The sequence below is a fragment of the Phyllobates terribilis genome, unplaced genomic scaffold (genome assembly GCF_046119375.1).
Source record: "Phyllobates terribilis strain yellow unplaced genomic scaffold, ASM4611937v1 Scaffold_17__1_contigs__length_24005725, whole genome shotgun sequence".
In the NCBI taxonomy this organism is placed as follows: Eukaryota; Metazoa; Chordata; class Amphibia; order Anura; family Dendrobatidae; genus Phyllobates; species Phyllobates terribilis.
In genome coordinates this window covers 18426162-18498250 of record NW_027362777.1, presented here as the reverse complement: position 1 = coordinate 18498250, position 72089 = coordinate 18426162, and the positions used below count along the sequence as shown (strand labels likewise).

The 72089-nt window shown below is 46.0% G+C and overlaps 1 protein-coding gene across 1 annotated transcript; it reads right to left on the bottom strand.

Annotated features, from left to right (window-relative positions):
• Positions 1–18257: 18257 nt before the first annotated feature.
• On the bottom strand, positions 18258–57999 carry LOC141176233 (gastrula zinc finger protein XlCGF66.1-like). The gene is made up of 8 exons (XM_073660217.1): positions 57926–57999; positions 56405–56551; positions 23176–23325; positions 22846–23046; positions 22648–22771; positions 22467–22564; positions 22180–22270; positions 18258–18980 (listed from the first exon to the last, which is right to left on the bottom strand). The coding sequence occupies exons 3-8, from the start codon at positions 23266–23268 to the stop codon at positions 18379–18381; spliced, it is 1209 nt and encodes a 402-aa protein (XP_073516318.1). The 5' UTR covers positions 23269–23325; positions 56405–56551; positions 57926–57999; the 3' UTR covers positions 18258–18378.
• Between the last annotated feature and the right edge of the window lie 14090 nt (positions 58000–72089).

Here is a 72089-nt window from a genome sequence, read left to right as displayed (position 1 = left end):
GTTGTAGGCTTGTCGGAAGAGGTGGGTCTTCAGGTTCCTTTTGAAGGTTTCCACGGTAGGCGAGAGTCTGATACGTTGGGGTAGAGAGTTCCAGAGTAGGGCGGAAGCACGGGAGAAATCTTGTATACGGTTGTGGGAGGAGGAGATAAGAGGGGAGTAGAGCAGGAGATCTTGTGAGGATCGGAGGTTGCGTGCAGGTATGTAACGGGAGACTAGGTCGGAGATATATGGAGGAGACAGGTTGTGAATGGCTTTGTATGTCATGGTTAGGGTTTTGAACTGGAGTCTCTGAGCAATGGAGAGCCAGTGAAGAGATTGACAGAGAGGAGAGGCCGGGGAATAGCGGGGGGACAGGTTGATTAGTCGAGCAGCAGAGTTTATGATAGATTGGAGGGGTGCGAGAGTGTTAGAGGGGAGGCCACAGAGCAGGAGGTTGCAGTAGTCAAGGCGGGAGATGATGAGGGCGTGCACTAGTGTTTTTGCAGATTCATGGTTTAGGAATGTGCGGATCCGGGAGATATTTTTAAGTTGGAGTCGGCAGGAAGTGGAAAGGGCTTGGATATGTGGTTTGAAGGAGAGTTCCGAGTCCAGGGTTACCCCGAGGCAGCGAGTTTGAGGGACTGGGGAGAGTGGGCAGCCATTGACTATGATGGATAGGTCAGTTGGGAGGGTTGAATGAGATGGCGGAAAGATGATGAATTCTGTTTTGTCCATGTTAAGTTTTAGAAATCTAGCAGAGAAGAAGGATGAAATAGCAGACAGACATTGTGGGATTTTGGTTAATACGGAGGTGATATCGGGTCCAGAGAGGTAGATCTGTGTGTCATCAGCATAGAGGTGATAATGAAAGCCATGAGACTCTATGAGCTGTCCCAGGCCTAAGGTGTAGATGGAGAAGAGCAGGGGTCCTAGAACTGAACCTTGGGGGACACCGACAGATAGGGGGCGAGATGAAGAGGTGGTGTGTGAGTGGGAGACACTGAATGTCCGGTCTGTTAGGTATGAGGAGATCCAGGATAGGGCCAAGTCTGTGATGCCGAGAGATGAGAGAGTCTGTAGTAAGAGGGAATGGTCCACTGTGTCAAAGGCAGATGACAGGTCTAGGAGGAGGAGGACAGAGTAGTGTCGCTTAGATTTGGCGGTTAGTAGGTCGTTTGTGACTTTAGTCAGTGCAGTTTCAGTAGAATGGTGTGGTCGGAAACCAGATTGTAGGCGGTCAAAGAGGGAGCAGGAGGAGAGGTGGGAGGACAGTTCAGAATGGACATGTTGTTCCAGTAGTTTTGAGGCATAGGGGAGAAGTGATTTGGGGCGATAGCTAGACACAGAGGATGGGTCAAGGGAGGGCTTTTTGAGGATGGGTGTGATTGAGGCATGTTTGAAACATGAGGGGAAGACACCAGTTGTTAGTGACAGGTTGAAGAGGTGGGCTAGGGCTGGGATGAAGATAGTGGTAAGGTTTGGGATGAGGTGGGACGGGATTGGGTCAAGTTTACCACCACACCATGGCCGGACCACATTTTACCACCACATAGTGACCGAACAACACCACATACAAGGAACAAGTACCACCACACCATGACCAGACCACATATTACCACCAGATAATGACCAAATAATACTACATACAAGGAACATAGAATTAAACCTCATACTCTTGTTCATGCATATTTGTATCCCACCCTGTATATAAACTGTTTATTGCAGGAAATTTGGGTGAAAACAACCGATGTTAGGAAATACACCCGCATCTGATCTGGTGCAAAGCATAATATCCTGGCAAAGGATCATAGAGCCGCAGATATACCGAGCATTATCTATCATATCAACGGGAGGCAAATAGATGCATCATTGTAAAACAGACAAAACAAGTACAGAACACTGGTGAGATTACTGTAGAACATTGCAATGGTGAATCAGATTAGATGGAGCGTACAAATCCATACTATCCAGGAGTTGGATGTACAGTACAGACCAAAAGTTTGGACACACCTTCTCATTTAAAGATTTTTCTGTATTTTCATGACTATGAAAATTGTACATTCACACTGAAGGCATCAAAACTATGAATTAACACGTTACACATACTTAACAAAAAAGTGTGAAACAACTGAAAATATGTCTTATATGCTAGGTTCTTCAAAGTAGCCACCTTTTGCTTTGATGACTGCTTTGCACACTCTTGGCATTTTCTTGATGAGCTTCAAGAGGTAGTCACCGGAAATGGTCTTCCAACAATATTGAAGGAGTTCCCAGAGATGCTTAGCACTTGTTGGCCCTTTTGCCTTCTCTCTGTGGTCCAGCTCACCCCAAACCATCTCGATTGGGTTCAGGTCTGGTGACTGTGGAGGCCAGGTCATCTGGCGTAGCACCCCATCACTCTCCTTGGTCAAATAGCCCTTACACAGCCTGGAGGTGTGTTTGGGGTCATTGTCCTGTTGAAAAATAAATGATGGTCCAACTAAACGCAAACCGGATGGAATAGCATGCCGCTGCAAGATGCTGTGGTTGCCATGCTGGTTCAGTATGCCTTCAATTTTGAATAAATCCCCAACAGTGTCACCAGCAAAGCACCCCCACACCATCACACCTCCTCCTCCATGCTTCACGGTGGGAACCAGGCATGTAGAGTCCATCCGTTCACCTTTTCTGCGTCGCACAAAGACACGGTGGTTGAACCAAAGATCTCAAATTTGGACTCATCAGCCCAAAGCACAGATTTCCACTGGTCTAATGTCCATTCCTTGTGTTCTTTAGCCCAAACAAGTCTCTTCTGTTTGCTGCCTGTCCTTAGCAGTGGTTTCCTAGCAGCTATTTTACCATAAAGGCCTGCTGCACAATAACAGTTGTTGAAGTGATGTGTCTGCTGCTAGAACTCTGTGTGGCATTGACCTGATCTCTAATCTCAGCTGCTGTTAACCTGCGATTTCTGAGGCTGGTCTTCCTTTACTGGGGCGGTCCTCATGTGAGCCAGTTTCTTTGTAGAGCTTGATGGTTTTGGAACTGCACTTGGGGACACTTTCAAAGTTTTCCCAATTTTTCGCACTGACTGACCTTAATTTTTTAAAGTTTATACAGTAGGACTATCAGCTGTGTATCCACCAGACTTCTGCACAACACAACTGATGGTCCCAACCCCATTTATAAGGCAAGAAATCCCACTTATTAAACCTGACAGGGCACACGTGTGAAGTGAAAACCATTTCCGGTGACTACCTCTTGAAGCTCATCAAGAGAATGTCAAGAGTGTGCAAAGCAGTCATCAAAGCAAAAGGAGGCTACTTTGAAGAACCTAGAATATAAGACATATTTTCAGTTGTTTCACACTTTTTTTGTTAACTATATAATTCCACATGTGATAATTCATAGTTTTGATGCCTTCATAGTCATGAATATACAGAAAAATCTTTAAATGAGGTGTGTCCAAACTTTTGGTCTGTACTGTATAACATATCAATTGCAATGGGATACGTCTGCATAGTGTCTGATGCAAAACCTGATCGTGAGGCTATAGGTATAGCAAGCATTTCTCTCTGTATCAATGAAAAACAGATTGTAATGGAAATATTGAAAATCTTTTCTTCTCCCCTGTCATAGATATTAAGAAGTCTCTCTCAGACTCCTCTTCCCTCTTCCCCTATAGTAATTGTCCATGGAAGAAGAGCTGACACTTTGGCCAGTGGCCTCTATGCAAATCAACACACATATGAGAAGGGCCTTGCAAGCAAATGCTGGCCCAAAAGCTGCTACCAAACCCAATTAACACAGGCTTGTGATAGATTTACAGCTAACTGAGAAGGTTTTATTCCCAGTGCTTCAAAAGGAATGTAACAAAGGCCTGCAGACGGCCCGAAGCCAATATGGAATATGGAATAACTAAAGTTCCATATGTCTGATAATAATGGGGCATATATTTTGGGTGGCAGGGTCAGCTAAGGAACAATATGGATATCTAACAGTCACTGTAAGCCCCTCTGGGGAGCTGTGGCACAAAAGTAACAAAATAGCAGACGGCAGCTATACCGTGTGTGGTCTTTGGAGAAAGGTAAAATCATAACAGAACATATGGAGTCACTTTTGGGCCTCTACGATCAATCCATGATAAGTTATTGCAAAAAACAGATATCTAATAAAAATATGAAGGCTGGAGACTAGCCCCCGTGATGTCATCACAGGGGGTATGTGGACAGGTCTCCCCTTAGGCATAAAAGAATCCACGGAGGATGGATCAGAACTTATGTTGGAAGTTACATATTTTGTGTAGCATGGGTCACATTCGCTGAACGGCATCGGAGTGCTTCTCTCCAACTATGCTGAGTCGTCCCTGCGAACTGTATAGATTAAGTTGAGAATTGGAAGACAACAGTAATGTGTTGCCTGACAAAGGTTTTCTATAGAGTGTGGTGTCCACTTTATAAGATGTTACTATCCCTGTCAGGAAAATATCCAGAAATGGAGTGGAAAAATCAAAGGTTCGCCGACAGTGAATTTTAAATTTAAGGAATAAGAATTCAAATACAAAACAAATTGTGACACCAACTGGGGGTCACCTCACCATACCAAAAGTACATCATCAACATATCTACCAAACCAAAAAATGTGCTCAAAAATGGATTATCATCAGAAAAAAATTAAATTTCTTCCCACCACGACATGTACAGCATAGCCAAAGATGGTGAGAATTTGGAGCCGATGGGGGCTCCAAATACTTATAAATGATATTTAGAATCAAACATAAAATTGTTGTGGGACAACAAATATTTTATGTTATAATGAACCTTTTTAAATTCACAGAATATCCACTATATTTATTTAAATGGTGTTGAACGGCAATGACGGCCAATGCGGGAGGGATGGAGGAATACAGGTTGACAACATTGCTGGTGACAAACCTATATTCTTCCTGCCACACGAACCTGTCAAAACCCCTCAGGACAGACGTAGTATCTTTCACATAGCCTGGTGTTGGAATAACCAGAGGATACAAATGTTCACCAGCCATTGTCTTAAATTCTCATTCAATGAACCCATACCCAAGATAATAGGGCGAAGGGGGGGGGGGGAGAAACCCTTGTGTGTTTTGGGGAGCCCATGAAAAATGGGATAATCAGGTAACAGCCAGAGCTGAATTTTGTTATTAAACCCCGACAAATAAATGCCTTCCTCCAGAATAGTGGACAACATTGTTTTATACAAATTGGTAGGATTCATAGAGAGCACCGGAGCAGATTTCCAATATCAACAGTTCTAATAGCACATACTCCGGGGGAACAAAACATTGTGTCCATACAGAATAATGATCTCACACAGTTTTCTTTCTTTGGTCTTGAAAAAGTTAATTATCTGGTAAGGGGTGGAAACAGACAGAAACACCTTAATATGCGTGAAGCCTTCTGGATCTGACGTGTAAATACTAAAATACCCTTCAGGTAATGAATTTCCGCAATGACCTGTTTTACATCTATTGATGAAATTCATACTGGTTTATTCCCAGCAGACATCTATATGGTGACATTCCAGGTTTTCTGAATTTATTTTGTGTTTTTCCGGTTATTATTTGCCGGTGTACTTATTTGCCTTTCTGTATATTGCGCTATCATCGCTGATTCATCTTTGCAGAACGCACATAAATGATGCAAATATCTTAAAGATTTTTCAGCAGTGACGGAGTATTTTCATTGCAATGTTCCGCAGCTTATTTATCTTCCATTTCTCATATATTTATTTTTATCAGTTTTTTCGCAATATAATTCAATGATTTGTTTTTCGTTGATACAGATAGAAATTCCCGCTACATCCACAGCTTCACGATTCAGTTCTGCGTCAGATATTTGTTTTTGTCAGTTGTATTATAATGTAATTACCCGTTTTTCGTTGATACAGATAGAAATGCTTGCTCCATCTATAGCCTCACGATCAGGTTCTCCGTCAGACTCTATGCAGACGTCTCCCATTGCCATTGATCTGTTATACATCCAGCTCTTGGATATCATGGATTTGTATGCTCCATCTAATCTGATTCGCCATTACAATGTTCCACAGTAATCTGATTCGCCATTACAATGCTCCACAGTAATCTGATTCGCCATTACAATGCTCCACAGTAATCTCACCAGTGTTCTGTACTTGTTCTCATCTGTTTTACAATGATGCATCTATTTGCCTCCCATTGATATGACAGATAATGCTCGGTATAGCCGTGGCTCTATGATCCTTTGCCAGGATATTATACTTTGCACCAGATCAGATGCGGGTGGATTTCCTTGTAAATCTTCTACTATGTAATCAATTTTGATTAGCATAATTTTTTCCCCTTTATATGTTCATTGTTATAGGTTTATAGTTTCTCCATATTGGATATTGTGCATATTATTTTATATTATATTTTTACGTGTGTCAGATCGATAAGAACAATATTTCTATTCACAATTTAGACATTGATGCGTTTTATCTGTTTATTGGACATTGTTATTGTGATGCTCTATACTGAATCTATCATCCATCTCATGCATACATGTTCCTGTCCCTCTATAATCAGTATATCCTCCCACCTTCCGGTGCTATAGTTGATGGCATTTGTGATGTTCTGACAATGTGGTCTCACACCTGTACACTTAATCCCGGTGTTGTGTTCCTATATGGGATAATCCCCTGGCAGCTAACACCGGTGGTCTTCACACAAATGTCCTGCAATAAACAGTTTATATACAGAGGGGGATACGGATATGCATGAATAAGAGTATGAGGTCTAATTCTATCTTATTTTTCACCATCATGGTGTTTTGCATTTCTGGCTTGTTGTGTGACGCTTGCAATGATCACCTTGTCTGTATTTGATCTCGTTGCCTTCAATGTGAACTGTGGCTTGGATTTTCTTCACACCTTTTGCATGTCTAATTGATTTCTCATTTCATGTCATGTGAATCCATTGTGCTTGTATATATATGACTTCATTGTCCTTTTCTCATCTGCTATAACTAAGGGCGCAACCCTAACGCCAGAAACGTGTAAGAATTTTACTTTTTTTTTTTTTTTTTTTTTTAAATGATCCAATACATTTTTCTCATATTTTACCTGTTGGGAGTGCTGATTTTCTCCTTTTCTTCATATGTCTGTGCTCACCAGCCGGACCGGCACCCTTCAGTGGACTATCTTCACCCTGTTTGGATTCAGCGTTGCAGCTCCCTAACCCTCCCTCCTGTTTCTTCACAATATTTTAACACGTATCCTAGGCCTCGATGTTCCCCATACAAACTTACTGTTAGAATTGTTGAGACAGGAGAAAAAGGTCTGAGGAACGCAGACCGGAACGGTCTGAAATATATAAAGAAGATCTGGTAAAATGTCCATTTTGATCGGACTAATACGACCAAACCAGGACAAGGGTTTCAAGTTATAATTCATTAGATTTTGAACCATTTGTTCAAGGATGGGGGATATAATTTAAACGATACAGATCATCCAAGTTCCCCAGAATTTGTATACCCAGGTACTTAATTGTGTCTTTCTGACACTTAAAGGGGAAGTTAGAAATTAGTTATTGATTCAGTTCAGCGTTAAAAGTTATGTTCATGGCTTCTGTTTTAGAGTAGTTGACTTTAAAATTGCTTACATGGCCGAGTTATTTGAATTCCTTTATTATAATGTGAAATAAGATCATTGGGTTTGAAACATAGAGCAACAAGTCATCTGCATGTAGAGCTAGTTTATAGTGATGTGAGTCTATAGTAACTCCACTAATATCTGGATTTATATGTAATACTACCGCTAAATGTTCCATCACCAATGTGTATAGGAGAGGTGATAAGGGACACCCTGGTCTCGTCCCCTTTTTAATAGAAAATGTGTCAGATAGAAGGCCGTTTACCCTATCGCTTTAGGGTCAGTGTAGAAGGATACAATTTTAGATAACAAGAAAGAGTCCAACCTAATTTGTGGTAGGGTGCTCTTCAAGAAAGTCCAATGCACTGTGTCGAACGCTTTTTTAGCGTAGGCGGAAACAAGGCACATTGGGATCCCCTGTTTTTTGCATGTGAAATTAACGTTTTATTTTTATTATCACGAGCTTCTCTGCCCTTAATGAAGCCAACCCGATCGTTGCTGACAATTGAGGGTAGATAGTGGGAGAGCCGTGTTGTAACTACTTTAGAGAATATTTTCACGTCTACATTATTTAATGATATTGGATGAATATTAGGGCAGGTATTTGGTTCTTTTCCAGGCTTTGATGAAACCATTATATGAGCCTTAAGTGATTGGGGGTCAAAAGGGGGAGTCTTCTGAGATATCATTGAACACTTTGGCTAAAAATGGTAATAACTGGGGGGAAAACATCTTATAAAATCTATTATTGAATCCATCTGGCCCAGGGCTCTTCCCGATAGGAGAGACCGATAAATCATTCCCTATCTCTTGTTCAGTGAAAGCTTTGTCTAGTACCTCCTGCTTAGGGGTCTGTAAGGAAGGAACGGCAGTGTCCATAATATATTTGTCATTTTTAGTTTCAAGAATATTAGGTGGCATGTCGTGGTATTGTCCATGAATATTATATAGCGAACTATAAAAGAAACTAAATGCTTCCGCTATGTCAATGGGGTTATGAATTTCTGGCCCGGGGGCCCCTTTTATTTTGGATACGTATGTACTTTACATGTGTGGATGTAACCTCCTTGTCAATGAGCAACCACATTTATCTGTGAATTCATACGAGAACCTTCACATGTGATCTTGGCATTTTGTATACGTTTGATCTAGTAAAGACCTTCCCTCCTTTATTTTTTTCAATCAGATCATTTTTATTTAACGAAACAAAGAATTACCAACATTTCTTTTTTTAAATAAACTTTGTGACAAAAAAAAAAGAAAAACCAGTAAACAATACAAGAACCGGTTTACAATGATATAAATCCCAATATCGCTCTATAGTACAATGTTTTGGAATAGTAATTTTACATTTGTACATAAATATCTGAATACTTCCTGACGGCTTATTTTTTTCCCTATTGGGACATCAAAAGAAAAAGAATATATCTAAGAAGGGGCAATTGTGTGGACTGAGACAATTATTATTTGCTGACGCCTTGGGTATAAGGATATATGTGCCATATGTGTATGAATTTCTTGAGAGCGTTCCTTTTTATATAAGCTCCACTTTCCAAGCATAGAGTGTTATTTATCCTGGATTTTAGTTCTGTTATCGTTGGGGGAGAATTGTCTATCCAATGTAGTGCCAACAACTTTCTGGCTTGGAATAATATTCTTGAGCTACCTACTGCCATATGGGAGTCTAAGTCTACGTCTTCTCCCAGGAGTCCTAGGATACAGATTTTAGATTCCAACCGAAGTTGTATCCCAAATACAGATAGTACAAGAGCAATCACCCCCTTCCAGTAGTCGCCAATATTCCCACATCATATGCATCAGGTGGGCATCATTTTGACCACATCTAGGACATGTGTCATCCGTTTGTATTACAATTTTAAATAAAATACTTGGGGATCTATATACCCTATGAATGAGAAGAATTCGGGACAATCTTTGTGACTCTGACAATGAAAGTTTCGGTGTCAAATCCAGTATTTTCCCCATTGCTCCTCAGATAACGGACCCACATCCTCCTCCCATTTTGTCTTAACTATCAAAGGATATTTATCCAAATGTAGGGCCAGTAACTGCCTATAAATAAGGGTTAATAGACCTTTTGTATCTACTGCTTTAGCAATGGTATCTATTGGGTGATGTCTATCAATCAGTATGACGTTTATTCTAGTACCCCTATCCCCCCACTCACTAATATTATTTAGCTTCTGTAGCTCTGGTAAGTTATAGTTGTGCCATAAAGGAGTAGTTTGTGTACTTTCCAATCCCCAGAATATTTTTACCCCTATCCCACACCTTATATATTAACTTTAGTGTACGACATTTTAAGTAATTTTCTCGAGGAGGCCCTATATCGAGTACCGAGAATGGAAGCTTTCACTTGGTTCCTTCCATAAGTAAATGCCCTGAAATTACACAATATTTGCAAGTACCCCATCCATGAAACTACTTTAGCTCCCTTCTAGCGTTAAGCCGGTCTACATATACCTGGAAGGAAGCAGATCATTTATGTTGTTTGTCAAGGAGATCAATCCGCTCAAGCAAATGGGAGACTTTAGCTGTTCTCTCCTTTTTTTGAGCTTTTATCTGTTTTAATATTATACCTCTGATGACACATGTGAGTGCTTCCCCTTTAAATGGTAAGACAGTTTCATCATGCTCATATATTTGAAGGAGTCTATAGTCTCAAGAAGGTCTGAGACACAGAGTGAGTCTTTCAACAGATTATCATTTAGGTTCCAACATCTGAAGCCTAGGTGGAGTCCGGCATAGTCAGAACTATAATACAACGGGAGATGCGTGTCTCTGTCTGAAGCCTTTATTGACTGCGCAAGCGCGACACGCCTGCGCAGTCTGGCTCCAGACAGAAGCAGGCATGGAGCCGTTACAGGTAAGAGGAGCGTATATGGTGCCAGAGATCACAGTATGCGTAGACACTGAACGCATACCACGGTCTCCGGTGCCATACTTACCTGACTGGGAGGAACGTTGCCGCGGCTCCTCTCTTCGCCGGAGACCGGGGCAGGAGTGAAGGTGTCGAATCAGCACATGCACATAGTGCTATTTGCAGTGTGTCTTCAGCAAAATGGCACCGGACAGCGCGGTATGGGCATGCGCATACTCTGGCGCTGCACTCCTCCCCCAGCCTCTGGCAGAACAGAACACTGTAGCGCTGGAGCACAGAGAAGAAAGGTGAGATTAAGTGTTTATTTTATTGTATGTGTGCAGCGTGAAAGGGATGAGGTGTGCCATACATACCAGGATTGGGGGGTGAGGGGGCAACACACATCAGGAATGGGGGATGAGGGGTACCAAGCATACCAAGATTGGGGGATGAGGAGTACCATGCATACCAGGATGAGGAATGGGGTGCCATGCATACCAGGATGAGGGGTACCAAACATACCAGGATTGGGGGGGTGAGGGGTGCCATACATACCAGTATAGGGATGAGGAGTGCTATGCATACAAGGATTGGTGGGTGAGGGGACCATGCATACCAGGATTGGGGAGTGAGGAGGGGTGCCATGCATACCAGAATAGGGATGAGGGGTACCATACATACCAGGATAGGGATGGGGTACCATGCATACCAGGATAGGGACGAGGGGTACCCTACATACCAGGATAGGAATGCGGGGTACCATGCATACCAGGATGAGGGATGGGGTGCCATGCATACCAGGATAGGAATGCAGGGTACCATGCATACTAGGATAGGGATGGGGTACCATGAATACCAGAATAGGGGTACCATACATACCAGGATAGGAATGCGGGGGTTACCATGCATACCAGGATGAAGGGTACCATGCATACCAGAATAAGGATGAGGAGTACCATGCATACCAGTATAGGGATGAGGGGTGCCATGCATACCAGTATAGGGATGAGGGGTGCCACACATACCAGGATAGGTGGTGGGGTGCCATGCATACCAGGATGAGGGATTGGGTGCCATACATACCAGGTTTCTGGGATGAGGAAGCCATATATACCAGAATTGGGATGAGGGGTGCCATGCATACCAGGTTTCTGGGATGAGGCCATACATACTAGAATTGGGATGAGGGGTGCCATGTATACCAGGATGAGGGATGGGGTGCCATGCATACCAGGATGAGAGGTACCATACATACCAGAATAGGGATGAGGGGTACCATGCATATCAGGATAGGAATGAGGGGCACCATGCATACCAGGATGAGGAATGGGGTGCCATGCATACCAGGATTGGGGGATGAGTGGTGCCATGCATACCAGGATGAGGGATTGGGTAACATACATACCAGGATTGGGATGAGGGGTGCAATGTATACCAGATTTGGAATCGGGTGCCATGCATACCAGGATTGGGGGATGAGGAGGCCATACATACCAGGATTGGGGGATGAGGGGTGCCATACATACCAGGATAGGGATGAGGGGTACCATGCATACCAGGATTGGGGGATTAGTGGTGCCATGCTTACCAGGATGAGGGATTGGGTACCATACATACCAGGATTGGAATGAGGGGTGCAATGTATACTAGATTTGGAATGAGAGGTGCCATGCATACCAAGATTGGGGATGAGGGGTGCCATGCATACCAAGATTGGGGATGATGGGTGCCATGCATACCAGGATTGAGGATGAGGGGTGCCATGCATACCAGGATTGGTGGTGAGGGGTGCCATGTATACCAAGATTGGGAATGAGGGGTGCCATGCATACCAGGATGGGATGGTGGGGACGGACAGCATGGGGGCAGCAGAAATACCAGCATGGGAGACCATATACCAATAAAAATGCTCGCCACCCGGGCATAGAACGGGTTCCATAGCTAGTTACAATATACAGGAGCCTGATCTGACCATACAGCGGTTCCTACCTGAGATGTAGCTTGCCATGTAGGCAAGTGACGGCTAATTAAGAAAAGGACTATATGGCTATGCATATTGTGTAAAGGAGAATAATAGGTATAATCCTTTACGTCTGGATGTAGTATCCTCCATACATCGACCGGTTGAGACCAAAGCACAATTAGCAAAGCTTTTGTTTGTGTTTTATATTGGTGACTCCAGCCCTGGGCCGGGTCTAAAGAAGGATCAAAGACAGAATTAAAGTCACCTCCAATGATGATAAGGTCCTCCGCAAAATATTTTAGTTTGTTTAAATAATGACGTCATGTCTTAATTTTGTCACAATTAGGGAGATAGAAATTTTGGAGTAGATGGAGATCTTAAACACATACCTCCTCTCCGTGTCAGACAGTGTGTCTACAATAGTATGCAGCAGTGATCTGTGGCGGCCTATACTCAGCACCTTAGACTTCAAAACTGCATTTTTCTGGGACGCCAAGATGAATAATATCTATTAGTAATCTGAGGTACAGTATATGATCGCCTCTAAAGTGTGACTCCTGAAGAAAGAGAAAATGTACGTGCTGTTTATGCCTACGATAAAACACTTGAGCTCCTTTCTCTGGAACATTAAGTCCTCTGACATTTAATGAACAAGTTTTGAGTTGTGCCATATTATATGAAAAAAAGGAGGAATGGAAGAGAGAAAGGTTAAGAGAAAAGAGGAATTATAGACGGTAGATAGTAATGTCTACCTCTCAGTGTCTAAGAAGTATAGATTATGAATATATCAAAACAGTAGGAAATTGTGAAACAAGCAGATCCCAATGCAAGTCCCTAACTGGGGGTTGTCTCTACAGGCGCAAGTCAAACTTTCAGTTCTAGGATTCCTATTAGGTGGAACCATGGAATATAAAGCAAGTAATGTAATATAGCCTGATATTACAGTAATATCATGTGAACTCAACTTATATCCTGGTCTAAGATCTTATATGAACTTAGACATTCTATATAGTGGAAGAGTGGCACCTAATGCTCTATTTAGATATATCTAATTATATGCTTAAAGAAATAAGTAACCATCTGCAAACTGTCTCTCATCAGGGAAGACCAAGAAGGCAGCGAGGAAGCGCTAATATCTTATAGGGAAAAAAACAAAATCTGTAAGAAACAAATAAGAATAGCAAAAGAGGAGACAGAGAGACTAATTGCCAAAGAAAGTAAAACGAATCCCAAACTGTTCTTTAACTATATAAACAGTAAAAGGATTAAAACTGATGGAGTTGGCCCATTGAAAAATAACCTGGGTAAAATCATAGAGGGCGATGAGGGTAAAGCAAACCTACTCAATAGCTTCTTCTCCACTGTTTTCACAAAAGAAAACAATTTATCGGAGGAAATGCAGAGTGATAAAGTAAACCCTCCGCTAAATATCAACCACCTAACCCAGGAGGAAGTTCAGAAACGCCTAAATAATATCAAAATAGACAAGTCACCAGGCCCAGATGGCATACACCCCCGGGTACTAAAAGAATTAAGTAATGTGATAGACAGACCGCTGTATCTTATATTCAAGCACTCTTTATGGACAGGGTCTGTCCCACTAGACTGGCGCCAAGCAAATGTGGTACCAATATTCAAAAAGGGGTCTAAAAGTGACCCTGGGAACTATAGACCAGTCAGCTTAACGTCTGTTGTGGGTAAATTGTTTGAAGGATTTCTTAGAGATGCTATTGTAGAATATCTTAATGATAATAACTGTCTAACTCCATATCAACATGGATTCATGAGGGATCGTTCCTGCCAAACAAACCTGATCGCCTTCTACGAGGAGGTGAGCTCACAGCTGGACCGGGGAGAGTCAGTGGATGTTGTAGACCTTGACTTCTCCAAAGCGTTTGATACCGTGCCACACAAAAGGTTGGTATATAAAATGAGAATGCTTGGTCTGGGGGATAATGTGTGCAAGTGGGTAAATAGCTGGCTGAGTGATAGAAAGCAGAGGGTGGTTATCAATGGAGTAAGCTCAGGGTGTGTCAGGGTTACTAGCGGGGTGCCTCAAGGGTCTGTCTTGGGCCCTATATTATTTAATATATTTATTAATGATCTAGTGGAAGGGTTGCATAGTAAAATAGCAATATTTGCAGATGATACTAAACTTTGTAAAGTAGTTAATACAGATGAGGATAGGGCACAGCTACAGGAGGATTTAGATAAATTGGGGAGTTGGGCCAAAAAATGGCAAATGGGGTTCAATGCCGATAAATGTAAGGTCATGCACATGGGAAAGAAAAACAGCAGTCACCCATACATATTAAATGGGAAACCGTTGGGGAAATCTGACATGGAGAAGGACCTGGGCGTCTTGGTTAATAGCAAATTAAATTGGAGTGCCCAGTGTCAGGCAGCAGCTGCGAAGGCAAATAGAGTCATGGCATGCATCAAAAGAGGAATAGGAGCATGTGATGAGAACATTGTTCTTCCTCTGTATAAAGCGCTGGTAAGGCCGCACTTAGAATATTGTGCACAATTCTGGGCTCCGGTGCTCAGGAAAGACATATTGGAGCTAGAGAGGGTACAAAGGAGGGCGACTAAGGTAATAAAGGGAATGGAGGGACTAGAATACCCAGAGAGGTTGTCAAAATTAGGCCTATTTACATTGGAAAAGAGAAGGCTTAGGGGAGACCTCATAAACATGTATAAATACATCAGGGGGCAGTACAGAGATCTCTCCCATGACCTGTTTATACCAAGGATGGTGACAAAGACGAGAGGGCACACTATGCGTCTGGAGGAAAGGAGGTTCCTGCACCAGCATAGAAGGGGATTCTTTACGGTCAGAGCCGTGAGACTCTGGAACTCTCTGGGAGAGGAAGTGGTGATGTCCAACTCACTTAACGAGTTCAAGAGAGGCCTGGACGCCTTTCTTGAGAACAATAAAATTACATCTTATGCTTAGTTAATTAATCCAGGGATTTAATCTGACTGCCAGATTGGTGTCGGGAAGTGAATTTTTCCTCAGTGATGTAAATTGGCCTATACCGCATGTTTTTTTGTTGCCTTCCCCTGGATCAACGCTGCGGAATAGCTGCAGTGCACAAGAAATAGGCTGAACTGGATGGACGATTGTCTTTTTTCGGCCTTATAAACTATGAAGACCAGATTCATTTCAGGAGCTCATATGATTGGCAGGTTCCTTTCCCATCTGGCTGCATCACCATCAAGTTCCTGATCCATTGAACACCTTCTGTGACGTGCTGGAACTCTCTGTGGCAATGGTGGAGCAGATGGCCAGTCAGATATATGGAATGTCCAGGGCATCACAAATAGGTCTCATGTTGCTTGGATCTTTGAAAATATACAGCTGGAATGGGTACCCCCAGGAGTACATCAGGCCATTTTCCCAGATGGCATCAAGTAGTGGTTTCAATACCCTTCTTTTAGCAAGAGTCATTCAGGATAGATACAGTACAGACCAAAAGTTTGGACACACCTTTTCATTTAAATTTTTTTCTGTATTTTAAGGACTATAAAAATTGTACATTCACACTGAAGGCAACAAAACTATGAATTAACACATGTGGAATTATATACGTAACAAAAAAGTGTGAAACAACTGAAAATATGTCTTATATTCTAGGTTCTTCAAAGTAGCCACCTTTTGCTTTGATGACTGCTTTGCACACTCTTGGCATTCTCTTGATGAATATAAGACATATTTTCAGTTGTTTCACACTTTTTTGTTACGTATATAATTCCACATGTGTTAATTCATAGTTCTGATGCCTTTAGTGTGAATGTACATTTTTCATAGTCATGAAAATACAGAAAAATCTTTAAATGAGAAGGTGTGTCCAAACTTTTCGTCTGTACTGTATGTGAGCAATTATATGCGTTTTCCATTGAAATCACCAGGACCCAACTCCTCTGCTTTCCTCACAATGGCCTCTTTTACAATGAAAAAAATGTATGCGACAGATAATGTCCCTTGGACGCTCAGGATCTGGGCCATGATTGACTATTGTACGGTGCGCCTTTTAAATCTCCAGCCCCTTATCAATAGGATCACCAAGAAAATTATTGAATAATGATCACAGTGTTGGCATAATCACTTGTGCATTGATGCTTTCAGGTATACCCCTTATCCAGATATTATTGTGATTTTCTTGATCATCAACCATATTAAACAGATGGTTTATTTACTGGCTGTGAAGATCCAGTGTTAGTTTCTGAGCATTATGATGGCCTCTAACTTGGATGACATTATCCTCTAATCTCTGTACCTTGTCAGTAAGCTGTGACAGGATAGAAGTGAGGGGACGTATTTCAGTATTGTATGTGGTCTCCAGCCTCTGAATATATTGCTCCATATCTTCTTTAGTAGGGCTAGACGCAATCTGATATACAAATAAGTTATGTTGTTCCCCATATCAGAATAACCTGTGGCTGGGGGGTAAATGTCCCTGTGAAGCAAGCACTGCTCAGTATGGGGGCTTTGGTGGGAGTACAGGGAGATTTGTGGAGCTGTTTTCTTGTGAGGCCGACATTAAGAGAGAAGTTGGTGCAGTACTTACAGACCTGAGCTGTCTGGCATCATGAGGGTTAAGACTGCATCTTTTTCCATGCTGAGGTGAGGCAGTAATAGCTCCGGAGCAGGAAGATAAGACCTTCCATAAGAAACGCTGCATACCAGACATGCTGACAGAGGTGAAGGACCTCAGATTAACATCCGATCTCTTCTTTCTTTCCCATATCGAAAGTCATGTTTGAGGCTGTAAATTGTTTATAATTACCCCAAGAACATGGTCTGAAGAGAGTGCTTTCAGTGTGTGCGTTCTCTTGGTGCTATGTCCAGGCCATGTCCTTCCTGTTGATGTACAATACGTCTGAAGGTGGCGTTGATTGGAAGCAGGATTGTGTGATGTAACAATCTTGTGTGATGTAACAGCCTTACGGAAACGCAAGTTGTGACACCAATGGAACGATGCCAGAAGAGTAAGTGCATATGAGTGTTTTTATTTTAACAAGGCCAAACATGAGGAATGAGAAGGAGTTGTCCTAGTAGTGGACAACCCCTTTATGAAGATACAATTTTTGGTTAAAAATCTTAAAAAGGCTTCTCCCCTGTGTGACTTCTCTGAAGTTTATTAAGAGTTGATTTCCGTGTAAACCATTTCCCATATTAAGAATATGAAAATGGCTTCTCGTCTGTGTGAATACTTTGGTGACTAAGAAGTGATGATTTCTGCACAAAACATTTCCCATATTCTGAACAGGAAAAAGGCTTCTCATGGGTGTGAGTTCTCTGGTGTATAACCAAATCTGATTTCCGGCTAAAACATTTCCCACATTCTGATCAGCAAAAAGGCTTCTCCCCTGTGTGATTTCTCTGGTGTATAACCAAAACTGATTTCTGGCTAAAACATTTTCCACATTCTGAACAGGAAAAAGGCTTCTCCCCTGTATGAGTTCTCTGGTGATTAACCAAATCTGATTTCTGGTTAAAACATTTCTCACATTCTGAACAGGAAAAAGGCTTCTCCCCTGTGTGAGTTATCTGATGTCTATCAAGATGCGCTTTCTGGAAAAAACATTTCCCACATTCTGAACAGGAAAAAGGCTTTTCCCCTGTGTGAATTCTCTTGTGCGCAACCAAAATTGATTTCCGGCTAAAACATTTTCCACATTCTGAACAGGAAAAAGGCTTCTCCCCTGTGTGAGTTCTCTTGTGCTTAACCAAATCTGATTTCTGTTTAAAACATTTCCCACATTCTGAACAGGAAAAAGGCTTTTCCCCTGTGTGAATTCTCTTGTGCGCAACCAAAATTGATTTCTGGCTAAAACATTTTCCACATTCTGAACAGCAAAAAGGCTTCTCCCCTGTGTGAGTTCTCTGGTGCTCAACCAAATCTGATTTGTGGTTATAACATTTCTCACATTATGAACAGGAAAAAGGCTTCACCGCTGTGTGAGTTCTCTTGTGCTCAACCAAAACTGATTTCCAGCTAAAACATTTTCCACATTCTGAACAGCAAAACGGCTTCTCCCCTGTGTGAGTTCTCTGGTGCTCAACCAAATCTGATTTCTGGTTAAAACATTTCTCACATTCTGAACAGGAAAAAGGCTTTTCCCCTGTGTGAATTCTCTTGTGCGCAACAAAAATTGATTTCCGGCTAAAACATTTTCCACATTCTGAACAGGAAAAAGGCTTCTCCACTGTGTGAGTTATCTGATGTCTGATTAAACTTGATTTCTCTGTAAAACATTTTCCACTTTCTGAACATGAAAATAGCTTCTTTGTTTTAGGAGCAGTTTGTTTTTTAATGCTTATTTTGTGACTTTGATTTTCCTTAGTAGTTTGTAATGAATTAGAAGACAGGACCTGTTTCAAAGGATCAGATGACAGATCTTTGCTGTGAAGGGATGATGGTATATCTGGAGTAATGGCATTCACTTCAATTGTATCTTGTGTGATCTCAAGATCATCTGATTTAAAAATTGAAGATGTCAGCTGTCTCTCTGATCTCCTGGTACAGTCATCTGCCAAAAATAAAACCAATTATTATTTATGAATAACATATCCTTAAAATTTATATTGTTGAATATTTCTACTTAAACTCTCCATAAAAATGCACTTTATGTAAAAGTATCATTAACTACCAAGAAAACATATCACAGAAAAAAATCAGCCTTACCAATACTAAATCAGATAACAAATGCATTAGCATTTTAGTGTTGGTTGGGTGTACTGGGTTGTCTGTCCATGTGGGGTGCACTTATATAGTGCTGGGCAGCCTTCCTACCCAGTATGGACATCATCAGTATAGTAAGGCAGACACTGTGCATCAAACTTACCTGTGTGATGGGCTTCATCTGTGTGCATCTTTAATACTAGGCAACTACCCCCTCCATGAATTGGTACGATTATTGGTGTTAGTAAGGATGTATATTTTTCTGTGATTTTTTTTTTAAATTTTGTCCTATGTTAGCCATCATTATTCACCAAGACAATAACAGTTCACAGTCTAATAGAAAACCTCATAGGATGGAGCAGTAGAGCGTGGTGTTCAACTGTTTGTTCATTCTGCCTCCCAAATATGGAATAAAAAGCCACCAAACAATGTTATGTAGGCAAAAATAATATCAATAAAAACTTCTACTCATCTCACAAAAAACAAGTCCCCACTCAGGTCCATCCTCTGCCAATGGAAAAATAGAGGTTTCCACATTATTAGTGGCTCAAAGGCTTTTGAAAAGCAACATGGCTTCCATAAACCAATCCAGCAATATCCACTCTCCCAAAGTCAGATCTCCCCCTCACTTCTGAGCCTTGCAGTGTGCCCAAACCACATTTAGCATCCATGTATTTGGCATTACTATAGTGAGAAGAACCCACTTAATTTACGGTGTGTGTCTCCTGGAGCACAATCTGGGCACTATGTGTTGGGTATTGAAATGATATATTTGTAATTTTCACTCTCCATCATCCACTGCGCGCTAATTTCCGGAAAGTGCCTGTGGATTCAAAATAGTCACTACTCCTATAGATTATTTCACTGAGGGTTATAATTTCCAAAATGGAGTCACTTTATGGGGATTTCTACTGCTCTGGTTTTCTGCATTTTGGTCACATAGTGGGTCCCATCTCCTCTGGGATCTGCTCCTGTGACGTCTGCTTCTCTCACCAGGAGCCGCCTTATTCATCCTGCAGGCGGCGCTGGTGATGGAGGAGACGTCAGAACCAGAAGCTCTGGGCAGCGCAGGCTCTGTCCAGCCACTAAGATTAGGGTGCATGGTACCTGTACCTGTAGTACCATCCTGTCTGGCAATATGGGTGTGTGAGCGGTCCAGCTGAAGTAATCTACTTCAGCCAATTGGAAAACACCACACCCTACTAAAGCTGGAAGCATATTGCTGGAAGCTGCCAGATCCAGCCTTGTTCTCCTCTGGTTCAGTCCTCTGTGCTCAGCTCCCGGCTTGTGTATTTGTTTCTGTTGTGACCTCGGCCCGTTTACTGACTACTCTTGTGTCATCTGATTTTGTATTTTCTATGACCTCCATGTTCTGACCCGGCTATCTGACTATTCTTCTTGCCATCTCACACCACAGAACATTAGGTAACACTGTGGCCCAAGCTTAGGGGGTCTCTGTCCAAGTCCAAATCCATGTAGAGGGGTTAAAGGATGATGAGCAAGGCAAACCCTGAGATCTGGAAAATGGAGTAGATAGCGCCAAGCCTGTTTGTGGTAGCCATCTTTTGAGCTGCCAGATGACAACGAACAGTGCCCCCAATACATTGTGTCTGCAATCTATTCCAGCAAAATCTGCATTCAAATAGCTAAATGTCACTCCTTCCCTTCTTAACCTGCCATGTGCCCAGACAGTAGTGTACAACCGTATATAGGGTATTGTCAGATTCAAGAGAAGGTGGAAAATAATTTGTAAGGTCCATTTGTTTCCTATTATCCTTTGTGAAGAATTCCAAAGTTATCACCACATAAAGTGACACACGTCAGATTTGAAGAATGGGCCCAGATAGGAACACAAGACTGTCTGCAGGAAGGGGTTAAATCAGACTATTTTGGGCACTAAGTACTATAGTCAAAACTGTGAGTATAGACAATAACACATCTACTGAAATGACCAAACTCGACTGTCTTCATCACTAAGTAGTGAGTAACTAGTGGTGAAACCTCTCTGGGGTAATTAGAGTATGGGGCTCGGTGGCTCTTGGGAATCTAAACTATCGTAAGGGACAATATTTTCTGTCAGATGAGTGTCAAAAAGAAATATTAGACATTCAAAGAGAACTTTTATAATAGTGCAGAGATGAGGTGTCTTAAATTTAGCTTAAAGATTAGTGATGAGCGAGTATGTTCTGTTAACCCTTTCGGCGAGCATGCTCGGGTGCTCGCCGAGTATCTTCAGCGGTGCTCCGGCGTTATGTTTTCGTCACTCAATGCTCATGATTTGCGACGGTTTGACAGCTTTAATATGTGAGGAATGCCTAAGAAACAGGCATTCATCACATGTATTCAAGCTGTCAAACAGTCACAAATCATGAGCACTGAGTGACGAAAACATAACAACACTCGTAAAGCCCGAATAACGCATGCTCGCTCATCACTATTAAAGATATATCATGGCACAGGTGTAATTTTTTTTTTGTTTAGTTTATCACAATCTGGTTCGAAGTTAGTCGGTTTTAAAAGAAATTGAAAACTCAGGATAAAGGGAGACTCTGTTGTTATTGTACAGAAATTCACACTTGGCCTCACTGCACATTTAATGTTGTAGATCATAAAGGTAAAGTTTGGCCAGAAAGACGGGACCATATGGGCACATTCAGCAGCACAGAAGGGGGAGAAGGGAGATTCATCCAATAAGATATCATCGATCTAGGAAGCCAACACCATCATTACCCTCCACTTTCTCTTACAGACCCATCATAATATTTTTCTTCAAGTGATTTTCTGGCTTTGTGATTTACAGATCTGGGCAGGTAGCGTCTCCTAATCACAGGGGGTAGGTGGATCCTCCAGGTTGTAAGTTCTATGGAAAAGGGTTTCAATGCCCAAAATCATTTGAACAGTTTTGGGTGGAAGAGAATGTTGTGGTCTAGAGGCAAAATGGTGATCACACGATTGTGATACAGCCGGACTACACAACCGATAAAGCAGCCACAGCCGGTGACTGAGAAGAATCTGTGACTTCTCTGCATTTAGTGGTCACTACTCACCTGGGTAGTCATATGTAGGAATCTCCTCTTTACACCGCTCATCACCCCTCACATATGTCTCTGTAGTATTAATATGGGTCAGATCTTTACCCTGAAACAAATATTATAAAAGTCACAGAAAGATGTAGAAGTCACATCTATGATCAGCTCTAATCCTGCCATCTACACTGTTCTCATTGCACAAATAGAAAACATAATAATGGTGGATAAAACAAGACGGAACACAAGACCTTTACAGCCGTCTACACATCATAGGGGAGATCTCATGACACCTTCTCTCCATCTACCTGATGATCCTGGGGAACATTGGGATCTTCTTGTTTACAGTCCTGTGGAAGAAGAGGACGGGGACATCTCTCTGGTGTTGTCCTCTTACTGGATAGATCTGGAGGAAACACATACAGGGACTGGATTCATTCTTTACATATAGATAATTATAGGCCGTGTGTATTTAGTCCTGTCTATTACCTGGTGATGTGAGGGGCTGGGGAACCTCCATCATGACGTCCTTGTACAGATCTTTGTGTCCTTCTAAATACTCCCACTCCTCCATGGAGAAATAGACAGTGACATCCTGACATCTGATAGGAACCTGACACATACAATGATACCATCATTCCCCCGATCCTTTCATAGCATTACTGTATAATGTCCCAGCAGTGTCACCTCTCCAGTCAGCAACTCAATCATTTTGTAGGTGTGTTCTAGGATCTTCTGGTCATTGATGCCCTCATGTATCAGGGGGTGAGGTGGAGGCCCTGAGTTTGGGCTGAGGGGTCTTTCCCATCCCTCAGACACAGGGTCCTGACAGCGCTCACTAGAGGTCTGACAGCGCCCACTAGAGGTCTTCTTCACTACTGTGTAATCCTGGTTATGGAGAGACACATTAATAAATCTCACTGCAGACATTTCCAGAGTCCTCACCTCTCCAGTTCTGTCCATCTGTTATTCCCATAGATAAGAATGATGTAATGTGACGTCATCAGAATCTCTCACCTCTCCAGTAAGCCGGAAGAGGATCTCTAGGGTGAGGTGTAATATCCTCTCAGCCATCTTGTCTCTATCCATATCCATCTTTGATGGGTCCATAAGGAAAATTCTCTTAAATAGAAGATCTTCACTGAGAGGATCTGATATTGTAGGGACCTGAATGAGAAGATAATGAGCCGATGTAACATCATAAAAATCCTGTGTAATAATACAATTACTGGAGATAATAAGGGAAACATATGAGGAGATATATTATTTTACAGTATTTAGTTTTCTGCTTTACATCTAGTAATAAAACCTATATATTTTAGGCCACAGACAACAAGCAGTTTCTTCCTCGGAGTCGGCAGCTGAACACGTTTCTCATAGACTCATCTTCCATAAAGCTAATTCTCGTCTCATTTACCGACACTGGAATCGGTATTAGTAATACTGCAGGAGATATTCATTACACGTAACATGAGAAATAACTACTTCATGATGAGGACGACATCTTTATCTTCTACTGCGGCTCTAGAAACATATTTAGCCAGAGTTCTTCACTGACTACATCACCACCGGTCGTCTATATGAATATTTCCCGTCTTCCTCGGACTGTAATCTTCTATCACATTAGATCTCATGTCTGATTCACACTCAGAAGTTTGAGGCTTTGATACATGGTAAGGTTTTTAATATTAAGCAGAGTAGGACTATCCTGAATGGGTTCATTTTACCATGGTTGGGATAGCTTTCATGCTATTTTTGATCAAAAACAGTGTTGCTAAGAACCCTATTTTATTTAAATGCACTTTTGCTTTTTATTTATTCACAGCAGGGTTTATGATCCTTTTTCTTCTTATAGGTTTTTTTCTGATTTATGGCCATAGTAAACATGCATTTATGTGCTGCATGGATACCAACTTAAACCAAGCTCAAATTCTGTGTTTTTTTTCACGGGCACCATAGTCGCCCTGTGGGCTGCTGCTATGGATGATACACCCCTAACTATCCAACTATCAAATGGTAAAAATCTCATAGGTCCTGGATTCATAAGTATCTGCATGAAGAATGGGGCTAAGTGAGTATTTATTAAAGGGAATCCACTCCCCACGGCCAGCAAGCATCAGAATCTTCACTGAATAAAAAGCCATTTCTCAGCAAACAGACCTCTAATATGAGGCATAGATAATTAGCAAAATAGCCCAAATATTAGAAATTGAGTGTGGGCGAGGGAACTAAATCCCCCCCAACACCCTCAAATACCGACTCAAAAGTAACATTTTTTAACAAGAGGAAAACAGAGTCATCATGGTTTAAAAAGAGACACACATTTTATTGACACAATTGATTAAAACAAGTATATAATCAGAATAGAGAAAAATATGAATAATAAGCAAGTGAAGAGCAAGGTGGACAATGAAATATCCGAATTAGCCAAAACGGACCTGCCTCAGTACTAGATGCTCAATCAAATAAACGCAACTCTATAGCTGGAAAAAGGTTTTTCCATCGAAGTAGAAAAACGCTGCACCTAAAATTCTTGACCAGTAGAGTATAAGTAATAGGCATAAAAATTTGTTTAAATAGGGTACAATATCATGTCAAGATTGATAAGCTATTATAAAACCGAACACATGGTGGCGCACTCTACAGTGCACTGCAGAGAAAAGAAAAAAGAAAAGCAGCAAAGCCAAGCTTATCAATTAAAGTGCAGCATGCATATTTGTATTAATACAGAGTTGGGTAAATAGGAGAGCACCTCCACACATTCCCTTCCCTCCCCCTACCCCCCACTCCTACCAAAAGAGAGGAGAGGGAAGTGACCTCTTAAGCATATTTGAGCAGAGTGCCAAAGGAGATGTGTCACTATAAATGGGCATGAGGGAGATATATCTCTTACCAGGAGTGGTGGTGGGCGGTCAGTGGGTAATTCAGAAAAACCACGTGCGTCCCCGACGCGCGTTTCGCGGCAGCTAGGGCCGCTTTCTCAAGGGGTGGTGACAGTAGTGGGGAGAAGAGACCCTTTTGAACCGTTGGTGCCGGTCACGTGAACGCTCACGTGACCAATCGCACGTGTGATGGGGGCGTGTGCGGGTGTCCCAGCGACGCTGACACGGCACACCATCCAACTACTATAAGGGCCGTCCCCGTTGGGCAGTTCCTGAGGGCGAGGCGGATCTGCTCCTCTGACCTTAAATTTGAGCGTCAGGCCGTGGACTTGAAGCTCAGATTTAAACAACGAGGATACAGCAACAGATGTATTAAGCATGGATACGATAGGGCTAGGCGAACCCCACGTAACAATTTATTATACTCGAACGCCATTAAGGGGTTGGAGACCGGACAAGCAAAAATTCGGTACATTTCTAATTAGAACCATGAGTGGGAAAATATGAGGAAGATCATGACCAAGCACTGGGACATCTTGGCAACCGACCCCTCCCTGGGACCAATTCTTGGGGATCGTCCCCTTATGACCCCGAGACAGGCCAAAAATCTTAAAGACCTCCTAGTCTCGAGCCACTATGTTCCGATACAACCAAATCCTTTTGGTTCTCGTGGACCGACCCTTGGAACTTTTCCCTGCGGTCGTTGTCTTGCCTGCACCAATGTCGCGCGCAGCAACACGTTCACGTCCTCAGATGGCAACAGACATTTCAAAATAAGACACTACATTTCATGTGGCACTAGTAATGTCATATATTATGCCACGTGTGATTGCCCCTTAATCTATATTGGACTTACATCCAGAGAACTGAGAATACGTGTGCGTGAGCATGTGCGCGACATTGGTGCGGCCAGGACAGCGACTGATGTCAATGAACTCAAAAGCATTCCCAGGCACTTTAGGGCTGTCCATAATTGCGACCCTCGCTGTTTCAAAGTGCGGGGGATAGACGTGATACATTTGGGTGCGCGGGGTGGCAATGTCAAAAAGATTTTGGCGCAGGTTGAAGCTAAATGGATAGTGACACTTGGGACATTGTCACCCCGTGGACTAAATGAGTCCCTTTCTTTCTCCTCCTTTTTATGAAATTAAATTATTTATAGTTGATCCCATTTCATACAATGATCCCCTCCTCTCTACCCTCACTGTGCCCGAGGGATATACACGTTTAGGTTGGGGTCTACTTTTTGTTTTTTGTTTTTAATTTATTTTTCATTTTTAATTGGTTTATATATTCTTTCAGTTTTTTTTCAGATAGTGCATAACTCTTCTTCTTTGCACCTTATTGGACCGATCTTTACCTATTCAAAATGACTGTGTGATGCAGATGCTCCATAGGAAATGAAGGATGGGATGACAGAATGAGGGGAAAAAGACAAAGAAAAGGGCCACTGATGGACAAACTGTCATGGATATTGTGCTATAATATGAAATCTCCTGTTTTATTCCTGTTCTGTCTTTTCTTTCTTGTGCACATATAATCTTTAGGCGAGTGCTGCTGTCCTGTGACGTGGTGCGCATGCGCCGGCCTCCCTGCCGTTGGACACGCCCCCAGCTGTCTGCATGACGTCCGCGCACGGTCGGGCATCCCCGCCCTTTGAGCGGCGTGCCCGCGCGTGCGCGGTGGTTTCTTGACGGCTTGGGGGCGTTGTCTGACGTGGGTCTCGGCGGGCGCATGCGCCAGTTTCGCGTCGCTGGGACACCCGCACACGCCCCCATCACACGTGCGATTGGTCACGTGAGCGTTCACGTGACCGGCGCCAACGGTTCAAAAGGGTCTCTTCTCCCCACTACTGTCACCACCCCTTGAGAAAGCGGCCCTAGCTGCCGCGAAACGCGCGTCGGGGACGCACGTGGTTTTTCTGAATTACCCACTGACCGCCCACCACCACTCCTGGTAAGAGATATATCTCCCTCATGCCCATTTATAGTGACACATCTCCTTTGGCACTCTGCTCAAATATGCTTAAGAGGTCACTTCCCTCTCCTCTCTTTTGGTAGGAGTGGGGGGTAGGGGGAGGGAAGGGAATGTGTGGAGGTGCTCTCCTATTTACCCAACTCCGTATTAATACAAATATGCATGCTGCACTTTAATTGATAAGCTTGGCTTTGCTGCTTTTCTTTTTTCTTTTCTCTGCAGTGCACTGTAGAGTGCGCCACCATGTGTTCGGTTTTATAATAGCTTATCAATCTTGACATGATATTGTACCCTATTTAAACAAATTTTTATGCCTATTACTTATACTCTACTGGTCAAGAATTTTAGGTGCAGCGTTTTTCTACTTCGATGGAAAAACCTTTTTCCAGCTATAGAGTTGCGTTTATTTGATTGAGCATCTAGTACTGAGGCAGGTCCGTTTTGGCTAATTCGGATATTTCATTGTCCACCTTGCTCTTCACTTGCTTATTATTCATATTGTTCTCTATTCTGATTATATACTTGTTTTAATCAATTGTGTCAATAAAATATGTGTCTCTTTTTAAACCAAGATGACTCTGTTTTCCTCTTGTTAAAATATGAGGCATAGATGTATAGATTCACATTTCTATCACCTGTATGCCAATATTAGAGGTCAGATTAGTTCCAGGGGCTGACAGATTCCCTTTCATCAGCCGTGGGGTAATCATAAAACCAGATATGTATCAAGGTACTGTAAGGTGGCTAATGGTTGCATAGTCAATGGGAGGCATGGGTCATAGAGATGGCTGGTCTCTGTGATGTAACCCGGATTGTTTCTCTAGGGTAGATAAGTACTAAGAGGATGGTTTGGTGCACCTGGGAGCCGGGTTACGGGTAGCTAGGAGAGAATGGGCAGGTCCAGCTACCCACATACCTCACCTCTTGTGTGGTTAACAGCCTATAAAATGGAGGCTGTTGTTTGGCACATGGTCTGTGTGTTTGGAGGTAGAAGGCCTCCTGTGTATGTTTGTCTTCAGACCAAGCCAGGACACTGGACGCTACCCCAGCTTGTGAGCCACACAGGCCTGGCTGAGCAGAGACCTGCTAAGGACATTTACTTTGTTTGCCTGATCTAAAGGCTATTTGCTTTTCTGTTTGGCTTCTGGGTTTATGAAGTAATAAACGCACATGAACTTTTAAAGGAACATGCCTCCTGCTTTCCTCCCATTGTGCCCCAGTGAGTAAAACCCCTACAATATGTATAAAGGAAAGGGTATGGTACTCAGAGAATGTTTCAATAATCCGCCTCAACGCATTTTCTCAACAGGTTCATTAGGAGGCTTGATAGAGGCATGATAATTCATGATGTTCAGCATAGTGCCCCTAATAGCCAGGTGTCCATGTTTAAATATCCCACTTCATCCAAATCCCCCCCCAGACTAGGAGACCCATTCCCATTCCTAGAGATGAATTGTCACAGGATATACAGAATAGAATCTGTCTGCAATAATGTCCATCACCTAGTGTGCATGTCCGGAAGTGACGTGCTTTTTGCTGAAACACCAGATAAACTGATTGCTGCCGCGCGACTCGTACCTGTGACTGCGCATGCCCGTAGTCATCATTCCATCTAGGATCATTGTCCACAAATGCGCATGCCCAGATGTCTGCGTTCCACACTGGAGCGCATATGGTATTGGATTGCATTCCACCAACAGAAAAATCCTCTCTCTGAGATCAGTTTCATGGGAGACTAAAAACAAGTATTGCACATCCTCCCATCATGCAATCGGCATGTGGATCTACTTTATCACTACCAAATGTATGGGATGGTGGCCCACAGTATACTCCTAAATGGTCATATTTGACCCCTATTGCATAATTAGAGATACACTAGGAACACCACACTTGTTAGTTACTAAATAGTATAAGTGAGATATAACTGATAAGAAATAATTCTGATAGAGAAGCTCAGATCTCTTGATGAAGTAAAACAATATGTGAACCATATTCACAGGGAACTGAGTAGCAATGGGTAGAGTATAAAATCCAAAAATGTAATCCAGAATGGGTCTGTATTCATACAAAACAGGCATAGGAAATTTGCTCATTCAGTCCCTTAGGGGCTAGTGAATCCAGTCTGGAAATCCGCTCACTTTCCTTTTTGAGGATACATCTATTGAGATCACCACCTCTCACATTGGGTTTAACCACCTCAATGATGCAAAAGGAGAGGTCTCTTGTTTCACCTCAATGTGCACTGTTCATGTGTCTCACTAATAGGGTGTCCCGATGTCACGCCAGGTGTGAGTGCAACACAGAGAACCACGCCAGGTGTGAGTGCAACACAGAGGGGCAAAGGAAAGGGAGCCCAGACACAAGGGAAAAGGGGGAAGAGGTGACCTCCTAATCTGGACTAGCATCACCCTGTCTCCCCCTAATGTCCCTTATACAGCCTCCGCAGCTGTCGCCCATCACGTGCCTCACCCAACTATCCCTGGCGTAAGGCTATAGCTGGGGGTGGAAGGAGATGAGCACTAGTCAACCTCCGCTAGCACTCTAAAGACAAAAGGGGAAGACAACACAGGGGAATTACAACTTTGCTTTAGAAGAAACTCCAACAGGGCACACGGCCTCAAAACTCCAAAGAGGACGTGATGCTGATTCAGCCAAGTTCCAAGTAGAAATGAGTATACCCGGCGACGCCAACCTAGACACACCAGGTATATATACACCCAGACTAAAGGGAGGTAGAAGCTGGGTTCTAAACACAGCCTCCCATCTAGGCAGCTGTCTGCATTGCCAAACGTGGAGATCTCCTGCAAACCCCTGCAGGGCGACTGTCTGTCACCTCTGACACACCCGTGACAGTACCCCCCCCCCCTCTACGAGTGGCCTCCAGACACTCAGGACCGGGTTTCTCAGGAAAAGAGGTGTGAAAAGAGCGAACCAATCTGGGAGCGTTCACCTCTGACGCTGAAACCCACGTCCTCTCCTCCGGACTGTAGCCTTTTAAGTGCACCAAGTATTGTAGAGAATGATGTTGGAGACGAGAATCTACTATTCTCGAAATCTCAAACTCCAAATTACCATCAACCATTACTGGGGGCTGTGGTAGAGGTGAGGGCTTAAGAGGTTCTACGTACCTTTTGAGTAAGGACCTGTGGAACACATTGTGAACCTTAAGGGCCCGAGGAAGGTAAAGACAAAACGCTGCTGGGTTAATGGCGGCGGTAATTTTTTTAGGGACCAATAAACCTAGGTTCCAGCTTCCAAGAAGAAACTTTCAATCTTATATTTTTTTTAGACAACCACACAAAGTCATTCACATTGAGGTCCGGACCTGGCAAGCGTTTTCTGTCAGCCATATGTTTATACCTGTCACCCATGGTCTTCAAATTACACAGAACACCCTGCCACACCGAGGAGAGCGACGAAGCAAACCGTTCCTCTTCAGGAACTCCAGAAGCTCCTCCCCCACTGAAAGTACAAAACTGTGGATGATAACCATATGTACCGAAAAACGGTGATGGCAAATTCTGTCAGCGGTAAGTAGGGTGCCCAATCCTCCTGATTTTCGGAGACAAAACACCTGAGGTATGCCTCTAAGTTCTGATTGACTCACTCCGTCTGACCATTCGACTGAGGTTGAAAGGCAGAGGAAAAGGACAGCTGCACCCCCGTCGAGAACAGAATCCCTTCCAGAGCTTGGAAACAAACTGGGTTCCCCTGATCAGACACCACATCAGAGGGAACCCTGTGAAGCTTCACAATCTCATTTATGAACACCTGAGCCAGTGTCTTAGTATTGGGAAGAGCAGGTAAAGCAATGAAGTGAATCATTTTACTGAACCTATCTACTACTACCAAAACCACCGTTTTGCCTGTACAAACCAGTAGGTCAGTAATAAAATCCATGGACAAGTATGTCCATGGCCTGCTAGGGATAGGTAACTGAAGAAGAGTACCAGACAGACAGGTGTGCGAAACCTTATAACGCGCGCAAATCGTACAAGCAGATACGCGTTCAATTACATCCCGATGCAACCCCAGCCACCAAAAATGACGAGAGAGGAGGTCCGCGGTTGCTTTACCCCCTAGATGCCCAGCAAGCACAGAGTTATGATGTTCTTTGATTACTTTACAGCGCAGATCAGGTGGTACAAATAACTTTCGTGAAGGGCAGGAAGCAGGGACGTCCCTCTGAGCCTCCAGCACCTCACCCTCCAGTTCAGGAAAGATCCTAGTTACTTACCGGTAACGGGATTTTACAGAGCCCATGACAGCACCACCTGAGAGAGGGTATCCGCCCACCAAGGACAGGAACCTACTGAATAAAAAGGCGGTACCTCTCCTCCGCATCAGTTTTTTGTTTCAGAGCATGAGAGGGCCTCCGAAGACAGGTTAATACATAACCACCACCTCAACATATGTACTAAACACCTTAAAAAAAAAAGTGCACACCACAGTGATAAAGGGGAGGGAATTAATAGGGTGCTGTCATGGGCTCTGTAAAATCCCGTTACCGGTAAGTAACTAGGATCTTTTCCCCTTCTCCCATGACAGCACCACCTGAGAGATTTATAGAGATTAAATACCAGAGGGAGTGATCACCGCTTGCAACACCCTTCTACCAAAGGACAGATCAGTAGAAGAGGAAAGGTCAAGACGGTAATGTTTGTAAAATGTAGCAGGGGATGACCAAGTTGCCGCCTTACATATAATGTCGATGGGCACATCCGCCTTCTCAGCCCAGGAAGCAGCTACCGCTCTGGTGGAATGGGCCTTCAGGTTCTCAGGAACCGGCAGATTGCTAGAAGAGTAGGCTAAGGTAATAGTATCCCTGACCCATCTAGCTATGGTCCCCCTTGTAACCTTAAGTCCTTTCCTAGCCCCCTGAAAGGATATAAATAAAGCGTCACTCTTTCTCCAGGCTTTTGTCACTTCCAAATACTGGACTAACACCCTCCTAACATCTAAGGTGTGAAGCTTATATTCCTCAGAATCCCTAGGATTAGGATAGAAGGAAGGGAGAGTGATTACTTGAGTCCTATGGAACTTGGAGGCTACCTTTGGAAGATAGGCCGGGTCTGGTCTTAAGATTACTCTATCCATACATACTTGAGTGAATGGATGGTTAATGGATAGTGCGTGTAAGTCACTGACTCTACGAGCTGATGTCAGGGCCACCAATAGCGCAGTCTTTAAAGTTAAGATTTTTTCTGAAACTTTCTCTAAGGGCTCGAAGGGAGGTTTGGTTAATGCTTCCAGAACTAAATTAAGGTCCCAAGGAGGCATTCTTGGAACAGGAATAGGTCTGGATCTATGACAGGCTTTAATAAATCTAATGATCCATCTATTTGCTGCCAAGTCATAATTATACAGTGCCCCCAGAGCAGATACCTGTACCTTAAGAGTACTGGTGGCTAGTCCCATGTTTAACCCCTTCTGGAGGAATTCTAGTATGGCCTCAATAGGAACCCTCCCTTTGGCAGACTGACCCGAGGTAGACAAGAACTTAGCCCAGGTTCTACCATAGATTCTAGTTGTTATCGGCTTTCTACTTGCTAGAAGGGTAGTAACAAGATCTGGAGAAAACCCCCTTTGCGTCAATAGCGACCTCTCAAAATCCAAGCCGTCAAATGCAGGCCCGCTCTTTGGGGATGACAGACTGGGCCCTGCCTGAGGAGATCCGGGATGTCCGGAAGAACCCATGGATCTGCTTGGGACATTCTCTTCATCCAAGTGAACCATGGTCTCTTGGGCCAGAACGGGGCGATCAATATAACCCTCGCCCGTTCCTCTCGGATCTTCCTCAGGATAGTAGGGATCAGTACTAAAGGGGGAAAGGCATATGCTAGAGTGAAATCCCACTGAATCTGCAGCGCGTCCACCGCAAACGCCCCCTCTTTTGGATTCAGGGAGCAAAAGGTTTCGGTCTTCCGATTGTGTCTGTTTGCAAACAGATCTATCTGGGGCTGTCCCCACCGATCCACAATCTGCTGAAAAACGGCTGGATTCAACTCCCACTCTCCTTGTTTCAAGATGTGACGACTCAAGAAATCGGCCTTTATGTTCTCTTCCCCTTTTATATGCAGTGCCGAGAGCGTAACCAGCCGACTCTCGGCAAACCTGAAGATCTGATCCGCTATTAACATCAGAGGGAGAGACCTGGTACCCCCCTGATGATTTATGTAGGCGACTGTTGATCTGTTGTCTGACATTATCCTGACGTGAGGACCCTGAAGAACAGAACTGAATTCTTTTAGCGCGTTTCTGGCTGCCAACAGCTCTTTCATGTTGGAAGAGAGGCTTGTCTCGCTGTCCGACCAGAGGCCTTGTACAGAACGATCCCTTAGGTGAGCTCCCCAACCTTCCGCACTTGCGTCTGTTGTAATTGTATCCGACACCTGGAAGGTCCAAGGAACCCCCAAAGATAGGTTGACCGGAGATGTCCACCAGTCCAGGGAGTTGATCACAACATCTGGAAGAGATATTTTCCCATTCAGGCGACCTTTGAGCCGCCTGTCCGCTGCCAGAATCTCCTGTTGAAGACATCTGGAATGGTGCTGGGCCCACTGAACCGCCGGAATGCAAGACGTCATTGTACCCAACAGAGACATTGCACTCCTCAGGGTGATGGTCGGATTGCTGACAATCTGAGATGTTAGGGATCTGATCTTCAGTTTCTTTTCCTCTGGCAGAAGACAGGTTTGGTTTTCCGAGTCCAGAATGAGACCCAGGAAAGACTGAACCCTCTTTGGTTCCAGCCTTGACTTCTCCAGATTTAACAGCCAACCTAGGCGTCTTAGACTGGCCATGACGTCCGCCAGGGCTAGAGCACAGAGTTGACTTGATCTGCCCACTACTAAGAAGTCGTCCAGATAAGGGATGACTAAAATATCTCTTTCCCTCAAGTGCGCTGTGACCTCCAGAATGATTTTTGTGAAGACTCTCGGCGCCATGGAAATGCCAAAGGGAAGAGCTGCGAACTGAAAATGCCTTACGTGCCTGCCGAATTGTACAGCTACTCTTAGAAACTGTTGATGATCTGGCAAAATCGGGACGTGGTAGTAGACGTCCTTCAGATCGAGGACGCACATAAAACAGTCCGGAAATAACATCTTTATGGCTGATTTTATTGTTTCCATCTTGAAAGGCCTGTAGATTAAATGGTCGTTCAGTCTCTTTAAGTTCGCAATGGTCCTGAAGGAGCCGTCCGGCTTCTTTATTAGGAAGAGGGTCGAATAGAATCCTCTTCCTTGCTCGGGTGCAGGTGTTTCCACCAGAACTCCTTTCCTGAGCAGAGAGAGAACTTCCTGCTGTAAGGCTATCTGTTCCACTAAACCTCTGGGGGCTGATATTTTGACAGTGTTCTTGGGCCTGCTCTTGAACTCTAGTGTGAGCCCCCTCCTGATTATCCCTAAGATCCAAGAATTGGATGAAATTTTCTTCCAGGCAGGCAGGAAGTGGGACAATCTTCCTCCCACCTGGGGGGAACTGTCACTTAGGGGCTTTCTTATTCTCGGAGGAGGGACCCCCAAACATGAAGCCTCTGCTATACGGCTTTCGGTCTTTCCAGCTACCTTGGTCTCTGGGAGCTTTACTGCGGCTGTATTTTCTCTTCCGAAAGGAACTGTTAAATCGGGAACCAGACACCGTGGGAAATCCATGTTTTTTGTCTGCGGCTTTATCTAGGATGTCATCTAGACCTTTGCCGAACAAGAAGTCCCCCTCACAAGGGATTGAGCACAGTTTAGACTTTGACTGCACATCTCCTGGCCAGCTCTTGAGCATAGGTTTTTGGCATAGGAGGTGGGAAGACCGATTTTGCATAAAGCACACTCCCTGTTTTTATTTTTTAGCACTACACTTCTTCGCCTCCTGCCCCAAGAAATAAAAGGAGAAGAAGGAGGAAAAGAGAGAGAGAGAGAGAAGAGCACATTATTCAAGGTGAGACTTTCACGAAGATCACTCACCACACTGCCGTTCAGACTAGGGTACCGGAGGCGGTGGTTGCCGTTCACATGAGGGCTCCCATCTGGCGGAGGTGGACTGACGAAGTCTTTTCTGACCAGTCTTGCCGGAACTCGTACGCCCCTCACTGCTATGACTTTGTCGATGGGAAGATTCCCGTTCCATTTGTTTGAGCTGCTTGCGCTGCTTTGATGGCTGTGGCTGCTGCTGTACTTCCTGTGGCGGTGACAGCTGCTGCCCAGGTGACTGCGGTTCCTCATTCATCATGGCGGGGATGCAGACACCGCCATCCTGATTGCTCCCCATCCTTAAAAGCAGTAGGGCTCCACCTCCTTTAGGCTCCTCCCCTTCCGGCAGCGTGCTCATCTCTCTTTTTCCTTTTTTTTTTTTTTTAATTTTAGCCAGCTGGCGCGCTACCCGCAGATCCACCTGCCTCTGCGCGTGCGCAGCCCAGCGGCACCCGGCGCGCTTGCAGCGGGATGACAGCTTCCCACCCGCGCATGCGCAGACCCGGTTTCCGGCGCACTCCGTGATAGGGCGCGTCAGCACCCCGCGCGTGCGCAGCCCGGACTTCCGGCGCGATCCGTCTGAGGGTGTGACGCGACCCCCACGTGCGCAGCCCGGAAGACCTGCCGGCCGGCGCGCTCAGTTCATCTTTGCGAGGCGCAGACCCGGCCGCAGGCCCCGGCGCACGCGGGGAGGCATCCGAAGGAAAACAGCACCTCCTCCCCACACGCAGACCCGGGCAGCAGCCAGACGGGCTGGGAACAGGGACCATCTGCTGCTTCCATGGCCTCCAGGCCGCACCGTCCATAATCCAGGTACGTGAGGTACCACCTGGTGAGGCTCCCATCAGGGACAGGAACCAAAAACTGATGCGGAGGAGAGGTATCGCCTTTTTATTCAGTAGGTTCCTGTCCTTGGTGGGCGGATACCCTCTCTCAGGTGGTGCTGTCATGGGAGAAGGGGAAAAAAGAGCCTAAATGACTACCCCTTTCTGTAATATCGGGGCAGGGTTCTCATGGTCACCACCACCAGGGAAGCTTCGGGACAAAGCATCAGCCTTGACGTTTTTGACCCCTGGACAAAAAGTGACACCAAAATTGAACCTAGTAAAAAACAGAGACCATCTGGCTTGCCTAGGGTTGAGACGTTTAGCTGACTGGGGATATTACTGACCATAAGATCCTGTCATAACAGTAATAGGATGGACAGCCCCCTTCAACCAGTGTGACCATTCCTCGAACGCCAATTTGATCGCCAAAAGTTCCCTATTACCCACTTCATAATTTCTCTCAGCTGAAGACAATTTTTTAGAAAAGAAGGCGCATGGACGCCATTTACCAGGGGATGAACCCTGAGACAACAAAGCCCCCAACCCCAACATCTGAACCATCGACCTCTACAATAAAGGGTTGAGAAACATCGGGTTGACTAAGTATAGGTGCAGTGGCAAAATGATTCTTTAAGGAAGAAAAAGCCTGGAGGGAAGCATCCAACCATTTGGAAAAATCAGACCCCTTCTTAGTCATGTCAGTAAGGGGTTTCACTACAACAGAATAATTTTGGATGAATTTCCTGTAAAAATTAGTAAAGCCCAGAAAACGTTGTAGCGCCTTCAGGTTCTCGGGACGTTCCCAGTCAAGGACTGCATGGATCTTCTCCGGATCCATCCGAAAACATGAAGATGACAAGTACCCCAAAAACTGCAACTCCTGAACAGCGAAAACACATTTCTCTAGTTTGGCATAGAGTTTGTTATCCCTTATTATTTGGAGAACCTGCTTGACATGCCCCCAATGGGTCTCAAAATCAGATGAATAAACCAAAATATCGTCCAGATACACCACCACAAACCTCCCCACCAAACGATGAAAAATATCATTTATGAAATGCTGGAATACCGCAAGTGCATTGGTCAAGCCAAAAGGCATAACCAGACTCTCGAAATGTCCTTACGTGGTATTGAACGCTGTCTTCCATTCGTTCCCTTCTCTGATTCTAACCAGATTGTAGACTCCCCTTAAATCTAACTTTGAGAATACCTTAGCTCCCACGACCTGGCTGAACAAATCAGGAATCAGAGGAAGAGGGTATGGATCACGGATGGTAATTTGATTTAATTCTCGGAAATCTAAACAAGGACGTAGACCGACATCTTTTTTCTTCATAAAAAAAGAACCCTGCCACCACGGGCGAAGATGAGGGTCTGATATGTCCCTTCTCCAGACTTTCCGCAATGAAATCCTTCATGGCTTGTCTGTCAGGGGCAGAAAGATTATACAGTCTGGACTTGGGTAGTTTAGCTCCGGGGGTCAGGTTAATAGGACAGTCATAAGCACGATGAGGAGGCAAATCCTGACACCCCTTCTCAGAAAAAACGTTCTCAAAACCAGACAGAAAAGCAGGCAGAAACTCTGTAGAGACAGCACCAATGGAAACATTCAGACAGTTCTCATGGCAGTAATCTCCCCATTCAATAATCTCCCCCGGTTTGCCAATCCACCAATGGATTATGTTTAACAAGCCAAGGGATACTTAAAACAATCGGAGTAGGGAGATTCTCCAAAACATAGCAAGGAATGATTTCACAATGAACTGACCCCACCCTCAGTTTCACATTATGTACAATCTGAGTAAATGCTTTCTTTGCAAGTGGCGCAGAGTCAATGGCAAAGATGGAAATAGGTTCAGCTAAAGCACAGCAAGCGAGATCATGAGTTTTCACAAACTCAGCATCAACCATGCTGACCCAAAGTGGGAACTGCAGTTTGGCCACAAATGCACGCCTTGTTTATCCAACTCCAGACTACCGAGAGTTAATTGAGTCTTTTTGTTTAGGAATTGAAGGACAGATCCCAACAAAGTGTCCCTTTTTCCCACAAAAAAAACATACGCCTTTTTTCTTGCGAATCTCTGGGGAGATGTACAGTATAGACCAAAAGTTTGGACACTCTGTCTCATTTAAAGATTTTTCTGTATTTTCATGACTATGAAAATTGTACATTGACACTGAAGGCATCAAAACTATGAATTAACACATGTGGAATTATATACTTAACAAAAAAGTGTGAAAAAAATGAAAATATGTCTTATAGTCTAGGTTCTTCAAAGTAGCCACCTTTTGCTTTGATGACTGCTTTGCACACTCTTGGCATTCTCTTGATGAGCTTCAAGAGGTAGTCACCGGAAATGGTTTTCACTTCACAGGTGTGTCCTGTCAGGTTTAATAAGTGGGATTTCTTGCCTTATAAATGGGGTTGGAACCATCAGTTGTGTTGTGCAGAAGTCAGGTGGATACACAGCTTATAGTCCTACTGAATAGACTGTTAGAATTTGTATTATGGCAAGAAAAAAGCAGCTAAGTAAAGAAAAATGAGTGGCCATTATTACTTTAAGAAATGAAGGTCAGTCAGTCCGAAAAATTGGGCAAACTTTGAAAGTGTCCCCAAGTGCAGTTGCAAAAACCATCAAGCGCTATAAACAAACTGGCTCACATGAGGACCGCCCCAGGAAAGGAAGACCAAGAGTCACCTCTGCTTCTGAGGATAAGTTTATCCGAGTCACCAGCCTCAGAAATCGCAGGTTAACAGCAGCTCAGATTAGAGACCAGGTCAATGCCACACAGAGATCCAGCAGCAGACACATCTCTGCAACAACTGTTAAGAGGAGACTTTGTGCAGCAGGCCTTCATGGTAAAATAGCTGCTAGGAAACCACTGCTAAGAACAGGCAACAAGCAGAAGAGACTTGTTTGGGCTAAAGAACACAAGGAATGGACATTAGACCAGTGGAAATCTGTGCTTTGGTCTGATGAGTCCAAACATGAGATCTTTGGTTCCAACCACCGTGTCTTTCTGCGATGCAGAAAAGGTGAACGGATGGACTCTACATGCCTGGTTCCCACCGTGAAGCATGGAGGAGGAGGTGTGATGGTGTGGGAGTGCTTTGCTGGTGACACTGTTGGGGATTTATTCAAAATTGAAGGCATACTGAACCAGCATGGCTACCACAGCATCTTGCAGCGGCATGCTATTCCATCCGGTTTGCGTTTAGTTGGACCATCATGTATTTTTCAACAGGACAATGACCCCAAACACACCTCCAGGCTGTGTAAGGGCTATCTGACCAAGAAGTAGAGTGATGGGGTACTACGCCAGATGACCTGGCCTCCACAGTCACCAGACCTAAACCCAATCGAGATGGTTTGGAGTGAGTGAAGGCAAAAGGGCCAACAAGTGCTAAGCATCTCTGGGAACTCCTTCAAGATTGTTGGAAGACCATTTCCGGTGACTACCTCTTGAAGCTCATAAAGAGAATGCCAAGAGTGTGCAAAGCAGTCATCAAAGCAAAAGGTGGCTACTTTGAAGAACCTAGAATATAAGCATATTTTCAGTTGTTTCACACTTTTTTGTTAAGTATATAATTCCACATGTGTTAATTCATAGTTTTGATGCCTTCAGTGTGAATGTACAATTTTCATAGTCATGAAAATACAGAAAAATCTTTAAATGAGAAGGTGTGTCCAAACTTTTGGTCTGTACTGTATGATGTAGTGACACCCCCTAAATGCATAGGTTCCTCCACCTCCCCCAGTACTGGTTCACCCCCAGACCGCTCCCTTGGCAAAAGGTACACAACCCCGAGAAAAAGGCCCCGGAGAAGGAGGTCTATCCCGAAGGCGCTTTGCAGACGTATTGCCAAAGACATGGCAGCCTCCAAGGACTGAGGGGTATCATATACAGGGAAGGCATCTTTCAACCTTTCGTTAGCCCCTCACAAAATTGACTTAAGGGCTGAGTAATTCCATTTGGAATCCGTAGCCCATCTACGGAATTCCGAACGGTACGTTTCCACTGACCAAGTCCCCTATTGAAGGTGACGTAGCTTAGACTCAGCCAAGGCGACTTGGTCAGGGTCATCATAGATGAGGGCAAGAGCTCCAAAAAACCCGTCCACAGACTGGAGACAAACTGAGTCCAGCAGTAACGAAAATGCCCATGAGTGAGGATCGCCCTGCAGTAGAGAGATCACAATACCAACTCGTTGCTCCTGATTACTGGAGGAGTAGGGACGAAGTTTGAAGTACAATTTGCATGCCTCCTTAAACACAAAAAAACTTGTCCCTACCCCCTGAAAACCTGTCTGGGAGGGCAACCTTGGGTTCAGGCTGGACAGGCCATGGCTCTGCAACTGATCCCATACTAAAGGGAGTAAGGAAAAAAAATGGTGCATACCCAAAAACACACAAAGAAAAAAACCAAAGTGTCAATCTTGTGTCGTTTTTTTTTTCCCAAAATGTGCTCGGCCGGTTATAATGTCACAACAGGTGTGAGTGCAACACAGAGGGGAAAGGAAGCCCAGACAGTAGGGAAAAGGGGGAAGAGGTGACCTTCTAATCTGGACTAGTGTCACCCTGTCTCCCCCTAACGTCCCTATACAGCCTCAGGGAGTGGAAGGAGATGAGCACTAGTCAACCTCCACTAGCACTCTAAAGACAAAAGGGGAAGACAACACAGGGGAATTGTTATGATCTGCTACAGAAACTAAGGAAAGGCAGGAGATCTGTCCCTACAATAGAACTAAACTAGATCCCTACGATGTAACGGGGAACCTGATCCTGCGATCAGACCCGCTAAAGTCCTCGGCTAGTCTGAACGCAGACCTATAGATGTGGGGGAGGGATCCCTACAAGATCTAGGGACTGGGATAATTTGGACACCTCCTAGCAGAAATAGTAGCAGTCAAAGACAAACACACAACAAAAAGCATAGAGGTCAGAAGACCTAGCAAAACTAACAGAGAACGGCAATAGAGCAACAAGCTAGCTCAACAGTAGTAAATATAAATGAAGTCCAGCAAAGCCAGGAGGGCGGAGCCGGATTAAATAGGCAAAATGGTCATGTGACCAGCAAACTAAAAAAAAACTAACAGGAGAGTTGTAACAGTACCCCCTCTTCTAAGAGGATCCTCCGGATCCCCTAGGCCCAGGCTTACCAGGAAACCTCCTGTGAAACGCTCGGACAAGTCTGGGGGCACAAACATCATCCGCCCTCACCCATGAGTTATCCTCAGGTCCGAAACCCTTCCAAGCGACGAGATACTGCAAACTCCCTCTATACCGTCTAGAATTTAGGATGCGGGAAATTTCATATTCCCCGTCCTCCACCACCGGAGGAACAGTGGCAGAGGCGTCACCATCCGACACATCAGCTTTTTTCAACAGAGAAACATGAAACACCGGATTAATCCTCCAGGACGTAGGAACCTCCAGCCTAACAGCAGATTGGTTAACTATCTGAAGTACCTTAAAGGGCCCTACGAACTTGGGACCCAATTTTTTTTAGAAGGAATCCTCAATCGCAGATTCTTAGAGGACAACCAAACCATGTCACCAACAGCAAACAAAACCTCTTGCCGTTTCCTATCAAAGTACCTCTTAGATTTTTTGTTAGCCTCCTGAAGATTACCACGCACATCCGTCCAAACTCTCTCCAAATCACCGGAAAAACTCTCCTCCTCAGGCACAGCCGAAACCAATTTGGAAAATGACCCAAAAGACGGATGTCTCCCAGAACAACAAAAAAAAGGCGAACACCCAGCAGAAGAGGATGTATGGTTGTTAAGAGCAAATTCAGCAAGTGGCAGAAACTCAGACCACCCCTCTTGATTGTCTGCCACAAAACAACGCAAGAACTGCTCAACATCCTGGTTCTTCCTTTCTGTCTGGCCATTAGACTCAGGATGATATCTGGATGAAAACGACAAATGAACTCCCAACCTGTCACAAAAGGCACGCCAAAAACGAGCCACGAACTGAGGTCCCCTATCAGAAACAATGTCAGTAGGAACACCATGTAGTCTGACAATCTCCTTGACAAAGGCCTTAGCGAGTGTCTTAGCGCAAGGCAGTTTGATGAAGGGAACCAAGTGACACATCTTGCTAAAACGGTCCACGACCACCCAGATGACCGTGAAACCTTCAGAGGGAGGAAGGTCAGTAATAAAGTCCATAGCCAGATGTGTCCAAGGTGCACTAGGAACCTCCAGAGGGCAAAGCAACCCCGCAGCAGGAGCATGCGAAGACTTGGATCTTGCACACACAGTACATTGGCGCACCCACTTAATGACTTCCTTCTGCCATCCAGGCCACCAAAAACTGCGACCCACAAGTCTCTTGGTCTCAGAAATTCCTGGATGACCTGCCAACCGAGACTCATGACACTCAACAAACAAATCTCTCCTAAAGGTCCTAGGCACAAACAACCTCCCATGGGGAGTGTTAGATGGGGCATTCTCCTGTGCTTTAAGAATCTCATCCTCCAAAACGGAGTCCAAAGCAGCAATCACAACACCTTCTTGTAAAATGCTCTCCTCCTCCTCCTCAACACCGACCATGGGAGAAAAGCTGCGAGACAAAGCATCCGCTTTAACATTCTTGGTACCTGGGATGTAAGTAACGTAAAAATTAAACCGCGAGAAAAAAAGTGCCCACCTAGCCTGACGGGCATTCAAGCGCTTGGCAGCATCAAGATAGATCAGATTTTTATGATCAGTGAAAACCTGAACGGGAAATTCAGCACCTTCCAAGAGGTGACGCCAGTGTTCAAATGCGAGTTTAATCGCCAGCAATTCCCGATTACCAATATCGTAATTAAGTTCAGTCTCGGAAAAATTTTTTGAAAAAAAGGCACAGGGATGTACTCCATCCTTGGTTTCCTGAGACAACACCGCACCAACCCCCACCGAAGAAGCATCAACCTCAACCAAAAACGGCTTAGTCACATCAGGCTGCATAAGGATGGGAGCAGAGGTGAACCTCTCCTTTAAAAACACAAAAGCTTCAATGGCCTCAGATGTCCACTGAACCGCATTAGCACCTTTCCTGGTGAGATCGGTCAGCGGTTTGACAATAATAGAAATTTTTTTTATGAATTTTCTGTAATAATTGGCGAAACCCAAAAACCTCTGTATCGATTTCAAACCAATAGGCCTGGGCCATTCCTGTACAGCCTGAACTTTAACCGGGTCCATCTCAAAACCTTCACTGGAGACAATGTAGCCCAAAAAACTAATTCTCTGTACAGCGAACACACATTTCTCCAGCTTAGCAAAAAGCGAATTGTCCATTAATAACTGTAATACCTCACGTACGCTCCGCCAATGAGACTCCAGATCCGGCGAATAAATCAAAATGTCATCCAAATACACAACCACATCTTTGCCGATTAAAGGTCTAAGGATGTCATTAATAAGATTCTGAAAAAATGCTGGAGCATTGGTGAGACCAAAAGGCATAACCAGATTCTCAAAATGACCCACAGGAGTGTTAAAAGCAGTCTTCCATTCATCACCCTCCTTCATGCACAACAAATTGTATGCCCCCCGGAGATCAATTTTAGAGAACCACTTGGCCCCCACTAACTGGTTAAATAAATCGGGAATCAATAGCAGTGGGTATGGATTGCGTACAGTAATTTTATTAATCTCACGAAAGTCCAGACAAGGACGTAAAACGCCATCTTTTTTTTTTACAAAAAAAAAACCAACAGCCACAGGAGACTTGGAAGGCCTAATGTGACCAGCGGCCAAGCTTGTCTGTATGTATTCCTCCAAAGCCTTTCTCTCAGGAATAGTAAGATTAAATAAACGACTCTTAGGAAGAGTCGCTCCAGGGATAAATTCAATGGTACAATCATAGTCTCTATGGGGAGGCAAAACCTGCGACTCCTCCTCAGAAAAAACTCTCCAAAAATCCTGAATAGGTACAGGCAATTCCCCTCTATCCACAGCAGCAATGCGCCCGTTACAACACTTGTCATAACACTTAGGGCTCCAGGACTTAATTTCATTGGTAGACCAATCCAGTACAGGATTGTGCAATTTTAACCAGGGTAACCCCAATATTACTGGAGAAGGCAAATTATCCAATACCACCAAATCCAAATTCTCTTGATGAATACCATTAATAGTGAGGGGAAATTCACAGACCTTGTGAGTAACACTCTTCAAGGGAGAGCCATCGACAGAAACCACAGCAATAGGGGATGACAAAGTTTTAGGTTCTAATCTAAGTTTTTCCAAGAATCCCCCATCAATCACATTCAGAGTAGATCCACAATCCACAAATACCCGAAATTCAATTAATTCATCCTGAGCAGCAGTAGTGGCAGATAGGAATACCCCTTTAGAATTTAAACAGGCAATACAGGCATGACTGACCATTTCTTTTTCTTTCTTCTTACGAAGCACACAGCTCTTAATAAAATGACCAGAACTTCCGCAATAGAAGCACAAGCCTTCAGAAAGTCGGCGGTCTTTTTCCTGAGAGCGGGGTGCCATCGCCCCAATTTCCATCGGCTCTCCATTGTCAGCACAGAACCTCTCAGGACTCGAAGCTGACATAGCAGAGGATTTGCTCTCATTAACCCTTGCACGCAGTCTCCTGTCCACCCGTATAGCTAATTGCATTGCCTCCTGCAAGTTTCCAGGTGTGGGATAAGCAATCAGTAAATCCTTAACCCTTTCACCTAGGCCTGCAAGAAACAAGCTTTTTAAAGCTGAATCGTTCCACCCTACCTGGGCAGACCACCGACGGAAGTGAGAACAATATTTTTCCACATTACCTGATCCCTGCCTCAAACGTCTTAATTCAGACTCAGCAGATGAGACACGATCAGGATCATTGTACAACAAACCCAAAGCAGAAAAAAAACTATCCACTGAACTAAAGCACGGATCACTAGGATGGAGAGAGAAGGCCCATCCCTGAGGATCTTTGCGCAAAAGTGACATTATGAACCCTATGCGCTGTGATTCATCACCAGAGGATCCGGGTCTCAAGCGAAAATATAATAGACAAGCATTTTTAAAAGAAAAAAAATCTTGTTGTTCGGCAAAAAATAAATCAGGCAGACGTACCTTTGGTTCCACAAAATGCGCTCCAGAACAGCTACTCACGTGTTGTTGGAGCTTGGTCACCTCCAGAGAGAGTCCCTGCAAGCGTTGAGCCAAATCTTGCACCGAGATCATGATGGAAAACTGGAGGTCTTTCCCCAGAGAAAATCCTTTCCCTTTATTTTTTTTTTTATTTTTTTTTATGGCTGGACTTACTGTTATGATCTGCTACAGAAACTAAGGAAAGGCAGGAGATCTGTCCCTACAATAGAACTAAACTAGATCCCTACGATGTAACGGGGAACCTGATCCTGCGATCAGACCCGCTAAAGTCCTCGGCTAGTCTGAACGCAGATCTATAGATGTGGGGGAGGGATCCCTACAAGATCTAGGGACTGGGATAATTTGGACACCTCCTAGCAGAAATAGTAGCAGTCAAAGACAAACACACAACAAAAAGCATAGAGGTCAGAAGACCTAGCAAAACTAACAGAGAACGGCAATAGAGCAACAAGCTAGCTCAACAGTAGTAAATATAAATGAAGTCCAGCAAAGCCAGGAGGGCGGAGCCGGATTAAATAGGCAAAATGGTCATGTGACCAGCAAACTAAAAAAAAACTAACAGGAGAGTTGTAACAGGAATTACAAATTAGCTTTAGAAGAAACCAAAAGGGCACACAGCCTCAAAACTCCAAAGAGGATGTGATGCTGCTTCAGCCAAGTTCCAAGTAGACATGAGTATACCCGGCGACGCCCACCTAGACACACCAGGTATATATACACCCAGACTAAAGGGAGGTAGTCGCTGGGTCCTAAACAGAGCCTCCTATCTAGGCAGCTGTCTGCATTGCCAAACGTGGAGATCTCCTGCAAACCACTGCAGGGCGACTGTATGTCACGTCGGACACACCCATGACACCCAACCATGGCGTATTTTGCCCAAATGCTCCCCCCTCCCCGACACTCCTCTTAGACTGCCTCTTGGTCGTGCATACATAATCTAGGAGGTAGGTGCATGTGGCCACTAGTGTTGAGTGAGCACTAAAATGCTCGGGTGCTCGAAGCTCGGGCCAAGCTCGCTGTGATACTCGGGTGCTCGACCCGAGCAACGAGCCCAATGTTAGTCTATGGGAGACCCGAGCATTTTTGCGGCGGCACCCCCGGCAGTCTTTTAAAAGCCTAACAAGTGCCCAAAACGATAGTGACAGTGCTCAAATGACATGGGGACAGCATGGGGATCGCCCCAGGAAGCATTTCTGACCCCCAGGTCACTGCTGTCAACAACGTGGTCAGAGGTATTAAGCCACTTTTACAGGCTCATAATAAAACGTTCAAAAAAGAAAGTGAAACTGTTTTCTTGTGAAATATGTTAAGGAATTTCTTTTCCAGGGTAAAGACTTGTGTATAAGGTAAAATAAATAACCAAAAACAAAAATACTCCTCCACACCTTGGGCTATGTTCACAAGTAGCATTTTTTATGCGTTTTTGCACTTTTGTATTGCTTTCAACCATGACAAATGCATTCACCGGGAAATGTAATTTTAACATTTTACAACCTTATCTGGCCATGTGCTGTGTGACACATGCATACAGTGCTGAAAAGACATGGGAACAGTATGGGGAAGACCCCTGGAAGCATCTCTGACTCCCAGGTCACTGCCTAAAAGTGTGCCCTTCAGAAGTCATCCCTGCCGCATCAGAAGATGCAGACTTGCAACTATCCCCATGCAAGTCCTTGTCCCAGGGCACTGTTCAATTGTACCTCCCCCATTCCTTGCAATGCAAGCGCAAATATGCAGCTAACCATCCCCCCACCCCCAGGCTGCAATACCATACTGCTTGCTTGCTTGCACTTGAAATTGGGCCTTTTAGGCATGTGGAGGCAGAATCTGGCCACCACGTCATGGCTGCGTTGGCGGCCTGGTATTCATACTCAGTCCCCAGCTGCCCGGCGGTCGGGTGTCCACACTCGGTCCCCAGCTGCCCCACGGCCAGGTGTCCACACACGGTCCCCAGCCGCCTGGGGGCGGCCAAGTGTCCATAAACGGTCCCCAGCCGCCCCTATTTCTCCTGTCAACTTCCCACACACTTTTCTTAGTCCGGCCTGCTTTAGGGCAGCATTGGACGAGCCCACCAGAGAACCAGACTCCTCCAGTGGGCCCTGGCTTCTCCATCAGGGGAGTTGAGAGTGCCAAGGTGAGGAGCATGATGAGGATGATAGAAGTTAGCATCTGCTTTGTTTTCTTGGAATGCAAGCTCATGTATGTAGTAGCGGCTAGGCCGAGGTGCTCAACGTTTTGGCGCATATCCTACCTCCTCCAAGGATTGCTGGATGTTTTCCTGCTACTATTCCAGTTCTATGACTCCCGTTAAAACAAAGCTTCAGATGATAAATGATGGATGAGGTAGTGGCAAAGGATAAAGAGCAGGAGGAACAGGGACCATTCACATCAATATCAGGCCAGTCAACCACATATATCTTGTAGGACAGAGGTCCCCAACCGCCGGTCCGCGGACCAGGACCGGGCCGTTGGGGTTTTTCAGCCGGTCCGCGGGGAGAGGGGGCCCCTCCAGCCTCCAGCAGGGCCGCCATCAGGGCATGACTGCCCTGACTCCAGTATGGGGCCCGGCCGGTAGGAGCCCCCTCGGAGCCCCCCTCTTGTGCGTCTCTCTCCTCATGGGGCCCCCGGCCGCATGCTAAGCGCCGGGTCCGGGACATCTTAGCGCTGCGCTGCTGCGGCAGCACCTTCATGATTCCCCTGACTTCCGGTCATGTGACGGCGCCGTCACATGGCCGGAAGTCAGGAGAACCTGGTGTCAGCGATTTGGACGAGCGCCAGGATTCTGCAGGGATCGCATGGGGGTAAGTATAACAAGTTTTATTTTTTTTTAAATACAATTAACTAGGAGTGGGGGGAATGGGAGATGCACATGGGGGGAGGGGAGAGATGAGAGATGCACATGGGGGAGGGGAGAGATGAGAGATCCACATGGGGGGAGGGGAGAGATGAGAGATGCACATGGGGGAGGGGAGAGATGAGAGATCCACATGGGGGGAGGGGAGAGATGAGAGATGCACATGGGGGGAGGGGAGAGATGAGAGATGCACATGGGGGGAGGGGAGAGATGAGAGATGCACATGGGAGGGAGGGGAGAGATGAGAGATGCACGGGGGGGTGAGAGATGCACGGGGGGGTGAGAGATGCATGGGGGGTGGATGAGAGATGCACATGGGAGGGAGGGGAGAGATGAGAGATGCACGGGGGGGTGAGAGATGCACGGGGGGTGGATGAGAGATGCACGGAGGGGGATGAGAGATGCACGGAGGGGGATGAGAGATGCACGGAGGGGGATGAGAGATGCGAGATGCACGGGGGTGAGCTGCACATGGGGGGGTGAGAGATGCACATGGGGGGGTTATGTTTACATAACTTTGTTGCCTTATGAAGGGCGGGGGGGGCCCCCAAAAATTTCTTGCACAGGGGCCCACTACAGTCTGTGTCCGCCCCTGGGATGAAGTAAATGCAGCTGAACAGCAGCTGTCAGGACAGCTGCCCTGTCCTGCTGCAGGGCGTGATGGGGCCTCAGTGATGCGGCTCCTGGCACAGCACATTATGTGGGGCTCCTGGCATAGCTCCTGGCAGGGACCTGGTCTACACTATATGATAAGTATGCACTAAACTCCAAATCCCTCCATTACCCCGCCCCCATATGACCAAAGCCCCGCCCACCCCACCCCCTCCTTGCTGGGCCATGGAAAAATGATCTTGCTTCAAGCCGGTCCCTGGTGCAAAAAAGGTTGGGGACCACTGTTGTAGGATATGTTTCTGTAACAAAAGGAGAGGTTCGGCTACACAGTTATAGGGCATACAGTGAGTGCAATGCCTACCAAAAATTTTGAGGCACTCCAATGCCCCTTGGAAATGACATGGAGGTCAGAGGGCCTTAACTAAACCGTTTTTTCCATTTATAGCAACTGGGTCTCCTGTGCACTGTTGGCCTAAGCAATGAATGGAAGGCTTTCCAAAAATTATGAGGAACTGCAATGCCCCTTGAAACAGAAGTGGATTACAGCGTACTAAAAATCTTCTACCCATTATTGGGGAGTGGGTCTCCCTTAGTTTTCGCCTTTGCATTGAAAAACAAAAGCTGACTAAAACTAGGAGGAAATGCAATGCCCGTTGGAAGAGTCGTGGAGGTTAGAGGTAATTAAAAACAACATTTCAATGGCCCTTGGAAGAGCTGTGGAGTTCAGAGTGGCTTAAGAAGACGCTTTTAATGCCCCTTTGAAGAGACGTGGATGTCACAGTAGCTTAACAAGACGATTTTAATGCCCCTCGGAAAAGTGATGGAGGTCGCAGTAGCTTAACAAGACGGTTTTAATGCCCCTTACAAGAGCCATACAGTACAGCATCTTAAAAACATTATTCCCATTATTGGGGAGTGTGTCTCCCATAGTATTTGCTTATGCCTTCCAAGCAAAAGCTGCCAAAAATTAGGACGGAGGAACTTGCAATGCCTCTTACAAGAGCCATGCAGTACAGCATATTACAAACATTATTCCCATTATTGGGGAGTGGGTCTCCCATAGTATTTGCTTATGCCTTCCAAGGAAAAGCTGCCAAAAATTAGGAGGAAATGCAATGCCCGTTCGAAGAGTCGTTGAGGTTAGAGTTAATTAAAAACAACACTTCAATGCCCCTTGGAAGAGCTGTGGAGTTCAGACTGGTTTAGCAAGACGCTTTTAATGCCCCTCAGAAGAGACGTGGAGATTCCAGTAGCTTAACAAAACGCTTTTAATGCCCCATGGAAAAGTGGTGGAGGTCACAGTAGCTTAACAAGACGGTTTTAATGCCCCTTGGAAAAGTGGTGGAGGTCCCAGTAGCTTAACAAGACGCTTTTAATGCCCCTCAGAAGAGACGTGGAAGTCCCAGTAGCTTAACAAGATGCTTTTAATGCCCCTCAGAAGAGATGTGGAGGTCCCAGTAGCTTAAAAAGACGCTTTTAATGCCCCTCAGAAGAGACGTGGAGGTCCCAGTAGCTCAACAAGACTCTTTTAATGCCCCTTGGAAAAGTGGTTGAGGTCACATTAGCTTAACAAGACGCTTTTAATGCCCCGTGGAAGAGACGTGGAGGTCACATTAGCTTAACAAGACGGTTTTAATGCCCCTTGGAAGAGTGGTGGAGGTCGCAGTGGAATAAAAAGACAATATCAATGCCCCTTGGAAGAGACGTGGAGGTCACAGTAGCTTAACAAGACGGTTTTAATGCCCCTTGGAAAAGTGGTGGAGATTGGAGTAGCTTAACAAGATGGTTTTAATGCCCCTTACAAGAGCCATACAGTACAGCATCTTAAAAATATTATTCCCATTATTGGGGAGTGGGTCTCCCACAGTCTTTGCTTATGCCTTCCAAGAAAAAGCTGACAAAAATAAGGACGGAGGAACTTTCAATAATGGCAACACGGACCACGGTCACCCTGGTGGGATAGTGGTGGTGGAGGCTAAGGATAAAGAGAAGAGCATAAAACAGCTGAAATGAGGAAGCGTATACCCATATGTGGGTGTGAAGCGGTGCATGTGAATACACCTCCCGAAATAACACAGTGGATTTGACTTTATGTTACTCTGCTGTCATTTGGTGGTGATGAGAAGTCTGGCCCAATCCAGCCCTTGTTCATTTTGAAAAGGGTCAGCATTGTCAGTTGACAGGCGAGTGCGCTTATCAGTTATAATTCCCCCAGCGGCACTAAAAACACGCTCCGATAACACGCTAGCGGCAGGGCAGGCCAGGACCACCAAGGCGTACAGAGCGAGTTCATTCCAACTGTCCAACTTGGATACCCAATAATTAAAAGGCACAGAGGAATCACGGAGGACGCTGGTACGGTCGGCAAGGTACTCCCTCACCATCTTTTGAAACTTTCCACTCTTTGTGAGAGTACCCCGCGCATCAGGGTCTGTCCAAAGGGAGGGTCTGAGAAAACTGTCCCAGAACATTGACAGTGTTCCCCTGCCTCTGCTGGATTGGAGTTGCGTCTCTCTCGCATGTACGCCTTGGTTGGGCAACGAACTGTGACCTCTGCCGCTAGCGTGTTCAGATGGGAATTTTTTTTAACAGTTCTGCAGCAAGGGCATTCCGGTACTGCCCCATTTTTGTAGACCTCTCCACCTCAGGAATAAGAGAGTGAAAGTTCTCCTTGTAGCGGGGGTCTAAAAGTGTCACCAACCAGTAATGACTGTCACCCAACATTTTGACAACGCGAGGGTCACGGTTAAGGCAGCGTAACATAAAGTCAGCCATGCGAGTCAGACTGGTAACGGGCAAGATTTCCGTGTCCTCACCAAGATGACGACTGACCATGCTCTCCTCCTCCCCTCCCCCTGTCCTCAGGCCACCCACGCTGAACCGACGGTATGACAGTTGTACAGGTACTACCGTCTACAGCGCTTGATACCAGCTCCTGTTGTTCCTCCTCCTCCTCCTCTCCCTCATTGTCGCCCAATGCACGTTGGGATGAGATGAGGCTGGGCTGTGTGTAATCGTCCACTACGGCTTCTTGATCCATCTCATCATACTCTGGCTGCAATGCCTTTAATTCTCTGCAGAGAGCGTTGCAAAAGACAGACAAGTGGGATGCTGACACCATCTTGGTGGCCTCCTCAAAGTTTGTCAGGATGGTACATATGTCAGACATCCAGGTCCACTCCTGAGGTCTTATGTGTGGAGTCTGACCTGAATATCGACGACCTTGTTGCAGCTGGTACTCCACAACTGCTCTCTTCTGCTCACAAATCCTTTGCAACATGTGGAGGGTAGAGTTCCAACATGTGGGGACATCACACACCAGTCGGTGTGACAGAAGCTGCAAACGCTGCTGTAAAACAGCAAGGGCGGCGGAAGCTGTAGCCGACTTGCAAAAATGAGCTGACAGGAAGCGTACTTTCACGAGCAGATCTGGCAACTTGGGGTATGATTTAAGAAACCGCTGAACCACGAGGTTAAGCACATGAGCCAGGCATGGTACGTGTGTGATCTCGCCTCGCCTCAGAGCCGCCACCAGGTTACGGCCATTGTCACATACGACCATGCCTGGATGTAGATTCAGCGGTCTCAGCCACAGATCTGCCTGCTCTTTCACAGCTGTCCACAATTCACAAGCAGTGTGAGGTTTCTCACCTAAGCTTATGAGTTTCAGCACAGCCTGTTGCCGCTTGTCGGAGGCAGTAATGCAGTGCTTCCTACTTGTAACTGATGTGGTGATATCTGAGATGGAGGCTGAACATGAGGAGGAGGATGATGCGCAGGAGGTGTGCACTGTGGGGGCAACTCTGACTGACATAGGGCCCGCAATCCTCGATGTGGGGAGGTTGTGTTCCGTCCCAAGGTCCGACTGGGTCCCGGCTTCCACTATGTTTACCCAGTGTGTGGTCAGGGAGATGTACCGTCCCTGGCCACAAGCACTTGTCCACGTGTCCGTTGTCAGGTGCACTCTCCCAGTAACTGCGTTGTTGAGGGCATGGCAGATGTTTTGGGACACGTGCTTGTGTAGTGCGGGAATGGCACACCGGCCAAAATAGTGTCGGCTGGGGACCGAGTACCGAGGGACGGCCACCGCCATAAGGTTGCAGAAGGATTCCGTCTCCTCCAGCCTAAAAGGCAGCATTTCCAACGCAAGCAGTCGTGAAATGTGCGAATTTAGGACTGTGGCCTGTGGGGCGTTAGCTGCGAATTTCCGCTTTCGTTCAAAGGTCTGGGATATGGACAATTGAACACTGCGGTGGGACGTGGACGTTGATGCTGTTTCTTGAGAAACTGCCATAACAAGTGAAGACTGAGAGGAGGGGGCATCTTTACATGCAGTATGGACAGGGGATTGCCTTGCACACACAACAGGGGGTTCTATTGCACGCACAACAGCGGAAGAAGCAGTGGTGACACCCGCTGACACTGGTCGTGGACCATGGGGTTCGCCCCACAAAGTGGGGTACTTTGCTGCCATGTGCCTGATCATGCTGGTGGTGGTCAGGCTGGTAGTTTTGTCACCCCTGCTGATGCTGGCCATGGCAGGTGGTACAAATGGCCTTTTTGGGGTTATCAGCAGAGTCTTTAAAAAACTTCCAGACTCTGGAGGACCTACCGCTTGTACTGGCAACGTCCCTCGTGTTGGTGTTACGGGGAACAGTTGCCCGCCTTCTGTCTGCGGCCACCACACTGCTTCTTCCTGCCTGTTAAGGTACTCTGCCTCCCTCCCCCTGTGTGCTGCTGGCCTCACTCTGCATGTCCTCCTGCCATGTTGGGTCAGTTACTAGATCATCCACCACCTCCTCCTCTTCTACTTGCACACCACGATCCTCCTCCTCACTTCCTGGCAATTGTGTCTCGTCATCGTCCACCTCTTGTGACAAATTGCCAGCGTCGACTTCCTGTGGCCGTGGCTATTCAAATATTTGGGCATCGCTACATGGGATCTCCTCTTCCACCACTTCAAGCGTATCAGGCGAGGGGCACAAATCTGGAAATGGACCAGTGAACAGCTCTTCAGAGTGTCCAAGTGTGAGATCAGTTGCTGTCTGACGACACTCGGCATGGTGGGAGGTAGGAGCATCAGGGTGAGGAGGAGTATGCGGTCGAGACTCAAGGCTACTAAGAGTTGACCGTGTGGAAGACAGACCGGAGGTGGTGGTGCCCAGGTAACTGGAAGTATTATCTGCTATCCAATTAATAACCTGTTCACACTGATCAGTTCGCAATACTGGTGTTGTTCTGTGCTTCCCTAGTAATTCGGTCAAGAAGTGGGAGCGAGAAGATGTGGCTGTTGGTTGTGGCACATTTTCACCTTGGCCACGGCCACGTCCTCTGCACGCACCATCACCAGAACGTCCAGTTCCACGTCCTTTGCCACGCGCCTTGCCCATTGTAAAGGAAGTAAAATAGCTTACACTCGCACTATCAATGGAAAAAGGGTAATAAAAAGTAGATTAGAACCATGGAAGAGGAAAACCACAGTTCTATTTCTCTGACCTACACCTGACTCTTTTAAACAATCTGAACAATCAGGGAGAAACTATTACTGTTTTTCTGTACGGAAAAAATACCAAAACCTGAATAATAAGAGATTTTTTACCGTGGAATGGCAAAACTACAGTTATTATTTACTGGGGTATAACAGAAAATTTTAAATAGATATATTTGCAGCTGAACAGTCAGCGAAACACTCAAAAATTTTTTTTAGGTAAAAATGGCCCAAAAGTGGATAATACAGAGGTTTGAACCGTGGAAATGGAAAACCACACTTGGATTTCTCGGGCCTACACCAGACTATTTTCAACAGATATATTTTTGTGTCTGAACAATCAGGAGACACTACTGTTTTTTTTACGGCAAAAAATGTGAAAAGCAGGATAATAGAGATTTTTTACCATGGAACAAGAAAACCACAGTTATAATTTACTGGTGTATACCAGACTTTTTTAAATATATAGATTTGCGGCTGAACAGTGAGCGACACACTCAAACTGGTTTTTTTTTAGATACAAACGGACCAAAAGTGGATAATACAGAGATTTGACCCGTGGAACTGCAAAATCACACCAGACTATTTTCAACAGATATATTTGTGTCTGAAAAATCAGAAACACACTTTTTTTTGGGGGGGGGGGGGGCACCAAAAGGTTAATAAGACGGGTATTTGTACAGTGTGAAGGAGGAAAAAAAAAAAGAGGATTTAGAAGAAAAAAAAGGATTTTTACTGGCCTGAGACCTGGAGCTAAGTCCAGCAATTTCAGCAACAGGAGCACACAGGACTGTAATGCAGCATTTGCTGGTATAACCACTGCGTCTCCTATACAGCCTGCCTGCCTGTCTGATATCTGGGATGTATATTAGTCCTGAGAAGGACTGTTTGTTTGATCTGGCAGCCTTTACAGACCCTACACTAACTATTTTGCAGGATATATCTCTCCCTAAATCAGCAGCGCTGTCCCTACACTGTCTGATCGAGAGCGACTGTGTCCAAGATGGCGGCGGCCGGTTTTAAATACTCGAGGTGACGCTGTGCGGCCAGCCAATCACTGTAATGCCCACAAACAACATGGCTGCGGCATTACAGTGACTGGCTGGCAATCCCTGCATGTTCATTGGCTCTGTAAAGAGTGCCAAACATGCAGGGCGGAGACCCGAGCTCCCGCTCGAGTAACCCGGAAATGCTCGGTGCTCGCCGAACATCCCAAGTAGCGTGATGCTCGAGCTAAGTACCGAGCAGTGTCGAGCATGTTCGCTCAACACTAGTGGCCACATATACAAGTCCTGAAGCTTTACAGTTGGAATAATCCCTCTGGAAAAAAGGTTTCATCTGTAGAGAAACTCGAGAAAGATTTACATGGTCTCATCCAATTACATGTACAACTTTCTCCACATCTAAAGAAACCACAGATTCTTCTATCTAGCCATGTCCCCTTGGGCGCAGGTTTTTATAGAAGCTATGCACTAAATGGTCCCTAATTGACCAACCCTTTATGAAAGTTATTGTGGGAGTAGATCACACAGCACCCTCAGGTTTGGGTCGGCCACAAGTACATCCTAGTGTTTTATGAAGATATTAAAGATAAAGTCACTCTGATTGTGACAAGTTCCTATTACTCGTGTTATCCCATCTTTTTCTTGGTCTCTTGGTTAGGTATGGAGGAGAGTCTTTCTCTCCTGTTTTTCTGCAAACGATCGTGCAGAATCCAAAATGTACTGTGGGTACCTTTTCCCATGAATCTGGTGTTTATGTCTATTGCCTGTATATTAATATCTGTGACATTAGAGCAGTTTCTTCTCAACTGTAAACATTGGCCCTTGGATATTTTTTTTCTAAGTCGGATGGGGTGGTGGATATCCCACTTTAATAGTTTATGGTAAATGTGTGTCCCTAGGGTCCAAACCAGGGCTGTGGAGTCGGAGTCGTGGAGTCGGTGCTCAGTATGGTGGAGTTGGAGTCTGTATAAAATGGACCGACTCCGACTCCTAAAATATATAATAAATTGGGTACAGTAGTTCAATGCAGAATGTGCTGAATATTTTTTCATAGGAATTTGGGAAAGTTATGAAATGTCCTATAAATGGCTGTTCTATTCCTGATCTAAAGCTACATTCACACACAGAGTTTTTGCTGCGTTTTTTTGAGAATATGTTTTTCAGCTGCAAAAGCAGATCAGCTTTTTAAAAAACCGCATCACCTGAAAGGTTTTTGAGCTCATAGATAATGTTTTCAATAGCAAAAAGCAGATAAGAAAAAAGCCGAACAAACTGACATGCTCATTCTGTGTGAGGATCCGTTTTTGAGCCCAAAAACGGATCCTCACAAAACGATGTGTCTGAATGTCATATCTTGTAACCCATTGACTTTGCTGGGATGCTCAGAGTCACTGCATTTTACTGCAAAAAATGCATCCGCAAAAATGCTGTGTGTGAATCATGGCCGTAGACAGCGAGGGGTAGCTGCCCACCCCTCCCAGAAGCAGGGGCACACACCTATCAAAACTCACTTGTATGCTGCAGTGCTCCCGTCCTGCACCGGCTCCAGACTGCAGGGGGCAATCTCCCCTCTTCTGTACTGTCTTCTGCCGTCTTCACCAGAGAGAGGAGTGGGAGGGGTGCCTGCCCTGCACAGGATCCGATTCCTGGGCCTCGAGCTGGAGAAAGTGAGAAAGTGAAAGTACTACTGCTCATCTCTGTCACAGGAAGGTAACTAATGCTAATATTGCAGGTGATTATTATGTGCTCTCTGTACAATGTGTGAACTACAACCCCTGGCAAAAATTATGGAATCACTGGGCTCGGAGGATGTTCATTCAGTTGTTTAATGTTGTTGAAAAAAAGCAGATCACAGACATGGCACAAAACTAAAGTCATTTCAAATGGAAACTTTAGGGCTTTAAGATACACTAAAAGAACTCAAGATTAAAAATGTTGTACTCAGTAAGGGTCATTTTATCGTCCATGAAGTCATTATGTCTGCTACACTCTATTGATCTCGATTTCAATAAACGTCTTACTCCTCTGATATCATCCTCATGCGATATATCACTGTACAAAGCCTCGATATCTAGTAAGGCCTGCTCCACTGCATGCATGTATACATGCTCGAGGGTCTTCATTTAGGGGAGCAGGCAAAGGGAAAACCAACTCCAGAGGGATTATTCCAACTGTAAAACCTCAGGCGATACTATGGGAACATTATACTGTGTGTGTGTGGGGGGGGGGGGGGGGGGGTGGCGTTTACTGTGAGAACATTATAGTGTGTGTGGGGGGTATCATACATATTGCAAAAGGAGCATAATGGGGGCATTACACTGTGTGGGGCATCATACATCATACATCCTGCATAAGGGGCATAATGTGGGCATTACACTGTGTGGGGGTATCATACATCCTGCATAAGGGGCATTACACTGTGGGGGCATCATACATCCTGCATAAGGGGCATAATGGGGGCATTACACTGTGTGGGGGCATCATACATCCTACATAAGGGTCATAATGGGGGCATTACACTGTGTGGGGGCATCATACATCCTGCATAAGGGGCATAATGGGGGCATTACACTGTGGGGGGCATCATACATACTGCATAAGGGGCATAATGGGGCATTACACTGTGGGGGAATCATACATCCTGCATAAGGGGCATAATGGGGCATTACACTGTGTGTGGGGGCATCATACATACTGCATAAGGGGCATATTGGGGGCATTACACTGTGTGGGGGCATCATACATCCTGCATAAGGGGCATAATGGGGGCATTACACTGTGTGGGGGCATCATACATCCTGCATAAGGGGTATAATGGGGGCATTACACTGTGGGGGCAGTAAAGGGGTCCTGTACTATGAGAACAATACGTTTCCTCCCTTCCTGTCTCCATAGTTGGGTCGTATGTATCTATTACAGGAAACAAAACAAAAAACTTATGATTCTTATAAAGGGGAAACACAAGACCCCAAAAGAGTCTCCGTGCTGAAGGGGTTAATGCCCCCTGCGCCCAGTAATGGGTCTCCACATACCTCCACCTGCAGAGCCGCCACCACATATATGGCTGCTCTGTGCGCACAGGAGCTGGGATGAGGTCACAGGAGGGGAGGAGTCAGGGGTCACATGATCAGGGGCCTCAGTGGATGCAGGACTCTGCTGTGCTGGTTGTCATGGTGCTGGATGAGGTGAAGTTTATGTGTGGGGTCAGGAAGGGTTTACAGTGTGGATGTAGCAGAGCCGCGTGTACGAGGTGTACGGAGCGGAGCCGCGTGTGTACGAGGTGTACGGAGCAGAGCCGCGTGTGTATGAGGTGTACGGAGCAGAGCCGTGTGTACGAGGTGTACGGAGCGGAGCCGCGTGTGTACGAGGTGTACGGAGCGGAGTCGCGCGTGTACGAGGTGTACGGAGCAGAGCCGTGTGTGTACGAGGTGTACGGAACGGAGCCGCGCGTGTACGAGGTGTACGGAGCAGAGCCGCGCGTGTACGAGGTGTACGGAGCAGAGCCGCGCGTGTACGAGGTGTACGGAGCAGAGCCGCGCGTGTACGAGGTGTACGGAGCGGAGCCGTGTGTGTACGAGGTGTACGGAGCGAAGCCGCATGTGTACGGAGCGGAGCCGCGTGTGTACGAGGTGTACGGAGCAGAGCCGCGTGTGTAATAGGTGTACGGAGCGAAGCCGCATGTGTACGGAGCGGAGCCGCGTGTGTACGAGGTGTACGGAACAGAGCCGCGCGTGTACGAGGTGTACGGAGCAGAGCCGCGCGTGTACGAGGTGTACGGAGCAGAGCCGCGCGTGTACGAGGTGTACGGAGCAAAGCCACGTGTGTACGAGGTGTACGGAGCAAAGCCACGTGTGTACGAGGTGTACGGAGCAAAGCCACGTGTGTACGAGGTGTACGGAGCAAAGCCACGTGTGTACGAGGTGTACGGAGCAAAGCCACGTGTGTACGAGGTGTACGGAGCAAAGCCGCGTGTGTACGAGGTGTACGGAGCGGAGCCGCGTGTGTACGAGGTGTACGGAGCGGAGCCGCGTGTGTACGAGGTGTACGGAGCGGAGCCGCGTGTGTACGAGGTGTACGGAGCGGAGCCGTGTGTGTACGAGGTGTACGGAGCTGAGCCGTGTGTGTACGAGGTGTACGGAGCTGAGCCGTGTGTGTACGAGGTGTATAGAGCTGAGCCGCGTGTGTACGAGGTGTACGGAGCGAAGCCGCGTGTGTACGAGGTGTACGGAGCGGAGCCGCGTGTGTACGAGGTGTACGGAGCGGAGCCGCGTGTGTACGAGGTGTACGGAGCGGAGCCGCGTGTGTACGAGGTGTACGGAGCCGCGTGTGTACGAGGTGTACGGAGCGGAGCCGCGTGTGTACGAGGTGTACGGAGCGGAGCCGTGTGTGTACGAGGTGTATAGAGCTGAGCCGCGTGTGTACGAGGTGTACGGAGCGGAGCCGCGTGTGTACGAGGTGTACGGAGCGGAGCCGCGTGTGTACGAGGTGTACGGAGCGGAGCCGCGTGTGTACAAGGTGTACGGAGCGGAGCTGCGTGTGTACGAGGTGTACGGAGCCGCGTGTGTACGAGGTGTACGGAGCAAAGCCGCTTGTGTACGAGGTGTACGGAGCGGAGCCGCGTGTGTACGAGGTGTACGGAGCGGAGCCGCGTGTGTACGAGGTGTACGGAGCGGAGCCGCGTGTGTACGAGGTGTACGGAGCGGAGCCGTGTGTGTACGAGGTGTACGGAGCTGAGCCGTGTGTGTACGAGGTGTACGGAGCTGAGCCGTGTGTGTACGAGGTGTATAGAGCTGAGCCGCGTGTGTACGAGGTGTACGGAGCGAAGCCGCGTGTGTACGAGGTGTACGGAGCGGAGCCGCATGTGTACGAGGTGTACGGAGCGGAGCCGCGTGTGTACGAGGTGTACGGAGCGGAGCCGCGTGTGTACGAGGTGTACGGAGCCGCGTGTGTACGAGGTGTACGGAGCGGAGCCGCGTGTGTACGAGGTGTACGGAGCGGAGCCGTGTGTGTACGAGGTGTATAGAGCTGAGCCGCGTGTGTACGAGGTGTACGGAGCGGAGCCGCGTGTGTACGAGGTGTACGGAGCGGAGCCGCGTGTGTACGAGGTGTACGGAGCGGAGCCGCGTGTGTACAAGGTGTACGGAGCGGAGCTGCGTGTGTACGAGGTGTACGGAGCCGCGTGTGTACGAGGTGTACGGAGCGGAGCCGTGTGTGTGCGAGGTGTACGGAGCTGAGGCGCGTGTGTACGAGGTGTACGGAGCGAAGCCGCGTGTGTACGAGGTGTACGGAGCGGAGCCGCGTGTGTACGAGGTGTACGGAGCGGAGCCGCGTGTGTACGAGGTGTACGGAGCTGAGCCGCGTGTGTACGAGGTGTACGGAGCGGAGCCGCGTGTGTACGAGGTGTACGGAGCGGAGCCGCGTGTGTACGAGGTGTACGGAGCGGAGCCGCGTGTGTACGAGGTGTACGGAGCGGAGCTGCGTGTGTACGAGGTGTACGGAGCCGCGTGTGTACGAGGTGTATGGAGCGGAGCCGCGCGTGTACGGAGCGGAGCCGTGCGTGTACGAGGCGTACGGAGTGGAGCCACGTTTGTGCGAGGCGTACGGAGCGGAGCCGCGCGTGTACGAGGCATACAGAGCGGAGCCGCGTGTGTACGAGGCGTACGGAGCGGAGCCGTGCGTCTATGAAATGTACGAGGCAGAGTCGTGCATGTACGAGGTGTACGGAGCGGAACCGCGGCAGTAATACAGTACAGACCAAAAGTTTGGACACATCTTCTCATTTAAAGATTTTTCTGTAATTTCATGACTATGAAAATTGTACATTCACACTGAAGGCATCAAAACTATGAATTAACACATGTGGAATTATATACTTAACAAAAAAAAGCGTGAAACAACTGAAAATATGTCTTATATTCTAGGTTCTTGAAAGTAGCCACCTTTTGCTTTGATGACTGCTTTGCACACTCTTGGCATTCTCTTGATGAGCTTCAAGAGGTCGTCACCGGAAATGGTCTTCCAACAATCTTGAAGGAGTTCCCAGAGATGCTTAGCACTTGTTGGCCCTTTTGCCTTCACTCTGCGGTCCAGCTCACCCCAAACCATCTCGATTGGGTTCAGGTCTGGTGACTGTGGAGGCCAGGTCATCTGGCGTAGCACCCCATCACTCTCTTTCTTGGTCAAATAGTCCTTACACAGCCTGGAGGTGTGTTTGGGGTCATTGTCCTGTTGAAAAATAAATGATGGTCCAACTAAACGCAAACCGGATGGAATAGCATGCCGCTGCAAGATGCTGTGGTAGCCATGCTGGTTCAGTATGCCTTCAATTTTGAATAAATCCCCAACAGTGTCACCAGCTAAGCACCCACACACCATCACACCTCCTCCTCCATGCTTCACGGTGTGAACCAGGCATGTAGAGTCCATCCGTTCACCTTTTTTGCGTCGCACAAAGACACGGTGGTTGGAACCAAAGATCTCAAATTTGGACTTATCAGACCAAAGCACAGATTTCCACTGGTCTAATGTCCATTCCTTGTGTTCTTTAGCCCAAACTTGTCTCCTCTGCTTGTTGCCTGTCCTTAGCAGTGGTTTCCTAGCAGCTATTTCACCATGAAGGCCTGCTACACAGTTGTTGTAGAGATGTGTCTGCTGCTAGAACTCTGTGTGGCATTGACCTGGTCTCTAATCTGAGCTGCTGTTAACCTGCGATTTCTGAGGTTGGTGACTCGGATAAACTTATGCTCAGAAGCAGAGGTGACTCTTGGTCTTCCTTTCCTGGGGCGGACCTCACGTTAGACAGTTTCTTTGTAGCGCTTGATGGTTTTTGCAACTGCACTTGGGGACACTTTCAAAGTTTGCCCAATTTTTCGGACTGACTGACCTTCATTTCTTAAAGTAATGATGGCCACTCGTTTTTCTTTACTTAGCTGCTTTTTTTCTTGCTATAATACAAATTCTAACAGTCTATTCAGTAGGACTATCAGCTGTGTATCCACCAGACTTCTGCACAACACAACTGATGGTCCCAACCCCATTTATAAGGCGAGAAATCCCACTTATTAAACCTGACAGGGCACACCTGTGAAGTGAAAACCATTTCTGGTGACTACCTCTTGAAGCTCATCAAGAGAATGCCAAGAGTGTGCAAAGCAGTCATCAAAGCAAAAGGTGGCTACTTTGAAGAGCCTAGAATATAAGACATATTTTCAGTTGTTTCACACTTTTTTGTTAAGTATATAATTCCACATGTGTTAATTCATAGTTTTGATGCCTTCAGTGTAAATGTACAATTTTCATAGTCATGAAAATACAGAAAAATCTTTAAATGAGAAGGTGTGTCCAAACTTTTGGTCTGTACTGTATATGTACATGTTGTGGTGTGAATAAAGTCCTATGTAACCCTCGCTCCAGCATACCGCTGCACGACTAGCTGTACCCTGACATACTGTATCCTCACCCATCCCTTGTAGATTGATTGTGCGCCCTCGCGAGCAGGGTCCTCTCTCCTCTTGTACCAGTCAGTGACTCCTTTTCACATGTAACGCTCCACGGAATAAATGTCGTGTAATAATAATAATTATAGTACTTGTACTCTTGGTCAATTGATGACACTTTCCTGGTGTCTGCCCCTAATTTGATGTGATTTGTCAGCTTTTGGGCCCATTTGAAGGTGTTGTATATTCCTTTGTTTTTGCCCGCATTGAATCCTATGGCGTTCGCCAAATATTCCACAAATAAATTGGCGAATATTGTTGATTTGACTATCATAATCCGAACCGAATATTGAAACATTCGCTCATTTCAACATTATTCACATACATACAGAGGACATTATTCACACAGATACAGAGGACTTTAGTCACACAGATACACAGGACTTTATTCGCACAGATACAGAGGACTTTATTCGCACAGATACAGAGGACTTTATTCGCACAGATACAGAGGACTTTATTCGCACAGATACAGAGGACTTTATTCGCACAGATACAGAGGACTTTATTCACACAGATACACAGGACGTTATTCACACAGATACAGAGGACTTTATTCAAACAGAAACAGAGGACTTTATTCACACAGATACAGAGAACTTTACTCACACAGATACAGAGGACTTTACTCACACAGATACAGAGGACTTTGTTCACACAGATACAGAGGACTTTGTTCACACAGATACAGAGGACTTTGTTCACACAGATACAGAGGACTTTATTCACACAGATACAGAGGACTGTATTCACACTGATACAGAGGACTTTATTCACACAGATACAGATGACTTTATTCTCACAGACACAGATGACTTTATTCACACAGATACAGAGGACTTTATTCACACAGACACAGATGACTTTATTCACACTGATACAGAGGACTGTATTCACACAGATACAGAGGACTGTATTCACACAGATACAGAGGACTTTATTCACACAGATTGTTAAATATTAATTATGCATATTCATTTTATTCTTAATTCTAAGTTTTATACATTGCACAAGGATTGCATCAGCCATCATTTCTAGTTGACATGCGTCATTTGTGTGTGTATTTTTATTTCACTACCATAGGCAGAGTACAGCCATATGACCGGTCTAAATAAAAACCCATGGTTGGAGGGGGGGCTCGCTCTTCCCACCCCACAGGACACAGAAGAAGGATCTGCATGCTGAGAAGCAGCTGACATGTAGGCCGGACACGTGCTGGACAAAGACGTAATTTACCAGCCAGGATCCAAGGAAAGATGGGTGAACCTCAACAATTAAGCTAATTATGGACAGATGGACAATTACTTAATAACTAATAATTGTATGTATCTGCTGAAATTTGATTCTTTTTAATGGACAATCCAAGAATAAATCTTTTATAAGAATATCGTGATAATGATACTTTGAGAAGTCCTCAGTAGAGAAAATAATACAGGAAAGAGTATTATTTAACAACTACACAGTAACAGTGCTCCAGCGTCATTCTGTGCCTGCTCATCTGTCAGCAAACATATTTGTCTGATGGCAAAGATGTAGCAGCGCTGAAGACAGAAGACCAATGGATTACGTCGGAGCGAGGATTTTTTTTTATTAAAGATGGAGTCCCTTAGGCTACGTTCCCACGCGGCATGATAGCCGTTTATGCGGCGCTCCTGTCATCAGGATTTTGATAAGTAAACTACAGGCAGTGAAAGGTTGGCACTGTTACACTGATTAAACAAGAGCCATAAGGCTATGTGCCCACGATGCAGAAATGAAGCAGAAAATTTCTGCAGCATTTCTGCATCTCCCTGGCAGAAAAAACGCATGCAGATTGTGCATGCGTTTTTCCTGCAGAATACATGCGGATTCACATGCGTATCCACATGCGTTAACGCATGTGTTTCCGCATGCGGACTGATAAGCACTTTCTAGGCGATAGCATCACTTGGAAAGTGCTTGACAACTAGGTCACACTGTATAAATCCATGCAAAAGGCCTGGCTTCTTCCTGGTTGCCGGCATCTCGCGAGACAGCCTGCGGTGACATGACCGCGACGTCATCTCAGGTCCTGGAAGGAGAAGTGCTGTCGGCCCGCAAGACGGTGAATATAAAGTTTATTTTTTATTTTATTCTTTTTTTTACAGGTACAATGGTACCCAGGTCTGGATGAGAGTCTTCTCTCCTCCAGAACTGGGTACCATCCGCACATTGAAATGCATATAATCCGCGTGTACAAATGTACAGACACGGATTATATGCGTCTCAATGCAAGTCAATGGCGGCAATTCCGCTGCGCTTCCGCAAAATTAATGAACATGCTGCGGATTTATGAGCGCTGCAGAAATGCTGTGGAAAAATCCGCAGCATGTGCATTGACATTGCGGAATGCCATTGGGGACCATGGGGTGCGGATTACCATGCGTTTTTGATGCGTTTCAGCTGTGGAAATTCCGCAGCGGAAACGCATGAAAAACGCATTGTGGGCACGCAGCCTAAGACAGATTTCTTCAACCCAGGTATCATTTTAATGTGTTTGCAGTTAATGAGATGCTCGTGCTCTGGGCTTAAATAACCTTCCATGACCTTCCTCCTATTTTTACTGCACATTTAATATTGTGGTCTTAAAAAAAAAATTTGGCTGAAACAAAATGGCGCCGGTGCATGCACAGTAGCATCTATCTGTGCAAGCGCAGTATTTAAAGGTTCAGTGACCTGTCATTTAAGCCCAGAATGATTATAATGAGGCCAGAGAACCAAAAAAAAAGACCTGCCCACAGGTCGGTCTCGAAGCACAAGCATCTCATTAACTCCAAACTGCAAACAGATTAAACAAGAACCACTAGACAGATTTCTTCAAACCTGATATCATTTTAATCAGGGTAACAGAACCAACCTGACAATGCCTATAGTTTACTTAGCAAAATACTGATGACAGTTTTCCTTCAACGCTAGGAATAAACCTTCTAACAATCTCCCAATAGCTCCCAAAGTCAAATGACTCGCCCTCCCTGAGCGGCGAGGTTACTCGGTGCCGGGCCAATGTACGGTGGTGGTGTGGGATGTCGTCGTGGCCGTGACCCGGTCCGTGCCCAGGGCTGTCACATAAAAAAATATGGGCTTTTGGATGAGTGGTTGCTCGACTACGCCACCTGTGGTTTCTGGTGAAGGCCACCAGCGCTGCAACAGACCTCTGAGGCTGATGTTCTGGCAGCTTGGTTGGTACTACTCCCCACAGGCGGAGTAGGCCTCAGGGCAGTGAGTAAGATCTGGAGAGTTGTGGTGCGTGCAGTGCCGCGCAGGAATGAACAAACGGAAGCAGTAAGTGAAGTCATCCAAGCTTTACTCACTTTGGTGAAGTAGCAGCTGCAAAGCTTCTCTCTGCTTCTCGTGGCGCGCTGCGGCCACCAGGAAGGGATTCAGCACTCCCTAGGTAGACCAGGAGCACCTGACAAGACCCCGCCGATGTGTTCCTCTCCTCAGTAAGTTCTCCCACTGAGTCCTCTCCTGACTGTGTGTGGTATGAACGTGGTGTAAGGCTGGGTCTCACTGGGTAAAGCAGGTTGAGAGATACAGGTGGCGACTCCGCTCCCTCCGTATCCCCCTGGGATCCGCTAAGCCTCCGGACTTTTCTGACTGAGACGTGAAGTGACAAAGTCAGATATTGGGGGCCGGTTACCTCTTTTGCAGCAGGAGTCCCTCTGGCTAGGCCAGAGTGAAGAATACAGGTGGCGACTCCGCACCATCCGTACCCTCTTGGGATCCTTTTGCCTGTGGAGCCTGTCTCCTCTGCTCCCCTCCAAGGCCTTCTTAGAACAAGACCCTGACCGGGCAGAGACACTTGTTAACTCTGACTCGCTCCTCGTCTCAAGACCAGCGAGCGAGGACCGTGAATCTTCAGCCAGCTACAGACTCTTGCTGGACCCTGACAGAAGACCCACAATCAAAGATCTTGAAACCAAGATGGCAAAATATTATATATGATTCTATAAGTGCTTCCTGTAAGTGTTTCCTCCACCCTCACCCACTACTTGGTTCCCCCTATCTTTGGTTCCCCCATCTCCTCTATCCCAGGCCGGGGCAGCTCCCTGGCGCATTTAGGCCCCCTTCAGGACAGGAGTGGTGTAGTGTTGAGTGTGAAGTGGGGTCCTGTGTGATGCTCCATCCTTACCTGGAGGAGGAGATACCACACCTCTATCTGAGGTGCAGTACCCTGTGGCGACTGAACCCTCAGGGTCGCCACACAAACATTAAGTGTTTATGCTACACAGTGTTGAAGCATGGATGTACCTACTTTCAATCGAAGGTGACAGGAGAAACTTTTCTGTTTTACCAACATCTAACCTGTGGTATGTCACTTACTGTTTACCTGTTGGAATGTGGGTGCAGTCTCCAATATGTGAGATACAACTGTGGCGCCCCTGAGGGTTCAGTCGCCACAGAGGTACTGCACCTCACCCAGAGGTGTGGTGTCTCCTTCTTTCAAGTAAGAAGGGAATACTGCCCGGAATCCCAACACCCACATTCAACACTACACTACTCCAGGCCGGTTGGAAGGGCAAGATGCATTATGCTCCTTCTGAGCCCTGTCCCTGGATGGAGTGGGGGGGGGGACCAAAGAGAGGGGGAACCAGTAGTGGGTGTGGGTGGAGAATGTAGAGTAGGGGAGCACCATAATAGGAGGTATAAAAGGGAAGCCATCATAGGGTGGCAGGTCAGTGAGTTCAGTAAGTGAGTGAGCAGTAAGGAGGGGAACAGAGTCTCTTCAGGAGATCTGCTCCATAAGTTGGGCCTAGTGGTAGAGGCCCAGGAGGGGAGCAGAGGAAAAAGGCTCCGTTTTACAGAAGGGATCCCAGGGGGTATGGTGAGTGCAGGATGGCACCCGTAAGCCCCGAATCTGCCAGGTGTCAGAGGGATCAGGCCGCAAGAAGGGACCGGTCCCTGGCCCAGCCGTGTTACTCCAGGTCTCAGCTGGAAAAACCGGAGGCTTCTGCACTTCCATGGTGCAGTTGCCACAGTCTCACCTTAGTCACTCCGTGTTGCCCAGAGGGACTGCAGAGCACCCGATCGGAACTGTGTGTGGGAAGCACAGGGCAGGAGGGAGAAGACCCAGCGCGAGAAGTCGGTCAAGTGAGGACCATAAAGAAAGCGGGGTTCCGTCAAGCGCTCCTGATATATTTGAGAAAGTGCTGAACCCCTTGGCTGGTAGACGCAGTGCGACGCGGGAGGCTGACACCCGTACAGTGTACCTGAGGAACTTGATCAAGAACTGTGAGTAAAACTCGGATGACTGCACTGCACTGCCTCCGTCAGTTATTTCTTCTGCGCCATCTCTCCTGCACTACAAGCCCCAGCATCACCACCATCTGCACCTACACTGCCCCGGTGGCCCGCGGCGCCTGTGGGGAGCAGAAACATCCCAGCTGCCATCCCATTACCCCCCGGAGGTCTACAGCAGCGCCGGTAATCATTACCAGAAACCACAGGTGGTGTCACAAGACAAACTGTATACTAAAACCCCTTTTTAAAGAGAGACCCAGAGTATGGGCCCGGGAGCCGACTGCCGTGACCTCCTAAACAAGGTAAAAGGCCCAGGTACTGAGTCCCCTATATTCCCCCTGGGTGACACAGTTCTCTCTTTTCTGGCATCACGAACAGGATTTTGTGCCCGATGCCACCGGGTACTGTGTGTCTTATTTGAACTGTATATCTTCACTGACTGTGGCGCCCGCCCCAGAAGAACGGGCGCCATTATGTGCGTGATCAAAGACAACAATATGGAACCTCCCATCGTGGGCCGGGTCCCAGAATGGCGCCAAAAGCACAACCCGCCTCTTGCAACTGTGACTGTCCGCATAGATGTGTCCGTCAAGGCGGGGAGGACGTCCCTGAGAGTGACCGACAGCAGACTGCCATGGAACCGCCCCCAAAAAGGGAGGGGAGAAAGAGAGAAGGAATGGAGACAGGGTGTGGACTTGACCAGTCTAGACAGACCGCACCCAGCAGCCGGAATGGAAGGAAGCCAGGATCAAGCCTCCGCCTCTGGCCTGCAGCAGCAAGTGCCCCCCTCACCCTGGAGGGAGCGACAAGCAAACTTTCCCTGGAAGATGCTAAATTCCTCCAGAGTGAGATCCAGGAGCTGAGCTAGCAGGTGGAATGGGCCCAGCAAGCAGCGGTCGCCAAGTGGAAGAAGGAGCTGCTGGAGAATATAGCAGCTCGGCGGCAGCCATCCCCGGGTACCATCAGCGGCGCCCCAGCCCCAGCGGAGCCAGATGAGTGCCAGGAGGCCGTGTGCAGCACAGGAGCAGCCCTTCTCCTGGGCCTCCTACAGCAGCACCCCCGCACCCAGCCATGTACACCCTTGAGCAGCTGCTAAGCCCGGAACCTCCACCCCCGGTCACTGACTCCAAAGACCTCCTGCTCGGCTACCGCCCGAAACCTCCACCCCCGGGCGATGACTCCGCGGACCTCTTGGCTCGGCTCCCTTCCGGAACCGCCACGTCCGGCACCGAGTGGGTGTACGGAGGGCCCTCCTTCGACTGGTCTGCCAGGTTTGAGGACCAGCAACAGTACCCGCTACTCCCAACACCAGCACCCCTGGTTGCCTGCCCCGGAGGAGAAGAGTTTAGTTGGGACACCCAGGGGGGGGACCTGATGGGGTTCCCGCAGGAGACCCAAGCCCAGGCGCTGGCAAGAAAGGAGTTCGGCAAACGGGAGCTCCTACAATTAGAGAAGGAACGGCGCACCCACTAGTAAGTGGGACTGAACAGTGTAAATAAGTTACCCGTAAGGGTACAAATTGATCATTTTGTGTGCATAATTACCCGGTAAGGGTATACAGACTTCAGGCTGAGGACTGTGAGCAGCCAAGAACTCATCTTGTGTATAGTTTGCACTTCTTAGAGTGCCCTCTATTGGTTTTATATTTGCAACCGCAGACCTCAGAACAAAAACCTGTTTGGCGTGGCCGAAGATGTGGTCCAGCACCAGGATCACTTAAGCCCTGCAGCCACGCCCAGGGCCTACGTGGAGGGTTTTCGGACGGGTCCCTCATGCTGCTAAAAATGTTGAAAATGCTGTACATGAGAAAATATGTATATTCCAGTGAAAAGTTTTATGCTGTTTGTAATAATGTTAATGTTAGAACCCTCCTGTTAGTTTTTTCTATCTTGTGTTTTGCGGTCACGTGACCATCTGCCTATATATTCCTGCTCCGCCCTTCTGGCTTTCCTGGACTTCAGTGTTTGACTGTTTTGCTAGCCTGGTGCTTCGGTGCCTATCTCTGTCTAGTTCGCTTGGTCCTCTGGGACCTATAGTACTTTTTGTCAGTTTGTCATTTGTGTTCTACAACAATTTGTGTTTAGGAGGTGTCCTATTTTTGTCCAAGTCCTTAGTTCTTTTAGGGACCCCTCCCTTAATTCCATAGGTCTTCGTTCAGACTAGCCGAGAACAAAGGCGGGTCTGTTCACTAGGAACAGGCTGCCCGCTACATCGTAGGGATTCAGCTTAGTCTTACTGTAGGGACAGCTTTCCCCTATCTTTCCTTAGTGCTTGTTGCAGATCATAACAGTAAGTCCAGCCTAAAAAAAAATAAAAGGAAAGAAATCCGGGGATCAGTATGGTTTCCATTCAGGATTTAGCTCGACGCCTGCAGGGATTGTCTCTGGAGGTGGCCGAGCTCCAGCAACACGTGAGTAGCTGTTCTGGAGCGCATTTTGTCGAACCCAAGGTAGGACTGCCTGATGTTTTTTATGGTAAACAGCAAGATTTTTTTTCCTTTAAAAATGCTTGTTTGTTATATTTTCGTTTGAGACCAAGATCCTCTGGGAATGAATCACAGCGCATTGGTTTTATTATTTCACTTTTGCGCAATGAACCACAGGGGTGGGCCTTTTCTCTCCAGCCTAATGATCCGTGTTTAAGGTCTGTAGAAGAAATTTTTTCTGCTATGGGGCTAATAAATGACGATCCTGATCGAATCTCATCTGCTGAATCTGAACTTAGACGTTTGAATCAGGGGTCAGATGATGTTGAAAATTATTGCACACACTTCAGGAGATGAGCTTCAGACGTTAAATGGAATGATCCGGCATTGAAATGTTTATTTCTTGCTGGTCTGAGTGAAAGGGTTAAGGATTTTCTAATTGCATTCCCTGCACCTGAGACTCTGCAGGAAGCTATGCAGTTAGCTGTTCGTGTGGACAGGCAATTGAGGTCCAGGGTGAATGATGTAAAAACTCCTGTAACGTCAGGTCCAAGTTCCCAGAAAATCTGCTCTGACAGCGGAGAACCGATGGAGGTTGGGGCGATGTCACTCCGCTCTCAGGAAAGAGACCGGAGATTTGCCGAGGGTTTGTGTCTTTATTGTGGTAAAGCTGACCTTTTGATCAAGTATTGTGAGCGTCGTTTAAGTAAAGAAAAAAAAAAGGTCAGTTACGCCCGTATAGCTTGTTTACGCTCTGCAGGAGTATTTCTTTCTGGGAGTACTACTCTGCAGCGAGATTTGATTGAATTTCAGGTATTTGTGGATTGTGTTCAACGCTTAATGTGATTGATAAAGGGTTTTTGGAAAACCTTAAATTGAAATCCAAACCTTTGTCATCACCTATTTCTGTGATTGCTATTGATAACACTCCCTTGAAATGTATTACTCACATGGTTGCTGCATTTCCTCTCACTATCAATGGAGTTCACCAAGAAATTTTGGACTTGGTTGTATTAGATAATTTACCTTCTCCAGTCGTTTTAGGTTTGCCTTGGTTAAGACTGCACAACCCTTTATTGGACTGATCTACTAATGTGATTAAGTCATGGAGTCCGAACTTCTATGATAAATGTTGTAATGGTCACATTGCGGCTGTGGAAAAAGGGGAATTACCGGTACCTATATAAGATTTTTGGAGGGTTTTTTCGGAGGAGGAGTCGCAAGTTTTACCTCCTCATAGGGATTATGATTGCGCCATTGAGTTTGTTCCGGGTGCTACTCTTCCCAAAAGTAACTTGTTTAATCTGACTATCCCTGAAATAAAGGCCTTGGAGGAGTACATACAGACTAGCCTGGCTGCTGGTCACATTAGACCTTCTAAGTCACCTGTGGCAGTTGGACTCTTCTTTGTTAAAAAAAAGGATGGGGGTTTACGTCCATGTCTGGATTTTCGTGAAATTAATAAGATTACCGTACGCAGTTCCTAACCATTTCCGTTAATTCATGACTTGTTTAACCAGTTAGTGGGGGCCAAGTGGTTCTCCAAAATTGATCTCTGGGGGGCATACAATTTGTTATGAGTGAAGGAGGGTGATGAATGGAAAATTGCTTTTAACACTCCGGTAAGTCATTTTGAGAATCTGGTGATGCCTTTTGGTCTTACCAATGCACGAGCATTTTTTCAGAACTTATTAATGACATCCTGAGACCTTTGATTGGTAAGAATGTGGTTGTGTATTTGGATGACATTTTGATTTATTCACCAGATCTTGAGTCCCATTGGCAGAGTGTACGTGAAGTTTTGCAGTTATTGAGTGATAATTCACTCTTTGCTAAGCTGGAGAAATGTGAGTTCGCTGTGCAGAAAATTAGTTTTTTAGGCTACATTGTCTCCAGCGAGGGCTTTGAGATGGACCCTGTGAAGGTTCAGGCTGTGGAGGAATGGCCTAGGCCTATTGGTTTGATATCTATACAGAGATTTTTGGGTTTTGCCAATTATTACAGGAAATTCATTAA

Coding starts and splice junctions, on each gene's coding strand:
- LOC141176233 (XM_073660217.1), bottom strand. CDS start 23,268: ATGGACCCATCAAAGATGGATATGGATAGAGACAAGATGGCTGAGAGG. Junction 22,271..22,466: donor ATGTTCCCCAGGATCATCAG/GTAGATGGAGAG, acceptor TATTTGTTTCAG/GGTAAAGATCTGACCCATAT. Junction 18,981..22,179: donor TCCTACATATGACTACCCAG/GTGAGTAGTGAC, acceptor TATTTTTGGCAG/ATGACTGTACCAGGAGATCA.